At 40.1% G+C, this 72,089-nt stretch overlaps 8 non-coding genes across 8 annotated transcripts; 6 read left to right on the top strand and 2 right to left on the bottom strand.

The window, feature by feature from the left end:
* Positions 1-17,518: 17,518 nt before the first annotated feature.
* Positions 17,519-17,590, top strand: trnaa-cgc (transfer RNA alanine (anticodon CGC)). Its single transcript has one exon. It is a non-coding gene; the product is annotated as a tRNA-Ala (tRNA).
* A 4,167-nt stretch (positions 17,591-21,757) lies between these two features.
* Positions 21,758-21,831, top strand: trnan-guu (transfer RNA asparagine (anticodon GUU)). Its single transcript has one exon. It is a non-coding gene; the product is annotated as a tRNA-Asn (tRNA).
* Positions 21,832-34,292: 12,461 nt separating this feature from the next.
* On the bottom strand, positions 34,293-34,375 carry trnal-uaa (transfer RNA leucine (anticodon UAA)). The gene has a single exon. It is a non-coding gene; the product is annotated as a tRNA-Leu (tRNA).
* A 1,295-nt stretch (positions 34,376-35,670) lies between these two features.
* trnal-caa (transfer RNA leucine (anticodon CAA)) lies at positions 35,671-35,781 on the top strand. Its single transcript has 2 exons — positions 35,671-35,708; positions 35,736-35,781. It is a non-coding gene; the product is annotated as a tRNA-Leu (tRNA).
* A 3,767-nt stretch (positions 35,782-39,548) lies between these two features.
* trnat-agu (transfer RNA threonine (anticodon AGU)) lies at positions 39,549-39,622 on the bottom strand. The gene has a single exon. It is a non-coding gene; the product is annotated as a tRNA-Thr (tRNA).
* Positions 39,623-55,134: 15,512 nt separating this feature from the next.
* Positions 55,135-55,217, top strand: trnal-uaa (transfer RNA leucine (anticodon UAA)). Its single transcript has one exon. It is a non-coding gene; the product is annotated as a tRNA-Leu (tRNA).
* Positions 55,218-65,373: 10,156 nt separating this feature from the next.
* Positions 65,374-65,455, top strand: trnas-gcu (transfer RNA serine (anticodon GCU)). The gene has a single exon. It is a non-coding gene; the product is annotated as a tRNA-Ser (tRNA).
* A 1,692-nt stretch (positions 65,456-67,147) lies between these two features.
* Positions 67,148-67,220, top strand: trnar-ucg (transfer RNA arginine (anticodon UCG)). The gene has a single exon. It is a non-coding gene; the product is annotated as a tRNA-Arg (tRNA).
* The last annotated feature ends 4,869 nt before the right edge of the window (positions 67,221-72,089 follow it).

The raw sequence follows: 72,089 nt of genomic DNA, 5'->3' as shown, positions 1-72,089 counted from the left end.
CCCAGATGTGTGCTGATTGGTTGAGAGTTTGGCGGGCATTGGAGACCCACGTGGTATTACCAGTCCCTGATTGGTTGGTCAAGGTGAGATATAAGTCACTTACTCTTGACACTTAGCAATGCAGTCCAGATGTCCATTCGGCACTCCCTAGACAGATAGGCGCCAGTGGATGACCATTGATCATGATAGCCAGCCTTAGCTACTTGCATCCCTGTCTGGGAGCTTGCTTCTTACCTAAAGAAAAACATCTTAAATCAACTTGCATGCATTTTTTCTCTGTGGCTGCACCACAGAGATGGAGGGTGAGATGGGGCCTCCTTTAGGAGCATACCAACGCTTAATTCTGTCTTATTAACAAGCACTGCCGCTACACTCGCTTCCAGGTCTCTTCTAGCTATCTCAGCCGCAGTTTCTCTAGCAGACAGGTCATCTAATTTACCTAAAACTTCCCTGAGTCTGTCTTCACTTTCCTCATTTTTCACTCTCTTTTCTCTGATTATATCCAACAACTCAACTCGCTCCGCCTTATATCTTTCTAGCTTTCCCTGAAGCTTTTGAAACTTTGTCAGCTCGGACAAAGACAGTTCCAGCTGTTTAGCTAGATTTAAGGCGAAACTCGATAGGACCTGAACTGCGTTCACGGACCCTCCCGTGTTAAGCTGGTTCGCTACCTTAGCTACTAAATCTACTTGCAGCTTCTCAATATCATCAAAGTTCAACTTTTCGATACCGCTCCAGTAACCAGGATTGTCGTCGCTAGAAATAGTACTTATAAGCGACTCCACTTCAGACATTTTAGCAGCCATTGTCATTACGTCAGAGAAACTTTAAGAGTATTACTTTTTTCTTTTACCAAAATACAGTATGGAATCTAAACACCCGAGCAGATGGATTTCCAATCAGCACATGTTACACTAAACGCTAGAAAACAGGGGGATTTCTTTACGCAGTTATCAGCACACCCGGTATTCGCGTATAGAAGCCGCGGTGCTGTGCTGAACTTAAACTCACAGCAATATCAGTTATTCTGTGCGATTGATTCTCATTTCATTCTAAACCGCCCGCACAGGGACGCCAGTAAATGTAGTGGTTTGATGGGTTTACTGAGACAATTATCAATTGTAGCAGTAATCACAAGGTTGTTCGTTGGGGCTTTTAGAAAATCAATCGTCAGAACAACTAACAACACACACACACGGGTTCAATACACGAGATACATTTATTAATATAAACTGTGCACCAAACATATACTAGTCTGCCTGGATACGAGCGGCAGACCTTACTGTGAGGGTTATCAATATACAAGGTATATAATCTCGAAGAGATGCAAACACAAAGAGATACACAACAGAGAATATATCTCAATATATATCGTTCGGTTACCAAATCGCTAATCAGTGTTATTACCCACTGTTACTCTAAACTCGGAAGTAAATACATTACTCATGAATTAAATTGATAACAACTTGTGTTGAGGTACAATTGAATTCTCGAGACGCAATGTAGAACATGGGGTTTACTTATCCACTGTGTATGGATTTGGAATTTCCCGGCACGAACACCAAACCAGCTGACAGGCTCTGTTGCAGCGGTTGTCCAATGGGCGTTGTGTCGGCGTCCTCTGGCTACCGGCCAACCAGTCGAGGTGCAGCTCGGAGTAGGACGGGCGGAGGAATCTAACTGCGGCGCGCAGGGCAGTCGTTGCTCCGAGGGGATCTACCAGCAGTCCGGCTGGCTAGTAGAAAGTCTCTATGCACAGAGTGTGACCGCGAGTCCTCACAAGTCACTCTTTTGCCTGGGAAGAAGCTGGTTCGTTCCCCGGTCCAGCGCTGCTTCTGAATAAGCTATTCAGGTTGTCGATGAGGGTCCAACTGTAGGCTGCCGTTGATCCAGCGGAGCATTCACGTTGGTAGAATTCTGAGTACGTACGGGATCCTCGGCCTCGCGCTTAGAACAAAGTCCAAGTCCTTTTGCAGACAACAGCAGTTGTCACGTGATTGTCTCTGAGGATGCGTGAAAATGGCCAAGGAGAGCCCCGATCTGAGCTTGCTCTCCCTTTTTGACCAAGACCCAGATGTGTGCTGATTGGTTGAGAGTTTGGCGGGCATTGGAGACCCACGTGGTATTACCACGCCCTGCCAGTCCCTGATTGGTTGGTCAAGATGAGATATAAGTCACTTACTCTTGACACTTAGGAATGCAGTCCAGATGTCCATTCGGCACTCCCTAGACTGATAGGCGCCAATGGATGACCATTGATCATGATAGCCAGGCTTAGCTAAGTGTGTCCCCGTCTGGGAGCTTGTTCCTTATCAAAAGAAAACATCTTAAATCAGCCTGCATGAATACTTTCTCTGTGGCTGCACCACAGAGATGGAGGGTGAGATGGGGCCTCCTTTAGGACAGCATACCAACGCTTAATTCTGTCTTATTAACAAGTATTGCCGCTACATATCCCCCCTTTTTGAAGGTCATGAGGTCCTGAGGCGTTGTTGCCTTCAAAACAAAAGCAGAGTTAAGTGATGTCTGTCGTACCACGGTGGATTCTACCACCCAATATTCACATTACCTCTCAAGAATTTGTACAGGAAATAGTGTTGGAAAGAACATTGCGTATACCTGCTCTAAATTATTGCAGATCTGATGTTTTCAGATCAGAAAAGGAAGCCTGGGGTTTCTACAGTGTGTATTCCAAAATACAGCATGTTTTGCACAGAACCTGTGGTAACACCATCCCACTGATTACGCAGGCAAATTTTTTTGCCCTGCTAGATTGGATCGCCCAGTGTGGTTCGCATGGCTTTAGACACAGGGAGCGGAAGGGGGTTATGAATGCTTTTTCAGATGCCGCAAAGTTTCTCAGCAATGTTGGGGTGGTGGTTACGTGTACCGAACTAATTTTCCGCACCAACATTTAATTGTTGAATGCAAACAGGAGCCGGAAACGCATGTGTGCTGCGTTGTTTCAGTGTTTGAAAACCCCCTGTTGAAATAAAGCGGTTCACATTTCACATACTTGCAAACTGGAGTCTGTAACTTGTGTAAAAAGTGCTGCTGCGCTGTTTCTGTGTTTGAAAACCCCCTGTTGAAATAAAGCGGTTCACATTTCACATGGTGTTTGTCCGTGAGACTTTACGCAGTCAGTGTTTGTGTGTGTGCTTACACCCCTGCTGCTTTTGAGAGACGGCTTGTGCAGTGTATAAGCAGCCTGGCCGGACAACCACTCGACCACCCGGCCGCGGCTGGTGCCGCTCACATCCCGGGATCTCGCGGCCCGCACCAGAATCCCCGCGCCGCCGTAACTACCCGATTTCCTAGGGTTATAATAGAGCGCACTCAACCCCGCGGCAGACATGGTCCCCTTCCAAACCAATACACACTTTCACACACCTAAAGCGAGGGATGCGCCGCCTTGGGGCTTTGGGACCCTGAGGCTCCGGACCGACCGGCCGGGGGGAGGCGGGAGTTCCGACCCACACCATTGGCTCCTAAGGGGGCGGGACATGCACAAATAACAACACGCCATTGGCTGGCAAGGGGGCGGGACAGTAACCACCGCGGACGACCATTGGCTGGAAAAGGGGGCGTGGTACCTGTCAAAAGTTTGAAGAAAGGTGTCGCTTTATACTACTCATGCTGATCGTCTTAAAATTGCAAAAGAAACTTTTAAAGCTGATAAAGTCATTTGCATGTGGCTACAACATCCCTGGAAGAGAGATTTTATCAGTTGCACATAATCGGTATTTTTTACTTTTTTTTCAGCACTGGAAATATATTTTTTTAAGTTTTCTTAAGAAGATCTCATGAAGTATTGCCAGGACCTACCTTTAGCACTCAATAGCGATATTAATGGAGTAGAAATGTAAGATAAATTGATGATCTGAGCTAAAATAGTTCTTATGCGCCTCCTGTAACAGTGTTCGTATTCATAGCAAGTAATATTCTTTTTCAACCCCAAACGTTGCTATTGCATTAAGCTTTGTGCGACCATTAGAGGTTTTGGTAGCTTCTGGAGAGCGCACTTTTCCAAACTGAAACCTATAAGAACATTATTCAAGGTACACCATGTCCCAGAATCGTTCATCGGGACTAGGATTAATATCAATGGAAAGTACTTCAAGATTTAACTGAAATATTAAAAGAATAGGAAAGCATTTAAAATAGAAAAAATAAGTTCAGATGATATTTAATTTTTGAGAAATGGGCACATACTGTACATCAGCTCAGTGAGCAGTGTGAGGTGCTATCCTGGAGATGATGTTAAATTAGTTAAAATCATGTGATAGTTGAAAAAGCTTAATACTTAGTGAAACAGCCAGCAAAAATGGTTGCGTTTGTGATTATGTCACTTCTCTACTATAGCAGCGTCGATAAAAGACCCTCTGAAAGCAGGAAAGCACTGCACAACTGAATTCATTGCTATTTCGAGAAATCCACAAACTCATGTTTTTCATGTGCTTTAAAAGACAGCCATACTCACCGACAAAATAACGACACTGCAGCTGATTTTTTCCGAAGCACAGTTGACCTTTCTGAGCCAAATGATGAAGCTCACCCAGTGAATACTATAGCAGAAGGTGGAGGAAAGTGCAACTTTGTAACTACTGCAACCACAGGAACAACTGCAAGAAGCAGAATCAATTTCCCATCGAATGGTGGAGTTGTCTGAGGTACGAGATGTGAACGTGTGCAGAGAATCCCACAATCTCTTCAAAACTTGGACAAAGTATTTCTGATGGAGCGCTGTGCGCAAAGATTGAATAAGCTTTGCTCCTGCCGATGATTCTGCGTGAAAAAGCACAGCATTCAAGTTTCACAGACAAATGCACCATGCCTACAGAACCAATTTTAAAAACAATTGCGTCACACTACGATTCACACTGACTCAAAAGTGATCACGGCAGATGTTGTTTCCTGCATAATGCTGAAGGGACCAAAGACCATTGCTGTTGGGAACACAAAATGAGGCTTTTTTATGCCTTGATGTTAAGCTGACAAAGACTATCTTGAAACACCTAGTTCAGTCTCTCGACAGATTGTCAACCAAAGCTTTTACCCATTGAAGTCGCAATAGAAGGAAGGTCTTAACCCACCAACACTTAGCAGCGGCAAGATTCAAACCTAACCCAGCGAAGAAAATGGAGCACAAACCCAGCACTTAGACCACCCAGCCACACTCCCAACACCTTACTCTTTTGGAGAACGTCGGGTGGGTTCAGCTCTTGTTGTGCAACGCGTGGAAATGACTGCATCTTCGTTTTCCGAGATGTTTCCTATCACATCTTTGTCAGCTCTGAATATAGTGCTTCTTTGGAGCAGGCTTCAGACCCTTTATTTTATTTATAAAGGAGGGCGCATTCAGGAACATGTATTTCCTGTTTTAGAAATGCTTTGGGCGGTGTGTTTTATATAATGCACAAACAGTATTCTGATTGTATACTGTAGACCTGTGTAGCAATCATACTGGACGTGACTGGGATTCTGAAATGTTTCTTGAAAAGGTATTCAGGGCTGCTTGAATCTATAATAAAAAAGTGACCCGAAACTTCCAACCTTCCAATCACTGATGTCGCTCTCCCTAAACCTGTACGTGATGTTTTGCTGATGTGCAATGTGCCTTTACTCCTGTATTAAAAACGACCTCTGTTGTTGGGCGGAGTTGAAGGAAAATTAACTGCACAGAAAAAGTACGTAACAATAAAATATTTCTGTGCGTGAAACACATCAATCGTTCAGCATTTCTAAAATGTTTAATTGAATTGACAAAGAAATCCTCTCCTTAAAGTTCGAAAAGGATTATCTGTTGAGCCAGCAGGCGTAACACTGCAGTTGCCCGTTTCTCACAGGTGTTTGAAGTTGTGGATAACATTTAGCAGGTTTGGCACCGTGGCTTAGCTGGTTAAGACGTCTCACTAAAAACCAGGAGACCCTGGGTGCGAATCCCAGCGGTATCTATTCGTAGACAACAGGCCACTCATTGTCAATATTTATGGAGCTTAATTTAAAGACAATGGGAGAAACATGAGTTACAGCTTTCTGTAGCTGTTTTATAGAGTTACTTATTGGTTGGCTCTGTGGCGCAATGGAGAGCGCATTGGTCTTTTAGGTCTTGATAGAATGAAGTCATTCAAAGGTTGTGGGTTCGAGTCCCACCAGAGTCATGTAACATTTTGATTCAACCTTTCAAAATCCTCTAGGGATTAGTGTTGATCAAGTCAAATAAAGGAGTCCACAGTTGAAAATGAACCAGCAGCCACAAGAAATAAATTAGCACTGGACTGTGATCACATTACTCCTGTCCTGGACTCCTTGTACTGGCTTCCTGTCAACTTCAAAATCCTCATGCTCATCTATAAGGCTCCCCATGGCTTGGCACCTCAGTACCTGTCTGGGTTATCGCCCTACTCCCCACCTCACAACCTTCGTTCTTCTAATTCTGGTCTCCTATCTGTCCCCCAGTCCATCTACACTCTATGGGTGACAGGGCCTTCTCCTGTTTTGCCCCAAAGCTCTGGATCTTTATTCCCAAGGATATCAGAGAGTCACCTTCTCTAAACTCCTTCAAATCCAGACTCAAAACCCTCTTCTTTAGAAGAGCCTTTAATGAACTATTCTTTACCCCTCTGTTCCTACTGTATTTAATACCACCATCTATTGTCTCCTCTAACTGTGTATTCTCATCCTGCTTATCTTGTGTATTTTTTTTAACTTTATTGGTTTCATTCTGTAAAGCGCTTTGGAAAGCCACCTTTAAAGGCACTATATAATGTAAAGATTATTATTATTATGATTAATAATAATGAACAGTGCATTTAACACTGAGGACATGCGGTCCTTCTTTGCAAAGGATTGCAAAGGTTGGGAATTAGCCTTTCACTCGTGTTGTTGAAGACCGTATCCTGGCTTTATTGCAGGAAATGTCTGGATGCCATCACCGGATCAAGGAGAGGATCAGGGTTTTGGGAAGTCTTTTTGATGCCTGACACTGTGTGTTTCCTGGTTGTAACGGGTGTCATTCTGGACCTAAACAACAGAGAACACCGTTGAAATCACTGAACTGCCTAGCGGACACTTTGTCACCTTCTTCAGACCTGTATTTAATGCGATTCTCTGAAAACTTGGCACGTTATATCTGCTACCTTTATGGAGGGCACACTCATAAGAATCATAGATTCGATCACAAGCATCTAAAAATGAGCATGAGAAAATGACATCACGCTATAAGGCTGAATGGCACAAATTCTCCTGTTCCTTCTGCAGCAAATGTGTGTTTTTTGCTTCTTAACACTGAGATAGTTGGAGATATTTGGCAGCAGTAGGATTCCAACTCACAACCCCAAAGAGACTAGAGCTTTAATCCAGCTCTAGTCTAAATTAAAAACTGGGTGACTTGTAAGGGCTGGTAGGAGAGGAAAGGTATAAATGCTTCTTTTTTGGACAAAGTCTTTATCTTTACTAAAAGAAGGAAAGAAATATTTGATTATTATTTTTTCACCAGTTGTTTTGATCAAATTATTGTAACGCAGTGCCATATTAGGATATAATATGTACATGAACGTCATGTCTGAGTCGATGATGGCAGCTGAGTATCGCTGGAGGACAGTTCATCATGAGTGGGTAAGCCTGCATAATGAGGGAGAAGAGATCGGCCTCTCTGACGCAGTTAGTGACACTAACCTTCTGTCCTACTGTTCTCTGCTAATGTAGAGGGTGAATGTTTATTTAGGTGAATGTAAGGTTTCATTCTTGTAAAATATTTCCGAGCACTTTTTTTGTTGCTGAAAATTAATTTTGTGCATTTGAATGAATTCCGATATTGTCACCTAATTCCATACATTGTTTCATCAGACTAGAACATTTAGAGGAGCTCAATTGCATTTATGAATTGCATAGTGATAGTATTTCTTGCCGTTTAAATACTTCAGTCAAAAATGTAGAGAAGGTGCTCCTGTTTTCACCATTATAAGAACTGTGATGCACCAGTAATATTTACTCTTATAAAAGTATTGTAATTGTATTGTTCTGTTCTGTAACAATCTTGAGTGACACAAACCTTCTGTTTTACTGCACTACACTTCTCCAGAGGCCAGTTCAGCACACAAGGATCCTCAGTCAAACAAACACTGCAATCGCATGATAAACGCCATTTCTCATCCTTTCTCTTAGTGTCGGAGCTACTATTATATGCAAAGGAGGCGACGTGACAATGAAATCTTAAAGAAAGTCTTCATGAAGGTTTGCGTCGGCAAGCTCTCCACTGGCAATTGACTGGGCTTGTGAAGAAATCAATCTCATTCAACAACCATACAAATTGCACAGCTTAAGGCACATGAAGTGAAATCTGTGAGCAGATTGACACAAAACAATGTCACTTCACATTATCTGCAAAGTTGTTTTGCTTGTCTGACCACCTCTTCCTACTTTACAGTGAGCACATATATTTCAGTTTCTTTCTCCCATGTGGAGATGTATCCACTGCCAAAACTGCTGTCTGATTATTAAAATTATCTGTAAAACTGTTACATGTCTTCATCTAATTGTAAATTTATAAGACGGTCTATGAGACATTTGTGAGAGTAGCTGAATCCCAGGACTGGTATGGAATCACACACAGACAGGTAATCTGTGTGATCTGAGTCCCACTGCTCAGAGCTACAGACTGGTCAAATGGTCACTATTGTAGACACGACCATCGGACCATCGGCTACAAATAATCAATATACTGATCATAGTGTCACTATTGGTGTTTATTACATAAATACTATATATAAATAATAAGATAATTCCACAGTCATATGTGTTATAAAACATTTATAAACATTTTGGGAGGCTGACATACAGTAAAGAAAGTAATACTGAAGGGCTGGAAGTCCTGGAAAGCGTTAATAGAACCATCTTGCTTTCGACCTGGATCAGAACCCCCAACTGCCAGATCAGTGACCCCTGAGCCCAGTTCACAGAGTGGAGAACCAGGAGCTCTTTTATGTCTCTAAGAGGGCTGGGAGGAAGGATAAAAGGGGGAAATGTGACATGAGTCCAGGCTGTTCTGTCTGATATTGTTCATATAGCAGCACTGATTGTCTGAATATCTTCTGGTTCTGGATTGTGAGGATAGAGAGCAGTACGGAGTTGAGATCCTGTCTGAGCTGTGATTCTGAATGAGAAGAGAATAATGATTTTTTATTCTGCCTGAGAATTTTCCTGAGAATTTTTCTTCTTTTCCAAGTGGTTTTACATCTCCTTCAGATACTCTGCACAGACTGCCAGAGTGAGAGAAGAGGAGAGAGAGATGGACAGATAAGAGCACATACAGCAAGAGACACATACGTCTTGATTTACTTTGAAGCAAGTGTTCATTTCTTTACTGGAACAAGTTGTTTCTGAACTTCAAGAAATTCATACAATTTCTGAAAGATAAAATACAAATCTTGCTTCTCAGGACAGAAAAAATGCTGCAAAAAAATGCCAGTGATTTGTGAAAAGCAACGGGAATGTGTCCTTGTGCAGCTGTTAAACAAAGCGCTGGTGGGTCAAACGCACTCAGGGATGCGCTTCAGATTGTGATGATTTAAACATAATCTCCGCTAAAAATTGAACGGATTTCTTCGCAAACCCTCTTGAATGTTGCAGGAAATCTTCGTATTTTACTCGTGTGCAACTACAACAAGTAAACAATTAAGTACCTAAGTCAATGTCCAAGAAAACCATATTCACGTGTGGAATTTTTCTTTAACTGGCTGTTGGGAGAATTCATTTATACACCCGTTGTATCTTTAGCAAAAATATTTTAAAATTAGTACACAGATTTGTTGGAGAACCTGACAATCCTTGACAATCATTATTAAATGAGCATTATACAAATGTGCGTTGATATTTTTAATATGTACCTTAATTGTAATATATATACATAATTGCTTTGATATGGATGTTCATTTGAAGGAATTGAGGAAGCTATGAAAGATCGCAGAACAACCAAAGATACACTTGGGCATCTGCTATTGGTAAAGATGAAAGAGTACCTTAAGTGTAAAGCTTGCATACACACAAGAGAAAAAAACTGTTTTAATGCACTTCATTAAATTGATGGTGTCCTTATCAATCGTGCATAAAGTGTACATAGCAGAGAATGGTTTCAATCCATCGACCTCTTGGTTATGGGCCCAGCACGCTTCCGCTGCGCCACTCTGCTATGGGGTGATTCAACACAACTGCTCTATCTTTGCTTTCTAAAAGTGCGCCCAAGATGAAAAGTCTAAACGGTAAACGCAGACGTCACTTTGAGCACTTGGTCTTTTATAGTACAAAACATCACCCGCTGCTCTACATGGGCGTGTCTTCAATATCGTTGAGAACCAAACCTTCTGCTTTCCGAGGCAACTGATTCTTTCGTCGTTAATTCCCAAATCTTCAATGAGAATCAGTAAAACGAAAATCAAACACATGTACACACTCGCGTCCTAACCTGAAAGAAAAATCTACACCCACTTTATAATACTGAAAATGATTCAGGAAGTACAGCAAAGTACTAAAACCAGCGAATGCATCTGCATACATAAAATGTCAATTTTTCAAAAGTAAAATCTTCAGCTTTGAAAGATTGTCATCCATATATTTTCGTTTTTCTCTTTTTTTGCATAACACTCTTTCGAGAAACAAACTGTCTTTTAATTAAGGCTTCATTAGAAAATGTGTATCTTGGTTTGCTAAGTTAAAATCGGCACATCCCAGTGGGCAAAAGATGTAGAATATACGACTATTAAACGCATACCTTAGACGTGTAAATGTGCTCCGTAACTGGTCTAGAATGAAATTCTAATATACGTATATCGTTATACGTCAATTAGACATCTATGATTATATGTTTATTATACATAAATGGTTGGAGTTCTATTATACGGATAAATTTAGAAGACTATAATACATATATAGTTAAAGGTCTATTATACATCAAAGAAAGATTTTTATAGGTGTAGAAACTAGTAAATAAAGCCAATGATTTATTTTAGAAATGTATTCTTAAAATATACAATTATTCACACCTGAAAAATATGTAGTTCAAATTATAGATTATATACAATCTTGTAATCAACAAATGTCTAATCATCATAAAAAAACACAACTAGTAAACTTCAGTTACAAATTCTAGTAACATGGCAATATATATATAGTAATGACAAACACAAACTAATTACATGAACACGCTAATATTTAACTCAAAACCACATTTCGATTCATATATAAATTTTAAAATTTACAACTTCTTTATTTCCACGAAAATATTATTAATGTAGCACAAACGCTACTTTATAATAAAGACAGAAAGAAACTGTTTGTTTTGTGGCTCATGGTGATCCTCCTCTCGATACTAATGAAATGTTTAATATGATCTCTCGAGAAAAAAAGGAGTCAATTTCCGCCTGGAATGATTGATGCCCCATCAAACATTTTGTAATATCCCTGGAAGTTTATACAGTAGAATCCTGGTTCGTGGCTTAAATTCAAGGTAAACAAGACTAAGGAAACGAGTTGGAAACTTGATGTCGGAGTGGGATTTAAATCACCCGGAACATTTCACTACATTGGGCAGCATGTGCCAGAGAGCAATATCTGACATTCCTTCGATAGCTCAGTTGGTATAGCACAAGAGTGTAGTAGAATCAGTGGCAACCCTTAGGTTGCTGGTTCGATTCTGGTGCGAAGGAAGGTGCTTTTCTGTACTTTAACCAAAGAGATAAAAAAGCGAATCTATTTCATTCAGACATTGATCAAAAGCTCAATAAACGACGAAGCAGAGGCTCCTGTTCCGAATTCAGCCCACGTTTGATTGTCTTGTTTTGGCCAAGATCTGATCTTTGAATTAAGGGACTACACTGCAGGCGTTGTAATTCAAAAATACATACAAATGTCAAGTTTTTTTGTAGATATAAAGGTGTTCTCTGTTTTCAAAGGATAGTTACTTAATTGGCATAATGATTTGGTATTGATATTGTATCGTTGTATTATAAAGTTTGTGCTTTCTGTGTTTTTATCATATTGTGAACTTATTTTTTAAACAAATGCTTACAAAAGCAAACACGGCACACATCTGTTTATACCAGCGGTGAATTGTACATTTTTATTAAGTACAAGCTACTGTGCCCTTCTGGGAGTATAACAGGTTCGATATAAAGTGGCAAAAATATAAAAGGGGAAAATACCCCAGACTGCGTGTAAAGCCCTCGTTGTGACTGTTTTAGATAAAAATGGCATACTGTGCACGAAATGTTGCAGAACCACAATCTGATATTTTGATAATTATTATTTTAATAATTTGATCAAATTGAGGCCCAGGATCCAAATCTTCAGTTCTGATTTTTTTAAGTGATATCTTTCCTTCCTGTCGTGGAAGTCACAAGATGTGAGCAATTGTTTTTTTACGTTACGATCCAAAGAGCCTCAGACGCACTGTAACCAAACCAGGATGGATTCTGCTGGGAGCCGGACTGAGCTCATTCTCACTCCCTGTGCTAAAAACAGAATTAGCTTTTCCCCGAACACCGTCTTCAGCTGCTGGATGGTGCTTTGCGTCTTACTGCTCCGGCAATTACTTTGACGAAAGACAGCTCAATTGTGCGCTTTTAACCTTCTCGCAGCTACGGGCGAGACTGACGCTCGCGATATGAAGGCACCCGCTGGTACACCTTCTCTAACTTTCACAATCGCGACAGACTTCGCTTTTTTTAAAAAAAAGTAGATATAGCCCTGAAAAAAAGCATTAGCTTTATCAGTTTTTACATTAATCTATTTTGAATCAAAGTTTGATATTTTTTATTTTTTATTGCATTTTACATAATATTAATAATAATAATAATAATAATAATTAATGCTTACACTTATATAGCGCTGTTCTGGATACTCCACTCAATGCGCTTTACAGGTAATGGGGACTCCCCTCCACCACCACCATTCTCCTGAATGATCGCAGAGAGTCAGGACCTCGGTTTTACGTCTCAGCCGATGGACGGCACCTGTTTACAGTTTAGTGTTCCCGTCATTGTACTGGCGTATCAGGACCCGCATGGACCGCAGGGTGTGTGCCCAGCGACAGAAACCAGACGTGTGTCGGGCTCGGCTGCGAGCAGGACAATGACGTCACGGGGACAAAGTAGAGGAAATCAAAACGGTTCTATAAAAGACCTGGGTCAGCTGTTGGTTTGCAGTCTGGACTCTAAATCCTCCGATCCGATTTTAAATCTCTCTAATACCTGAGCTGCGGCTTCTTCCGAGTATTTATTCGTATACTTATTATGTGTAAGTGTATAGATGAAACCTTTCATATATTGTTCAGTTTAAATCAAAATGCTTTACTAATACAAGAGAGAAGTATAGTATGAAGGATGTGACAAATTTATGATTTCTTGAAACAAAACGGTTTTTATTTGCATTCGAAATGAAGCGGAATTTTAGCGCGACACACAAACCCTTTGTCTTTTTTAGAGTGATTTTTAAACAGACATAAATGTAGAAAACGTGTTTTTTTAGCACTACAATTGCAGGGTCAGTGGCGTAATGAATAACGCGTCAGGCCTCGCGTCAGAAAATTATAGGTTGGACTGCCGTCTGGCTTGTTGAGTTTATACCACTTACATTCTTTTATATAAATGAACTGCACCTGAAAGCTATAGAAAACACTTTGGGTAAGTTGTCTGCAGCCTCATGCGAATTTCAACAAATTACCCAAAACACTGTACTGTCTGGAGATCAGCTCCAGCTCTGAACTCAATTGCAATGAAAAAAACATGCCTAACAAAACTGGAGAACAGCTGAACTTGTGCTCAGTTCGGTGATGAGGGTTCAGAACTGTCATTGCTGTAATTAGCACGAGCTGCACAGGCTCTGAATCAGACCATGTCAATTAGTCTGATCAGTGTAGGACACGTTAATGTAGAATTATTAATAGGTTTATTAGTTAGTTCAGGTTTACCCACCTGAACTAATGTAGAATTATTACTTGGTCTGTCTCTTGTTTGTATATAAATGAATGTCTCTGACAACTTAATGTTAGTTTTACGATGTAGGTCAGGCGTTGACATATGCACGAGTATACGAAATGTCTCACTCCTGATTCAACTCATGTTCTATAGGAGATTGGCGATTCCTCCTGTTTCTCGTATAACCATATCAGAACAGAAGCCCGTGTCACCCAGCTGTGATTCAAGATCGACTCGCATCTTTATCCCTATTTTGTTCGTGATCATTATTTTCTTTAGTTATGATCAATATTGAACTTTTTCGAAATGAAATGACAATAATCAAACATGCAGGCAGATTTTTGAAAAGTATTCGGAATTGACAGGGTGCCCCTTTGGAATAGTTGTCAGAAAATGTGAGAAAAGGAAAGTTATGTAAGCTCTCACACAAAGCATTGAAGATTGGAATCTTGAGTGTAAAAAAGCTACCCGTCTCCCAATGATAGGCAGGGATACACACCATGACACTAACTAGGAGCGCTTGTCAGCTGTTAGGAGGCATTTCCTCTTAACACTACTATTGTTTCGGGTTTCGGCTTTTACAACAGAATAACAAAACGGCTTCAATTACGTCGATTAGACTCAGCGAAACTTTAACACCTATGATATTACGAGTGCTTTGCACATGTCGAACTTCAAGAAGGAACTACTACAACAGTTGTGGACATAATTCAATACCACCGGCAAAGTCCAATGCCGGCAACGTCTGAGAAAATAATGTTCACTCATGGAATTTGGTCTTTGAATGGCTGGCGGGAAAATTCATTTATACTCCTGTTGCACCCTCAGCAGATTTGTTGGAGAACCTGACAAGAATTATTGGGATAGCACTGTATGTATTCTGGTTTATTAACTTTAATTTTAATATAAATGTAAACATGCATGCTGTATAATCTATTGTAATTTTAAAATATGTTAGCTGAGGATGCGAGGGGGGCTATTACACCTTGTGAAATACAGAAGGAACTGTAAAAAAGGCTGGTATTTGAATAAAATTGGCGATCACAAGAAAACCACAATTTATGTGGTATTATCATCAATATCCTTCAAAATCGACGTTCAAATGAAGGATTTGATGAAACTATGAAAAAAGCAACAGTAGTAGCAAAGGATTTTGATTTTTGTTCTTGCATCACCGTAGAGTTGCACCCCTACAAACAGCACAAAGGATGAATCCCACCTCCTTTGTTATTGCTACGTTTGTGAAAGTAGCGTTTGTGCTATTGAAAGCATTTCGGAAGATGAAGGTGCAGTCACTTCCACATGTCATGATATCATTAGATCGGACGACAAGAGCTGAAGCCCCCCAGTCCAAGCCAGCAATGTGAGAAAGATGGGGATGGAGGACAGAAGTGTGGCCGAGTGGTCTAAGGTGCTGGATTTTAGGCTCCAGTATCTCTTGGGGTGTGGGTTTGAATCCCACTGCTGCCAAATGTTAGTATTTTAAGACCTGCAAAACGATCAGTAAAAGCGCTTTTTGTTAGGCTGCGGGAGGTGCTTAGAGATAGACTTTCTAAAAGACAGGCTGTCAGCTTAACATCAAGGCAGAAGAAATATTTTGTTTTCTCAACAGAAATTCTCTTTGGCATGTTCAGCTTTATGTAGGGAACAACATCTGCCGAGATCACTTTTGAGGCAGTGCACATGATAGTGTTCCGGCAAGCACATTTAATATTGGCTGTGGTGGTGAGCTGCTTTTGTCTGTGAAACTTTTAATTCTTAGCGCCGAATCGTTGGCAGGGGAAAAGCTTATTAAACCTTTTAACAAAGCGCTCCATCAGAAATACTTTGTTCATGATCAAAAGAGATCAGAGGATTAACTTCATGAATTCACATAGCATAACTTACAGGAAAGATTTAAAAGGGGAATTGATTGTGCTTCCTGATGTTGTTCCTGTGGTTTCTTTGGATACAAAGGTGAATGTTCTTTGACGTTCTGCTAGTGTATCCACTGGGTGGGCTTTATCAATTAGCTCGGATAGGTCATCAGTGCTCCATCTCCGGAAAATAATAAGCACTGTCGTTTTTTCCTGTGCTGACTTTTAAAACATAAAAGATCACGAGTTTATAGATTTCTCCAAATAACAACTATACATTTTAACCCAGCGGTTAGCATTCCTTCAATCCAATAGTTTTACTCTGGGTAAAAAGCAGCGCAATATACAGAGAGATGATATTCAAATATTTCAACGTTCTTATTGGATTACCTGTATGGAGATATCGCTCAGAATTCCTAATATGATTTTGAGTTCAGTTTTGCTTTACTACTTTCAGAGTCTTTTATTGACCTTGCTGAAGCAGAGAAGTGACATAATCACAAATGCGACCTACCTGTGCTGCTGTTTCTGGTTAATAATGATTATTGCGAGGAAAAAAAAAAAAACAGCTCCTTGCATTAAGAGCAAGAGCAACCAACGCGCTCGCTTGTTGAGTTGGGTTTTTTTCCGTGGTGCTCTTCCTCAGATGCAAAGTTATTTGGCGAGCAAGGACCTCTGAGAAGGAGCCTGAATCCATCAAGAACTCAGAAATTCTAATATCGCACTGCCGTCTTGTGTACAGAGATCTGCTTCTTCCTTTTTGAGTGTTTTGGTGTTTAAGAGCATGCTTCCTACCTCGAATGTTTGTTTCAGGAGATGTGTTACCAGATCACAGATCATCTTGAAAAGATTTGGGATGCACTGGCTCAGTTATTTGAAGGAACCTATACCACCAATGCACTTCTGAGAAGCACCTGCACATTTTCGCAATCCTCTCTCTCACCTACAAAGTTATGAAGACACAGACGACCAACAAAAACTGATTTGATTCACTCAAGGCTTCACTCTTCTGTTGTGATGTCGTTTTAATTAGTGTTAGCTGTGATGAGGTGTTGTTTCTGCCTCTTAAAGTTTAAGAGTCTGCTCCTTTCTTCCTGGTATAGAAATAACATGTTCCATCTTTGTTTACAAACACCACTGTAAATTATTTGTCCATCTCTAAAGCCTGTGTGTATTGACAAGGCAATTCAAAAGCACATATTAAATAAGAACACGATCCTTCTTGTTACCATTCACGTGGTTGGAGCGTTGTTTCGCCCTTTAACGTTCTTCTACAATATTTACAGACAGGGCTTTATCACTGGAGTTGTGTGCATCGGTCCATGAACATCAACTGTACTGGTGTTTTTCTATGCGTAATTTAATCGCAAGCACTTAAAAGATGCAAAAAGGTTTCAAGGAAAACATAATTGAAAGACAATCGAGTAAGGAGGTAGAAAAACGCACCCCCCCCGTTGAAGAATCAACCACCGTCGCCCATGTGATTGGATATAAAAATAAATTATTCATTTTGCCCAGTCTCTGGAAGCTTCGATGCGATTATTTTCCCTTCCTTATTTCTTCATTCCCATTAATTTACTTTGTAGTAGAAGAAACGCGAAAGTGGGAAACTGCAGGCATTCTTCGTGAAGGGTGGATTGTGTTCAGTAAACATATGAACATCTTTATGTCAGTTCCACCATCGGCAGCCTAGGGGATGTAGTTCAGTGGCAGAGCGCATGCTTCGCATGTATGAGGTCCCGGGTTCAATCCCCGGCATCTCCAGGTGTCTTATATTACTGTGCTCACATCGCAATCTTCTGTTGAGTGAGAACTCTTTGCTCGTGTTCATAGAGAGCCAGGTTTACACAATTAATTTCAGTCACACACGAAGTGCTACAGTGTTGCTCTGCTGTTTTAAATGTACCTCCAAAGCATTTCGTTCTGTTAACTACCAAATGATTTGAACTAATTTAACGTCATATTCAGAAAATCCAGAGAAGGTCATCAGACTTTTAGTGGCTGTTGAAGAAAACACCTGTTGAATCTCACCAGGGATTTCTTGAGAGATCATTCAGCGAGCGAGTCCTTCCTCTGGACTCCAAACATTTTTAGTTAAACTGTTATTCACATACTCTAACGAAGAGAAACGTTAGTGTCTTCCGGTGTGTGAGCCCATTTCTCAAAAAAAAGTTATATAAATTTAATTGTTCTACTTTTTAGGCTTGCATAGTCTTATTAATATTTCAGTTAAATTTTAACTGTAGTTTTTTTTCTGTAGTGACATCAGTTGATATTAATATTAGTCCTGATTTATATGTTTTTGTCATGGTTGATCTTAAGTAATTTTGTAATTAGTTTCAGTTTTGAAAAATCGCGCAGAGAAGCTACCAAAACTGGTAATGTTCATATAATGTGTAATGCAATAGCAGCATTTTGGGTTGAAAACAAAAAGTATATCTTGGTATGAATCCTAACACATCATAGGCAGCGTTCTAGGACTTCTCGCTTCAGATAAAGTTGTCAATACATCATAGATTTCTACTCAGTCAATATCAGCAGTTTTATCGGTACCGAACGCTAGATATAGATCCTGGCAATACTTCGTGAGATCATTGTAAGAAAATCCAAAATACTACGGAAGGAATCAAATTTATACGTTTCTTTGGATCGAGAATATGATCATTATGAGACTCAAAACATGCCTGTCTTTTCTTATTTCGAGGACAAATGGATTATTGAGGTGTAAAGATGGGTTCAAAACCAAAATCACCTGCTATCGCTGCTGTTTCTTCAAATCCTTCAACTGATCATCGATATCGAGGAATAATATATAGTTTCTTCAAATCCTTCAACTAATCATCGACATAGAGAAATAATATTATACAACTTGTGGTTTTCTGTTAATTGCCAATTTGACTGTAATTACATCTTCGTTTACAGATGTCTTGCATGTATCACATGGTATAATAGTCGTCGTGCGTCCTCAGTTAAAATGTTTTAAAAAGTACGACAAAAGTACAACATTTATGGTTACATCCATATTAAAATGAAGGTAAATATACCAAGATATTAAAATACAATTGTACAGTTCTAACTTAATAATGCCTGTGAAGTTTTCCAACAAATCCGAACTGTAATTTTGAAATATTATAGCTGAGAATGAAAAGAGAGTACAAAGATCAAATTCAATGAGTGAAAATGCACCAGTAGTTCTCTAAACTGAGTTTCTTCCCTGAAATGACTCGCTAGCGAAGCACCAAGCAGCCTTGAACGGATCGCGGAAATCAAGTATACAGTACAGATGGATTCAGAGTGTGCTTTCCAACTTTTGTGCAACATTTTCCTTTGATAGGGCAGAGTTGTCTTCACAATCTGGTTTAAATAAAAAGGAGTGACGACAGTGTTAAACAGCTTTCCTTCTTGGGGAACAACGGTTGTGTTCCATATTTCTAATTATTTTGGTTTCAAGATCGCAATTTAGTGTGAAACATAAACGCAAGCTTTATTAATTTCCCTCACGGGATCAATAAAGTATCTATCTATAAATCTCTTACACGTCATTTACAATGGCCTTTCAACTAATAGCCCGTGCAGGGATCAAACTCTAGCTGTTCGTACAGTACGAGTTGCGTAAGGCTCTGTAACGCGCAGATGAGAAACTAACCTCTGCTTCTTCATTATACACACAGTGAGCTATATACGCGGGCTTACTGCCTCCTACGGGCTCTGTATTTGATTGCGGTACAAGACCGGCCGTGGAGTTAAAGTGAGACGGGTGTGTACATTAAAAGGCTCATAGCGTCCCTGGGAGGGCTCAACCCACCACCCTTTTGGTTAACAACCGAACCACAAAGACTCATGTACAGCTTAACACTTCTCGGTCTCGGTGAAAGTGATACACTCCGTAAAATTTCCAGAGATTCATTTATTTTTAAATGAAAATCACCAACAGCGGCCGAGAGCTACTGGAGTTTTTTCATTCTATATTGCGATTTCTGGAGGGTACCCTGTGGAAATACGAGTTTTGACGAGAAGGGATGGACATATAAGGTCAAAAGGCTTGGGGAATTGAACTTTAAGGTGAAGACTGCGGGTTCAGTAGCAGCAGAACCTGATCAGTATCAGTTGACTCCGATATACTTTGAAAATGAACTTGGGGATTTAGAGTCAGACGTGCTACCGTTGCACCATGGGGTACTTAATTTAAAAAAATAGGAAAAAAAATCAGTGTTCCTGGATCTGTAATTGAGAACAACACCTGCACAAGAGCTGCACAGGAAGAATAAAATGTTGTCTGGGAAGAAGAGACTCTCTTCGGAAGAGCGGCGCTCTTAACAGATTTTTTTTTGTCTCCTTTGGGGAATTCAAAGGCGCTGATAGATGTGGCGCAACGGTAGCGCGTCTGATTCCAGATCAGAAAGCTGCGTGTCAGCTATTGGTTTTTCAGGTTCTGCTGGTCCTGAACACGGAATTCACACCATGCAGTTGAGTTCTATCTGTACACCACATAGATAATCTAAACAAAATAGAGCAGTACAGGACACGCAGTGTGGAGCTCACACAGCGAATAGCCTTGAACACAAGAGAAAAGGCACCGTTCACATCTGCTAAACATCACGTCCAACTTTAGAGACAGCTGCATCAGAGAATGGAATCCCGGAAGTTTCAGATAACTTCTTTTAATACAGGTTCAATCAAACCTGAAAGTTAATGAGTTTCCGGACACTTTTGTTTTATTAAAAAAGTGTCTAAAGCCTGAAAATGTAATTTGAAAAAAAAACGCTATTGTACATTAGCAGGTGCTTTTTGTAACGATTTGCTATTTCATGCTGGAAAACAAAGGAAACAGACCCAACGTTTGCTTTCAGGTGCGGTTCATTACATAATAGACATCTATTACTGAGGAGCTTGAATATAATTTACACGAGCCAGGTAGAAGTCGAACCTTCAATCTTATGATCCGAAATCAGACGCGTTATTTATTAAACCGCTGACATTTCACATAACCTGAATTCCCCCATAGTGTGCTCAGCGCCGCTACTAGTAATGCACCGCTCCGTCTAAAATTTCAAAGTGAAAAACATGTGTTTTCTGATTTTTATGAGTTTTAAAATATAATCTCTTTAAATATGACAAGGGTTTTATGTTTCGCACTGAAATTCCGATTGATTGAGAATTCAGAGAAAGACTGTTTTCTTCCACAACACCGTATAATTATCACATCCACCAGACTCTCCAAACTCTCCAGACCTTGCTGGGTGAGCAATTGCTCCGATAAATTAGGTCACGTATCATGTTAAATCATTTCTTCTCAACACATTTCCTGGTGCACGTTTTCTCTATGAAAAAAAGTACATTTTTCCCTTGAACGATTTTTCGTTTTTATCAAAGCGTACAGAAAGAAAAAAAGAAGAAGAAATAGTGTCGCAAAAGAACTTTGTCGCCCTTGGGAGATGTCAAACGCATTGGACATGAAAAATGCCAGATTAAAGCCAGTTCTCTTCGTTTCTCAGTGTCGGGGCTGCTATGTAAAAGAGGCAATTTGCTCTGAGAGCAGGTTCAGCGCTTACTAAACGCAGATGTCTCAGAGCGGTGTGTCCAAGTGGCTGTAAAAGGTGATGGTTGTCCTGTCACCGTAGCTTAGTTGGTTAAAGCGCCTCTTTATGAAACAAAAAAAACGAAATTCAAATCCCAGCCGTGTCTTTCTTCCTTTCTTGTAGTACAGAACGTACCATTTTGGGCACTCACAAAGGGCTTGTTTTCGTTAAATGCATGTGTTCATTTCCTTTCTGGAAAACTTATTTTTGATTAAATTCACACAGCTTGCGGAAAATGAAATCCAATTCTTGGTTATCAGTGCAGAAGAAATATTACCGGCTGGCAAAATAAACGGTTAGAGATTTTTTTTTAACCGGGAATTTGTGATTCGAGAGAAAAACCTACATGTCAGTCTCTGTGGCACAATCGGTTAGCGCGTTCGGCTGTTAACCGAAAGGTTGGTGGTTCGAGTCCACCCAGGGACGAGTTTCTTTGGCGATGTAAATATTGTCTTCGGTCGATTGGATTTCTCAGCGACACCATAGCCATTTTAATATTTGCAACAAATGCGAGTGTTTAACACGTGTCAGGATCACCAGGAAATGTCCAATAATGCCCAACATCGTAACTCCCCAGAAAACCATATTCACCCAAGAAAAATGATCGTCGAATCGTCATTTGTAGTCCAGTTGAATCCTCTGCTGAAATATCTTAAAAATACAATGCAGGTTTGTTTGAGAACTTGACAAGCATTGTTACGATAGCACTGTGCAGTTGGATTTTGATATTTTGACATATTTACCTTAAATTTAAACATAAATACTATACAGTCTATTGTAATTTTAAAATATGTCAGCTGAGGATGCAAAGGGTTGAAAGGGAAAGGTCAGAGGGTATAGTAACAACAAGGTTAGGATTTGTGGAGGTGGTAGGGGTGTTGATGTTTTTTCTCTGTAGAGGATGATTGAATGTTTTATCCTTCTCTGAAGTGAGAAACTGGAAGAGTTGGGAGTTGAGAGATCTGATGATGTTAGATATAAAAGGAAGTTGATGTGGAGCTGTTAGCAGTAAAAATTACTTAATGTCTTTGATGTTGTCATCAAAGATAAACTGTAGTCAGCAAAGATAAAAAGAAAATTATCTTTGCTTACTGCCCTGTCTTTCTCACACCTGAAGAAGGCTCCACAGCTGAAACGTTGTGATTCTTTTCTTCTCTTTTCAGCATGGAATAACCCTTTACTTGTTCCTTTGCAGCCTACGCTTGCTGACGCAGCTACTCACCTGATATTTAACATTCCTATAATCACAAATATGAATACCACTGTGGGTTTTTTTTCCATGATTATTTATTCTGTCATTGAAGCATATTTTATATCATACCGAAGTGTCATACTCACTGAAAAAATCTTTTTTTCATTTAGAAAATAAGAAAATGATAAATCACTATGAATTGCATTTAGCCTGTTCTGATCTAGATATTCTATATACTTTAACATGCCATGTTCACAATGTCACAACTCAGAAATGCAACAGTGAAGTGTTGTTATAACAAATGTACATACTGTTGGTGACATTGAGATGTTTTGGTAATGAGGAAGGAGGGACATGCAATGTTCACAGGATCAAATTTAAAAAACAATACAGTAAAATTTATTGTACTTCGGGATTATGAGAGCCTGTTACATTGTGTCTCACACCTCAGTGTCAGAATTTTGAGACGTTTTTATAACCAGGGGGAAAACACTTTAACCAAATCAGCCAAGGTGCTGTCAGAGTATTAACATCATGTCTGCGTCGGTGATTACAGCTGACTATCGCTGGAGGACAGTTCACTGTGAACAAGTCAACCTCAACTGTTCTATGCTGCATTCTACCCTAGTGGTAAATATTGGTTTCCGTGCGTGTAATATTCCTTTTTTTGTCAAATATTTTCAAGCACAAAGTTTGCTGTTGAAAATAAGCCTTGTGGTTCTCAATGTTGTGATCCTTTTCCCCCAGTGTCACCCAAATTGATACATTGTGCTTTGGCAATTCTTCAGGCTATATTGTTTAGAGGAGCTCAGTTGAATTAGTTTGCGTAGATAAAGTATTTCTTTTCCCTTTAATCCTTTAAAACATATTACATTTTCAATACATTGTATCTTTCTTCCTACTAATTGTAGCGGCAACGCTTGTTAATAAGACAGAATTAAGTGTTGCTGTGCTTTCCCAAATAAGGCCCCATCTCTCTCTTCATCTTTGTGGTGCAGCCACAGAGAAACTATTCATGCAGGCTGATTTAAAGATGTTTTCTTTTGATAAGGGACAGCTCCCAAATGGGGATGCATTTAGCTAAGCCTGGCTATCATGATCAATGGTCATCCATTGGCGCCTATCTGTCTAGGGAGTGCCAGATGGACATCTGGACTGCATTCCTAAGTGTCAGGAGTAAGTGACTCATATCTCACCTTGATCAACCAATCAGGGACTGGTAGGGCCGAGTAACCTACGTGGAATTCTGATGCCCATGGAACTTTCAGCCAATGAATGAGCTGAAGTTCCTCCAGGTAAAAACAGGCAACACAGAGCTCCCAGAAGGAGAATTTCTAAGGAGAATTCCAGGGGTGCGAGACTATTCTAAAGAATTCCAGGGAAGGACGGCCCAGGAGCAGAAAGGCTCCCAAGGGCAGGACATTCTCGCAGCGCGCCTCCTGACCATCCTGATACATTTTCAATACATTGTACTGAATCTTTCTTCCTACTAATTGTCATCATTTTTTTCTGGCTTGATCTTGTAATCAGAGATTTCAGAATATTCCTTAAAAACTAGTAAAAGAAGAGGGACAGATTCGTGCACACTAAAAAATATGAAAGGGTAGCAGGACACAGTAACCACCAAACATCTTATAGATTATGAATGTGCCTTTATATTTTCAGTGATTTAGAGGGTTCTTCCATTTTAGATGTTATGCTGTTCCTGTGTGATGTATCAAATGTGTTATTTAAATCTCCAGTCATTACTATATCAGTCTTAAGGCCTTGCAGTATAGATTGCAATTCATCCAAAAATGCCAAGTTTCCCACTGGTGATACACACAAGGAAATTCATGTACAGTGCCTTGCGAAAGTATTCGGCCCCCTTGAACTTTTCAATCTTTTGCCACATTTCAGGCTTCAAACATAAAGATATAAATTTTTTATTTTATGTGAAGAATCACCAACAAGTGGGACACAATTGTGAAGTGGAACGAAATCTATTGGATTTTTGAAACTTTTTTAACTAATAAAAAAATGAAAAGTGGGGCGTGCAAAATTATTCGGCCCCCTTGCGTTAATACTTTGTAGAGCCACCTTTTGCTGCGATTACAGCTGCAAGTCGCTTGGGGTATGTCTCTATCAGTTTTGCACATCGAGAGACTGAAATTCTTGCCCATTCTTCCTTGCAAAACAGCTCGAGCTCAGTGAGGTTGGATGGAGAGCGTTTGTGAACAGCAGTTTTCAGCTCTTTCCACAGATTCTCGATTGGATTCAGGTCTGGACTTTGACTTGGCCATTCAAACACCTGGATACGTTTATTTGTGAACCATTCCTTTGTAGATTTTGCTGTATGTTTGGGATCATTGTCTTGTTGGAAGATAAATCTCCGTCCCAGTCTCAGGTCTTTTGCAGACTCCAACAGGTTTTCATCCAGAATGGTCCTGTATTTGGCTGCATCCATCTTCCCCTCAATTTTAACCATCTTCCCTGTCCCTGCTGAAGAAAAGCAGGCCCAAACCATGATGCTGCCACCACCATGTTTGACAGTGGGGATGGTGTGTTGAGGGTGATGAGCTGTGTTGCTTTTACGCCAAACATATCGTTTTGCATTGTGGCCAAAATGTTCGATTTTGGTTTCATCTGACCAGAGCACCTTCTTCCACGTTTGGGGTGTCTCCCAGGTGGCTTGTGGCAAACTTTAGACGAGACTTTTTATGGATATCTTTGAGAAATGGCTTTCTTCTTGCCACTCTTCCATAAAGGCCAGATTTGTGCAGTGTAAGACTGATTGTTGTCCTATGGACAGACTCTCCCACCTCAGCTGTAGTTCTCTGCAGTTCATCCAGAGTGATCATGGGCCTCTTGGCTGCATCTCTGATCAGTCTTCTCCTTGTCTGAGCTGAAAGTTTAGAGGGACGGCCAGGTCTTGGTAGATTTGCAGTGGTCTGATACTCCTTCCATTTTAAGATGATCGCTTGCACAGTGCTCCTTGGGATGTTTGAAGCTTGGGAAATCTTTTTGTATCCAAATCCGGCTTTAAACTTCTCCACAACAGTATTACGGACCTGCCTGGTGTGTTCCTTGGTCTTCATGATGCTCTCTGCGCTTTCAACAGAACCTTGAGACTATCACAGAGCAGGTGCATTTATACAGAGACTTGATTACACACAGGTGGATTCTATTTATCACCATCAGTCATTTAGGACAACATTGGATCATTCAGAGATCCTCGCTGAACTTCTGGAGTGAGTTTGCTGCACTGAAAGTAAAGGGGCCGAATAATTTTGCACGCCCCACTTTTCATTTTTTTATTAGTTAAAAAAGTTTCAAAAATCCAATAGATTTCGTTCCACTTCACAATTGTGTCCCACTTGTTGGTGATTCTTCACATAAAATAAAAAAATTATATCTTTATGTTTGAAGCCTGAAATGTGGCAAAAGGTTGAAAAGTTCAAGGGGGCCGAATACTTTCGCAAGGCACTGTACATTCCCCCCCCCCAAATCAACCAATTTAAAATCAAATACCTCCCTCCTCATCTGCAGGTGGAGAGATTAATGTCAGAAGAAATACAGGTTTAAAAGTCAGGAGCATTGATAGTCCTATTTTAAAATTATGCTAAAATGCTCACAATATATTTAAAATGTTCTGTAAAATGCAAAAATAATTAAAAAATATTAAAATAAGGTTAAAAGAAATGATACACAGTTATAAAGCTCAGGAATGATCAATTTGAAGTTACAATCCACTTACAATATGCCAAAAATGGCAAGAATATGTAAAACAGGTGTATAAAATTAAAAAAAGTTAAAAATAAATACTTAATACTTTTAAAATTCAGGAATGTGATTGGTCAGATGCTTACGATGAGTGTTGCTGGTGTTTCGTGTGATTTAGCGAATTGAAACAAAATATTCAATTTAAAAACGGCAAGAGCTCGTATGAAAAAAAAGTTCGTAATGTAAGTATCTTTGTTGTAAGAACTGCGCCAGAACTAGTGACTGGTTTATATTCAGTTATGTGCATTGGGAACAAAAGGGAAACTTACATGGATTTTATTAGGTTTTAGGAATCAGAAAATGTATTTTTACACGTTTATGCCTAAGAGCAGAAATAACTTCCTGCTTTCAGCGCTTTTATTGTTTCTGCTTGTAACCTCGAACAGAAAAACCCAGTACTGACTCACAGAAACGCCCCGGAGTTTCGTTGTTTCTGGGATTTAAGAGGGATGTATGAAGACAGTAAAGGGGAGGTTTTTTTTTCCCCGCTGTAGAGTATGAAGGCGGTGTGACGAGTCTGGAGGGAGGAGACGCACATTCCGCACGGAGAGCGCAGAGCAATGAGTTTCACCTGCAGCTCGCTGAGTCCTGTCCTATATAACCGCTGAGCCCGGGTACACAAAGTCTCCAGCCAGTGTTGGAGATTTACAGGGTTAAAGCCCAGAAGTTGAGAGTAGAGTTTTTGTACGAGTATAAGATTAAGGGAATAGGGTTTGGTGCACAGAAGAGGTTTGGGTTTGGTTTGTTTTTGTCACATTTGTAACGGCCATGGCGGCCTGTAGGGTCGGCATGCGCCGTTACTTTTGCGCGCGTTTGGTGTTCAAGTGTGGTGAGGGCTCGGTTCACTCGGGTGATATTTCACGGTTGGATTTTTCAAGGAAGGTGTTACAGAAAGAGTTAAAGGTTAAGGCATTAGATGTCAATTGCTTAATTACTTTGCCGAAGGGAATTGGTTTTGACGTTAGTTTCAAATCGGCAAAGTTATTGGAAGAATTTTGGAGAAAAATAGAAGAGAAAAAAGATGTGGGCCTGATTAGAATGTTTGAATGGCAGAAGCTGACGGATCTTTCTAATAGGACTGTGATTGTTCGCATGTTTAATGAGATGGTGATGAAGGAAGATATTGTGACATGGTTGTCTAAGTATTGTTTAGTGAAAGGTGAGCCTCAGAAAGTCTTGGATGATGATGGGATCTGGAACTGTGCATGGAGAGTACCTATTTCGTTGCATGAAGACAAAAATGGTTATGGTGGATTTAAACACATTCCTTCTTTGATTGGATTAGGTGAAAATAGAGGCCTTGTGTTCTACCAAGGGCAGCCAAAACTGTGCAGGAGGTGTGGGGAGCTGGGTCACTTTGTGGATGCCTTTACAAAGGTGGTGTGTGGTAAGTGCAAGGAAATTGGACATGCATATACTGAATGTACAAGCGTGAGGAAATGCAATCTCTGTGAGTGTGAAGGTCATGTGTTTAAAGACTGTCCAAATTCCTTTGCAAACAGAACAAAACTGGGAAGACCGATGCAAAAGCAGGAAGAGTTTGAAGAGGCATTTAGGGCTGGAGCAGTGGTTCTGGATCAGGAACTGGATGTGGTTGACGTTGAAGAAAGTAGTGGAAAAGAGAGTGAGGGTTCAGAATGGAGTGAAGGAGATGAGGCTGAGGTAGAAAAGAATGATAATAATGTGGAAAGTGAGGTGGACTCTGAATTGAGTGGTAGCATCTCTCCTGATCGTCTGCCACCCGTGGAGACTGAAAGCGCTCAAATGGAATGTATAGAACAAAGGGTGCAGTCTAAAAGGTCTGCTGAGACATCTGATTTAGAAAGTGATCTAACTCCGAGTGGAAAAGTGAGGGAAGATCATTTTCAGAGTCCTCAGATGGCAGGTTCTCCCATGGGATTAGTTCTCTCCAATCCTACTGATCCAGCTTTAGAACTAGAGACTCAAGGAGGGCAGGTGGAGAACCATCCTATTGATGGCGGGGGTGGTGGAGGAGGAGGCAAGGAGAGCAAATGGAAAAAGAAAAAGGCCTGTATAGTAGGTGTCACAGACTGAATGATTCTAGCCAGAGTTTTTAGTCTCCCCTGGTCTAACTTTAAGTATGGCTCTGAACATTGTGTCCATAAACGTGAGAAGCATTCGATCCAAGTTAAGGGCAAGGACTATATTATCATTTGTGAGTAAGGTAAATGCTGATATTATGTTGTTACAGGAGTGTGGATTACCTTTTAAAAACAGCTATAAGGATATGGAAGAACTGTGGACATTGGGCCCATCAATTTGGAGTGGGTCCAATGAGAATAAATCTGATGGTATAGCTGTTTTAATTAAAAATAAGATGGTAGAGGTACATCAGTACCTTGAAGTGAAACCAGGGAGAGCACTGGTGGTGTATCTGGGTTTCATGAATGTCAAATTTAAACTTTTAAATGTGTATTGTCCGAGTTGCCCACACGACAGATATGTCCTAATGCAGGAATTGAGAGAATATTTATTGGGATGGGAACCACTGGTTTTAGCTGGGGATTTTAATTGCCTTTTAGAAAGAGAAGGCAGAATGAGGGGTGAGAGACGGGTCCAATTTGATAAATCATCAATATTATTGCAAACTGTATGTAAAGATTTTAAACTGAAAGATGCCCTCAAACTTCATAGTCAGGGGAGGGCAGGTTTCACATGGCACAAGTCTAATGGGACCCAAGCCTCACGTATAGATTTTATTTTGATACGTGATTTTACTTGCACAACTGCAGGCTTAACCCCTGTTTTTTTCTCTGACCATTGTTTACTGTCATGTACACTTGCTATTCCAACAGTTGTTACTGTGGGGAAGGGTGTGTGGAAGCTGAATATTTCACTTCTGGAGGATGAGGAAGTGAGGAGCAGGTTCAGGGAAAGATATAAGGAATGGCAGACTTTGTACGACCTGTTTGGCACAAGAGCACAGTGGTGGGAGGAGGTAAAGGAGCGTACAAAAGCATTTTTCATAGAGATGGGGAGGAGAAAACAGGCTAGGATACGAAGGGTTGAAAACGGATTACAAAAGAGATTGCAGAGGTATGTTAAGTTATTAGAAGAGGGGTGGGACTTCAGTGAGGAAATCAAAGAATTAAAGAATGAGCTTTTAAATCTCTCTAGAGAAAAGATTAAAAAAATCATGTTTCAAAGCAAAGTGAAAGAGCTTGAAGAAGGTGAAAAATGTACAAGATTCTTTTTCAAGAAAAGGGTTGTAGGGAGGGGACTAATGTCTGCATTGAAGGGACGAGAGGGGGTTTTGCAAACTAGTATGGAAGACATGTTGACTGTAGCTGAGAATTTCTATGGGGAGTTGTTTGGAAAGAAACAAGTGTCTAAGGATTTGTTAGAAAAATTTGTGCAAGTCATTCCAAAAAGTGTAAAAGATGATACTGTGTTATCAAAAGGCCTTTCTGTAGAAGAGTTAATGGAAAGTTTGAAGACCTTCAAAACGGGTAAGACTCCATTGAGTTTACCCATTGAGTTTTACAGGGCCTTTTGGGATATTTTAGCATTGGATCTTTTAACCATTTTTAAAGAATTTGAGTTTTTAGAAGAACTGCCGGACAGCTTTAAGACGGGAGTTGTGATCTTACTATTCAAAAAGAATGATCGCACAGACCTGGCAAATTGGCGACCGATAACTTTATTGAATTGTGATCTTAAACTGCTTTCCAAGTGTTTAACGCTTCGATTAAAATCTGTCCTGAGTGAAGTCATTCATCCAGATCAAGCTTGTGGAGTGGCAGGGAGGAGGATCACGGACAGCCTGATACTGATTAGAGATACCATAGGTTATGCGAGAGAGAGGAATATTGGATTGGCGGTTTTAAACTTGGATTTTGAGAAAGCTTACGATCGTATCTCTTATGAGTATATGTTTAGAGTACTACAAAAGATGGGGCTTTCAACCAGGTTCCTCACTTGGGTAAGGTTATTATATAAGGGTATAGGAAGTAGAATAATGATTAATGGCAGCATGTCAAATGTGGTTAATGTGAATTGCGGTGTTCGCCAAGGCTGTCCGTTATCCCCACTCCTTTTTGTTTGCTGTATAGAACCACTGGCACAAGCCTTGAGAATGGAGAATGGGATTGAAGGCATTAAAATCCCTGGGAGTGGGGCCCAAGAGGTGAGAACTGTACTATACATGGACGATGTAAATGTTTTTTGTACAGATTATAAGGGTGTCAGAAATAGCTTGGAGGTGACAACCCAGTTTTGCGGAGCATCAGGGGCCAAGCTGAATAAAAACAAATGTGTGCTGATGCAATATGGAAACTGGAGTGAAGAGGAAAATGTGGGAATCACAATTCGTAGAGATGAAATAAAAATTTTGGGAATAAACTTTGACAGAAATGGGATGGGGTGTAGGAATTGGAAGAGGGTGGTAGGGAAAGTCAAAAGCAAGATCGGTCTGTGGAGTTTACGGGAATTAACAATGGAAGGCAAGGTTTTAGTTGTCAAGACTGTAATTTTACCATTACTGTTGTTTGTCAGCGCTGTTTTTATGCCATCAAGGTCTGTTTTACTGGTTTTAAAGAGGGCTATTTTTTATTTTTTCTGGAGGTCAAAATGGGAGAGAGTAAAGAGGGTGGTTGTAGAAAAAAAGGTGGAAATGGGTGGAAAAGGCATGCCTGAACTGTTCACTTTCCTAATGTACAAATATGTATCATTACATTTGTCTTTAGCGGTAGGGAACAGGGGGAAAGTATCCTTTATGTCTCGCTTTTTGTGTGGTTTTTATTTAAGGACATTGAAAGTTTTAGAGATCCCTTTAACAGCACCTGTTGCTTTTAACCTCCCGTATTCTTATTTTATCATAAAGAAATTTTTAAGGGAACAGAATTTGGAGAATGAGGCACTGGATGTGTTGACAAGCGCAAGAAGGTTGGAACTTGTTGTGCAGGGTAGAGGTGCAGTATGTCACATTCGTGGCCTCGTGGCTGGGGATCCCAGCCATGTTTGGAAAAGGGTTGGCCACACAGTTTTGTTGAATAGACACAGAGATATGTGCTGGTTGATTGCACATGAAGTTTTACCAACAAGGGCTGTGATGCATTCGAGAGGCATGGGGAAGACATCAAGGTGTCCAGTGGAAGGATGCGGACAAGAAGAATCCATCCGGCACGTCCTGTGGGACTGTGGCATCGCAAAAGAGGTGTGGACATTGGCTAACAGCTGGATAAGGTGTTTTCTGGCTTGCGGTATAAGTGACCCCCAGGTAGTGCTCTATGGACATGGACTTGAGAAGCTATCAAAATCGGAAGAAAGCAAAGCCTGGCAGGTCATCTGTTGCCTAAGGGAAGCTTTATGGAAGACTAGAACTACATTGGTATATAGAATGGAAAAAACCCTGCCTCTGTCAGTGATACAGAAGGCTGTGTCTTATTTGAGAGACTACATTTTGATCCACCGGAGAAGATTTGGGGAGAAAGAGACTGAGAGGGTCTGGAAGTTGACATTATGGCCCAAGCATGTTGCAATCAAGTGGTGATGGATCACAGGTCATGTTTCAGCAGGTCATGTTGGAAACTTTTTTTTGTGATGCCTCTTGCCTTGCACAAAATCTGTCTAGTGTTCTTATTCTTCGCTTTTGTATTTTATTTAATTTTATGTAAGAACTTAATAGTGTAACTTGTTATTGCTTGTGTATCAATAAAAACTTTTAAAAGTTAAAAAGTTTTTTTAAGCAGAAGCCGGGATTTTTTCGCTGCTATTATTATTTTTATTATTATTATTATTATTATTTTATTATTGGAGTTAGTGGTTACTGTGCTAGACTGGCGCGAATAGCGCTTCTATTCATTTTCTCTGCTCAAATACTCTGCTGGGCAAAGCTTAAATTAAAACCTTTTTCTGAAACATTGAGTGTGAGGGGTAACAGGTGGAGTTTAAAGCCAAATAAAGGGCTGTTTTGGATGAAAGCAGTAGATTGGGTCTGATCGAGCTCGCTACTTACCTCACTCACGCAAACTCCATACGAGGTGTTCGGGGCTACGATAAAGAGAACAGTACCTCCTTGTGATGTATCAAGAATACACATAATAATGAAGCCCATTTCCGCCAGGGAGTGAGAAAAAACCGCGCTATGGTATCTCATATTTGCGATTTCGAAATTATCCCCATATATTTCTGTCCTTTGGTTATTGTAACGGGTTCTAGGGTTTCTGTCCTTATCGCTCCCGCCCTAGTTCATGCCTCACTGTATAGGCTCGAACCCAGGTCTTGCCAACTAAGCTAAAGACCTTCAAGTAAAAAAGGAATTGTACCAGAACTCGTTTTGGATAGGTTTGTGAAATTTGAGTTAGATACCTAACTCACCAGAGCTGTTTTTATAACAAAATATGGGAACTGGAAGAAAAGCAATAGGGCACTGCTGGAGTTTATAGACTGTGATGCAAATACAGGAATAACTAAGAGAAGAGGGACTAGTTCAGGAGCACAACCAGCTCTCCCCTGCCCAATCTCACAGCAGGGTCTGTTGTACCCCAACTTGAAATTCAGAATCTTGGAGCTCAGCTTTTGATCACTCAGCTGAGAGATGAGCCCTGGGCGTATGGGGCAAATACGGGAGACGCGTTACTCGAGGGAGAGTTTTTATCCCTAAGGGATGACTTGTTTTACAACAGCAGACAATATAATGAAACAAAACCTCTGTTCTGCTGCTTCAGGCTGGTTCCACTGGGAACAAGTGGGGCTAGGAGCTCGTGAACAGCAATTGGCCCAGTGGGCAAAAGATGTAGAATATACTTCTATTAAACACATACCTTAGACATATAAATGTGGTCAGCACAAAGCAGACAGAGCAGTCCCTGAATTCAAAGAACAGATTTGTTAAAATCCCTTGTACGACTTTAGATTGATCTCGGTTAGAACAAGACCATCAGACGTGAGGGGAATTCGGAACAGGAGCCTCTGCTTCGTCGTTTATTGAGCTTCTGATCAACGTCTGAGTGAAAATTATTTATTGTCTTTGATTAAAGTACACAAAAGGGACCTTCCTACGAGCCGGAGTCAAACCAGCGACCTAAGGATTCAACGCTGTTTCCACAACAGTCCTCCGCTTTATCAACTGAGCTATCGAAGGGATGACAGGAGTTGTTTCTTCACATATACTGCCCAATGTAGTGTCATGTTCCGGGTGATTTAAATCCCAGTTTAACATCAAGTTTCCAACTCGTTTCCTTAGTCTTGTTTACCTTGAATTTAAGACACGAACCAGGATTCTACTGTATAAACGTCCAGGAATATTACACAATGTTTGATGGGGCATCAATCACTCCAGGCGGAAATTGACTTATTTTTTTTCTAGAGGGATCATATTAAACCTTTCATTTGGATCGAGAAGAGGATCACCATGAGACACAAAACATACCTGTCTTTTTTCTTAAAATCGAAGAATTCTTGAATTTAAGACTACAACGAACTCAGCCTGCAGCTCCTTAATTAACCTGTTCTTAACTTCAAGGAACCCAATCCTGAGCCCTCTAGAGGTTACTGAAATAGAGGACTGATTGAAATGAAGAAATTCAGAAGCAGACTAAGCGGAACACTGGATCACATTAGAATATTACCCTTTATAGTGGGAATAAAACTGTCACGACATAATGAATTTACGCATCAGTTGCTTGGAATATCATTGTAATATTTAATTTGCTTTCCTGTCACACCACTTTTATTAATTATGAAGTTTATCAATACACGTTTATTTAAAACAATGTCATTTATTATGAATACAGTTTCATTCCGTCTTTATTAGAAGCTGTATCACAGATAATGCATATAAAGCCTTCAGTATGCGATTGTGAGTTCAGTTATCCCAGGGAGTGAAGAGAACTGAAATTAAGTAAAATGACATTTAAATAGAGTGTAAGTCTTAAAAGTTACCTCTCACTTCAAAATATTTACAAGACTCTACCAGGAGTGGGGTTTGAACCCACATGGACATTTGTCCATTAAGTCTTAAATCCAACGCCTTAACCACTTGGCCATCCTGGTCAACAGCGACTTTATCTCCGTTGTTTAACATTTTAATATGATTCAACTATTTAAAAAAAATAAACCAGGGCCCTGTCACAGAAACGTACCCCGTTCTGCCGCGCAACAAACGGGTACTTAGCACAGTACTAAAGAGGAGCTGTGTTTACTGTCAGCAGACATTTCCTCATTTCGAAAGACGTTTTCGCCTTCTCTCAGCTTTTTAAAGACGGTCATAAACGATCAAGAAGTAATTAATTTCAGTTTGAAGTCTGTTTCTTTTGTCTCCGCTTTTGATGAAGAAAAGCCGTGCGTGGGAGATCCCCTCTCTGAAGAAGTTTGCCGTCACCCTGCAAGAGAGAAGATCCATCATTCACCGAGGCAACCGCTGAGACAATTAACATTAAACACGTGAAATGCGAGATGCTTTCTACTTAGGGATTTTATCGTTTCTACTTTGTCAGAAGTGGGATTTAAACAAAGGTCTCCAGGAAAAGCTGCAACCTAAACGCAACACCTTAGACCACCAACCATCCAACCTGTGTCTCTTATATGGAATTCTATTTTATTTCTTTCTACTTGTTGAAAATAAAAAAGTGAAATCATGTAATGAGGGAAATGTCATTTTTCATGGGAAAAACTAGTACGAGCAAATGTAAAGTTAGAGCAGCGCTCAATAAAAACGATCAGAAACCGAAAGCGCTTCTTATGCGGATCAGTATATTCCGATGCCGGTGGTTCTGCAGAATAAGAAAAGCCGATCTCAAAGTAGTGTGTTGCCATTACGGCTACTCTGGCTGCAGCTGTTTTAAGATCTACTCAGCGGCACAGAAAGTTGTAGGAGGTCAGACTGGTTTGCGCTGTCTGAAAAACAGTATGCGAATTTAAGATTATTTAAATAAGATTATTTACAATATAATACATGCTCCAAAAGCGTTAATCCTGCAGTGGCTGCTATTTGAAACGCCTTCATAAATGACGTGTAATAGAGATTTATGCAGCTGGCTTCTATGCTTCACAGTATGTTGCAATCAGGAAAATAAACCTATAAGAAATGTACAATACAAGGTCTGTTCCCAAATGTGAAAGCTGTATTACACTGATGTCGGTCTTTTTGAAATAATCCAGATTGTAAAAACGACTGCGCCCTAGCAGATCAAAATATTACAAGAAGGCTGTAAAGCACACTCTGAATCGATCCGAATATTTAATTTCCCGGTCCGTTTAGGCTACAACAGGCAATTTTACGTTTATCCAGCAAAGCATTTCTCAGTTTAGTGAACTACTGGTGCTTTTAAGAGATCTGAACGTAGTTCGTCAGGATGGCCGAGCGGTCTAAGGCGCCAGACTCAAGGGCTCCTGTCTCTCCATTGCTTGGGTGTTCTGGTCTCTGAATAGAGGCGTGGGTTCAAATCCCACTCCTGACAAATAATACCTTTTCTCTGTCCTGCATTTTCCCTTCTTGTTGCGCTCGCTGACAATGACAGGAAGAGGAAAACGGATAAACCGGTTTGCGGGCACATGATGGGCAGGGAAATGCTTCGTGAACACTTCAATGTGATTAGCAGAAAGTCAAATAGGCTTCGATTCTCCCTTACGTTCGGGCTGCCTGTAATCGAGTAAAGACTTACTGCAAAGCATGTATTCCAATGTGAAAGACCGAAATATAAAGCCAGAAGAAGATGTATTAAAACATATCTGTTTTCCTTGCGGTTTATCCTTTATTTAATTAAATGTGGCATTGTGAAATCAACCTGTAGCCCTACCGAATGTAGTCACTCTCCCAGTGACAGCGGCAGGAGCAGAGAGATTATATCAGAGCTCGAACAGAGAGTTCGGAAATCGAGGGAAATTGATTTACAGAACATTTTATTAAACTTTCCTATCTGCTCGGCCTTACTGAAGTATTTTAGCTTTTTTTTTGTCTATTTCTATACTTTACAGTTGTAAACTTAAACTTGTCCGTTTAGCCAGAGAAGAGAGATATAAGCGCTATACCCCACGGTAACCTCCGATTCCAATAACCTTGACTAAAGCAGGAAGATCAGTTTCTGCTCGAGACAGCAGTTTTCTGAACTGTAAATCTCCAACAGTAGCTGGAGACGGTGTGTGTGGGGTTCAGCAGCTATACAATTCACGTGTCCTCCCTCCTTTATTACCTTCATACACTCCTCTTAAACCACAGCAAACTCCCGGAATATTTCGGTGAACAGGTAGTGGGTCTTTCTTTCCGAGATCACAGGCAGAAAAAATAAACACGCTGAAATAAATTTCCTAAAATCCAGAGAAATACATCAGAATCGTACCTGTATCTCAATAGTTTTGGCACGGATTTGCAATGCTAATCTCTGGGCTCTGCACGCGTGGGCTCGAATCCCACTCCCGTCGGTTTGAGCCTTTGTGTTCTGTTTCTAAGTTGGGTTGGCGGTCTTTTGCTACTTTAGGAGAGCAGCAATATTTCTAGCGTTGGCTGAACATGGCTTAGTAGCTGACAGACAATAGTCTCTTAATATTTCGGCTTAATTTATGTTTTGTACTGCTTTCACCTGATATTAATAGTAGTCCTGATAAACGGTTTTGGGACATGGCGCATCTTGAAAAATGTTCTTGTGAATTTCAGTTTGAAAAAAATGCACGCACCAGAAACCGGAACTGGTCGTGTTTACATAATACGCAATGCAATAGCAAAGTTTCGATTTGAAAATAAATCTTGCTACGAGTCCTTAGTTGTTACAAGAGGCGTTTTAGGACTTTTAGCTCATAAATCCATATTCCATTTGTACTCCATCAATATTAGCAATGTTATCTTTACCTAGCACTAAATGTAGCTCTAAATAAATGCAAATTTTAAAATACATTTAAAAATAAATGCTATTCCATATATTGTAACTTTGTGGTATTTAGAATTTTTATCTGAGGATGCAGGGGAAAGTATTATACAACTGTGAAAGAGGCTCGGATTTTAATACAATTTCGATCAAAAGAAAACCAAAATCCGTAAGATTGAATTTGACGTTCAGTTGAAATATTTGAAGAAACTCTCAAAGAAGCAACTGCAGTAGTGGAGAGATTTGATCCGATGTTCCGATGTTTGCAGTTCAATAATCCATTCGTCCTCGAAAGAAGCAAAGGCAAGTATGTTTTGAGTGTCACCATGATCCTCTTCTCAATTCAAAAGAAAGGTTTTATGTGATCCTGATCCCACTAGAAAAAGAGTCGATTTCTGCCTGCACCGATGTCCCTTCAAATGTTTTATAAGAACTATGGACGTTTATAGAGTAGAAGCCTGGTCCATTTCTTCTACTAAACGAGACTATGGGAGTGAGTATTTTGATATCGAACTGGGATTTAAATAAAGAGGAACACTACACTGCATTGGGCTACGCGTGTGACAAAACATTTACTTTCTGACCTCTCGATAGCTCAGTTGCTAGCTCTTAAGACTGTAGACAACAACAGCAGGCGTTTCTTATGTCCCTGGTTTGAATCCAGTTCAAATGATGGTGTTTTCTTGTTCCTTAATCAAAAAGTGAAAATTGCGAATTTGTCTTTCACTTTGATGTTCACCCGAAACCTCAGTATACAAAGAAGTAGAGGCTCCTGTTCTGAATAATCCTCAAGTCTGATTGTTTTGCTTAGACCTTTAAAATGTACACTGTTGACTGTTTGCGCTTCCTAACACAATTAAAAAGCCGTCGACAAGTTACCGATCGGGAGTTTAGTTCAGTGATAGCGCGCACTTAAGACTCTCCGTTTTCTATCGCCGGCATCTTTGTATTCTTTTTAAACGCGATATCTTTTATTCTTCGTGTGTGAATTTCAGGGAGACTCATAAACCCTTTGTCTGTTTTAAAGATACATTATTTTAAACCAGACATAATGAAAGACGGAGTAATTAGACACACGTACAAAACACATGAATCTAATTGAGAAAATGTTGACCGTGGCGATGTACAGTATTACTAGCTGCTCTGAACTCAATGTGGTGCTGTATGGGAATGCGATGCAAACGCCAGTGGCACAATGGATAACGAGTCTGATTACGGATCAGAAGACTTTAGGTTTCTACTCCTTCCCGGTTCGTGAAGAAGCTTTTAAACCACGCTACTCAACACTGACATCGTAGTGTGTGCGGTCCTACACAACCTTACTATCAACTAGATGAGTCTTCTGTTCCATCCCGATTCTTTCCGCACATTCCTGCTATTTCACCACCGTTATTGTAGGATAACAGCCACAGACACGAGAAGATACACTATTCCGAACAAATATCTTAAAAAATCACGTTGAAAAGGGTGACAATACGTTTTTTTTGTTTCTTTAAGGTAACCTTACTTTTGCCTGTAAAGTTCACATTTTTTTCTGTAGCCGCAAATCCCCAATATTTCTGCTGTCTCCCGAGAAACACAAGCGTGGAGTCAAATCATATTAAATAACACAACACATCTATTAATTTAACACCCAGATGTGACAGAACACATGTAAGACTTACACACAGCCTTTAATGTGCGATAGTGAATTTGCAGGTATCCTGGGGAGGGAAGAGAACTGATATTAAGGAAATACATATTTAAAGGGGATGTAAGTCTTAAATGTGTTTTGTCACATCTGGGTGTTAACTGAACAGTTTTTTTAGCATTATTTATTGTGTTTTGACTCTATACTTGTGTTTCTCAGGAGACAGCAGAAATATTGATGTTTACATTTATATTCACATTCCCGGTGATATTGACTTAGGTACTCAACTATTTACTTGTAGTTTGACTCGTGTCAAAAGTTGAAAATCTCTGCAAACATCAAGATGGCTAAGGACGTGGAAGAAACTCAATCACATTTAGAGAAGGTAATGTTTAGATCGGATTAATTCGAAGTGTGTCTCTGGGTGCGTTTGATCTACCAACGTTGTGTTTAACTGAAGGACACCCTGACTGAGTGTGCCATAGAAACTGACACACGTCGTATTTTTTCTACATTCACAGATTTTTGTCTAAAGTAAAAAAAAAAATAGTTGTCATTTTCTTGCCAGCTGGCAGTAATTCTTTTGCACTGATAAGAAAGATGAGCAATTTATCTTTTGCAATGTGTGGATTTCTTGAAAAACAAGTCGTGCCAAAAACGAAATGAACATTTCATTTAAACATAATGCAGAAGAATATTGTCTGTAACAATAAACGGTGCGCGAAGACAGGATGACAGGCACCGCTGGGACTTGAACCCAGGATCTCCTGTTTACTAGACAGGCGCTTTAACCAACTAAGCCACGACGCCGGCAGAATTCTCCTCTTTTACTTCCACTTGGACACACCGCTCTGAGACACCTGCGTTCAGTAAGCGCTGAGTCGGCTGGCTGAGCACGTTGCCTCCTTTACATTCAATAGGAGCCCCGACACTAAGAGAAAGGTACAGACATGGCTTTTATCGGGCACTTTTCATGTCCAATGCGCTTGACATCTCCCACGGGCGGCAGAGTTCATTTACGACACTTTTCCTTTCTTTATTCTTTCTGTACTCTTTGATGAAAAAAAACGAGCAATCATGTAAGGGACAATGTATTTTTTCATAGAGAAAACGTGCACCAGGAAATGTTGTGTTTAGAAGAAGTGAGTTAACATGAAAAGTGACCTAATTTACCGGAGCAAATGCTCACCTAGCAAGAGCTGCTTTGCTACAAGAGAGAAGTAGAGTAAAGACGTGATCATTTCACACCGTTGTGGAACAAAACGCTTTTTTTGTCAAGACAGAAAACCAGGCTGCTCCAGGTGAGGCTTAAACTTTCAACCTCGGCATAACTCCACTGATTATGACATTTTACTGTACATGGCCTGAACCAGGAAGAAGATTGGAAGTCAAGACGTTATGGTGTTGTTTTAATACTTTCCTGCTCTTTTAATATTCAGGTTTAATCTTTTATTTGGGAGTACTTTCAATTGATATTAATCCTAGTCCCAATGAACGATTCTGGGCCATGATGCATCTTAAATAATGTTCTTATAGATTTCAGTTCCGAAAACAACTCAGTAGCAGGCTATGCAGAACAAGTGAACACATTTCGAACTGTTGTGAATGCAGTGGAAATAATTTAGTCACTAAATAACAAGCTTATGCACCACTCGCTTGAAAATTGTTATAAAAATATATAACATATATAGAAAAATTGCTTTCCAGACACCACAACTATTCACAATAATTTTATCAATACATGTCTTAATGAAAAGTGTAATTTTTTAATAATTAACTTTAATGTCCATCTTTATTAGTAGATGTATTACATGTACAGCCTTTAATATGTGATAGTGAATTTTCAGGTATCCTGGGGAGGGAAGAAAACTGAAATGAAGGAAATACATATTTAAAGGGGTGTGTTCTGTCATATCTGGGCGTTTGAATAGATTTGTTGTATAAGTTATTGTGATTTCACTCTATACTTGTGTTTCTCAGGAGAAAGTCGTTACATTGGGGGTTTGAGGGTATAGAAAATATGTTGTGCTGTACAGGTTAATGTAAGGATATGTTGAAAAAAATGTATTGTCACCTTTGTGAACGTCATTATTAGATATCTGTTGATCGTTTAGCTACCTAGGCCTCCCTCTGGACTCTGCACTGAGTTGAAAGCTACAGTAGCTCCTCACTGCTTGTCCTGTATTGTTACCTGTGCTCTCGTCTGCATTATCGATGTGCAGCACAGCACCAAGAACACCATAAACTTTGTGACGGAAAGTGCTTAAGAGCATAAAAAATATTGAACATTTTAAACATTCATAGAACAACTTGAAAACTGAGGGACAAAAGACCATCTATTTTGCAGGTTCACAGTAGTTGCAAGAAAACCAGTCGCCTGAGTAGTGACCTAGAGATAAAAAGTTCGATATTCTACTGACTGGGCTATTCCTGTCTACTCAGTTTCTCTCTGAAACAACGTTTTTCAAGAAATTTGCAAAATTTGAAATACAATACTTGCTTAAAAGTGCAGATTGGATTGCAAATGAAGAAAACAGACTCTTTGGAGTCTCTGTGGTACAATTGCTTAGTGCGGCCAGGTTGGGACTAAAATTATAGTAAGGTGATGGTTCAAGTGCATCCAGGCACACCTTTCTCACTGTTCCAATGTGAACATCTATGGAAAAAATGGCATAAAATATTTAACAGATTATTGACCTAATTGATACCGATGTCTTACCACTTGGCCACCACGCCTGCAGTTCCACTTACTTTCCCATCAAGGCTAGCACGTTTTTTAAAATACAAAAAAGTTCAATCTTTGAGCACAAATTGCCATGGTAGGAGGAATAAAACAAATATGACTGTTCAAATGAATTCTATTGAAACTGATTTAATCGCGCAGAATCTACAACAACAAAACCATGATTCTTAACAAGGAGATACTGGGCAGCAGTGGGATTCCAGCTCACGCCCTCGAAGAGATGGAGCTTTAATCCAGCTCCTTAGAGCGCTCGACCAGGGTTACGCTTGATAGCAGCTTTTCAGCACTTGTAGTCTGACTTTGTGGTGTTATGCTCCATGGAAGAGACTGCACCTCCTTTTTTCGAGATGCTTTCTCTCACTTGGTGAAATATTCACTTCTTTGGCCCTCTGAATATAGTTCTTCTGTTAAGCAAGCTTCAGACTCTGCTTATAGCGCCCGTGTAGAGATTTTATTTTTACAGGAAGACGCATTCCGAAACGTATCTCTGTAGTTTTAGAAAAGCTTTGAACAGCGCACAAACAGTATTCTAATTTCAACACGGCAGATCTGTGCAGCAATCGTACTTGATTTGACTGTGATTCTGAAATACTTCTAGCAAACATATTCAGGTTTCCTTGAACCTTTAATAAAAAAAAAATACTTTGCGATGTTCCGCAAATGTGCAGTGTGCCTTTCCTCTTGTCGTATTCAAGAGTACTCACTGCGGGAGCTCCTCACTTCATGTCCTTTACTCTACTGTGATTTCTTTTAATTTATCTACGTGGAGTGTGGTGAGAAGATCACCTTGAACATTTTCGGTTTGTGAAAGGAAACACTAAAGAAAATACAAGTGATGAACATTTAAAATAACCACAGTACAGCTAGTAGAGGGAAAGATAAAAGATGATTTAGAATGACATTCACAATAGATTGAAGAAAAGCACATCCGCCCAAACAGGGACTTGAAACCTGGACCCTAAGATTAAAAGTCTGATGCTCTACCAACTGAGCTATCCAGGCCCCACAAGAAAAGCGATACTGTCGGGATTCTTGCAAGTCACGTCTCTTCTTGTTCCGAAGCGCAGTCGTACCTGACCCGTCTGGAATGACCACTGACGGACTTTATCCAGAAGTGACGGCACCACTCCCAGTAGAATGAGAGAGAAATACAGTACGACACGAGGAGTCAAGGGACTCCCACAATTCATCTTTCCTCACATTACTGATTTTTTCACAAAGAATTTGACCTTTTCACAATCGGATTTTTTCACATTTAATAAGATCTTTTAATCAACAACATTTAAGAAAGAAAACAAATGGAACATTTTTTGGAACAATAATAAAAAAAAACCTTCAATGTCTTGGTTGTATAAGTGTGCACACCCTTTATAAAGGGGGTAGCAACTGTGCTGAAATTTAACCAGTCACATTCCAGATCATGTACAAAGGTTATTTGCCTTTGCCAGACATCAATTGTATTGATTCGTATTAGTCCTATTTAATATCAGCTGATCACATACAGATGCAGCCATTCAAAGTGCGTGTTATAGACACGTACTGCAGGTGGCGTCGCGCATTGTGACGCAAGATGACGCGAGGCACCGCAGTACGTGATTGGTTGACCGACAGGGGCACTCGTGGTCCGTTGGTCTGTCGTAGAAAGACTTACAGTAAACGTCTTTGCTGTGCCCGTTGTAGATATTGAATTTTACCACTGAAAGGAAATCTTAGTAGCTGAGCATAAAAAGAATAGGAGCATACTGTAATGCGTGTGAAGGCCATAAACGATATTAATTTTGGAACATAAACATACAGTATATGGCTGGTCTTGGTACTTTAAAGAAAAAATACACACCAGTATTTCATTTCTCCCTAAACATTTTAAGCATCGAAGTCTTTAACTAAAGAGATACTGGAGTCAACAGGCATACTTTTAGAATTTGATTAAAAGGGAATATAATTTTGAATCGCGTATATATTTTATGAAAGCAAGATTGCTCAGCTGGACAAAAGTACACAACCTACCTTTATCAGAAATATTTATGCATCAAAGCCTTTACTGAAGATATTACTAATAGTATTAATAATGAATGACTTTGGACAAGCTGTATACTCAAAGTATAATTTCTTTAGCACATTTGTACAAGCACTTGAAATCTGTCCAAGCCATATTTTGTCAGGCATTTTGTTTTACTTTAACGGGCATAAAAACTCCCTTGCTTTTAACAGGGCATTTCATAATTTCTAACTACGAAAATGATTTAAAATGTGACACTTATCATTCAACTAGAGCTCAAAATATCACAAGGATCCTCAAGAGCACAGCAAAGACTGTATTAAAAGATACTTGTATGAGATACATGAGAATCCAGGCTTTTTTTATCAACGCTTTCTTTTCCGTATACCAGATTTTATGGAACCACTTCAGAAGGGTGTCAACCAGTCAGATTCCAGGAATCGGTACTTTAAAGGAAAAATACACACCGGTATTCCATTTCTCCCTAAACATTTCAAGCATCAAAGTATTTAACTAGCATGTGAAATAGCGTGTGAAAAAGTGGTAGTTTTAAGCTTTTCTGCTAATATAATATGGAATCGCGTATCTAAAGAATTTAATAACGATATGATTATATTCGTGTACTGCGACAGGGCTATGTAGGGCTGTTTCGCCTCCCTATCATGCGAGTTGTGTGGTAGCCTACTGGTCTATGCGCCTGATTAGCAATTTTCAGGTTGTGTGTTCAATTCCAGCTGGTGCTGGACTTTTCTTTTAACAAACATTTCTTCGAAAAAATAGAATAGCGATATTATGGACAATCAATTGACTTTTATATTTCAAAATATCGCAACATGATCAATTCTAAGTCATTTTTGATAACAATGAATAGTCACCTTCTTCCCTTCTGACAACGGTCCCTGCTTCTGCTTCCTGCTTCTATTGTGTGTGTGTGTAATAGAGTAAATTTGTATAGAGAAATGGAGGCTGGACAGTATGCGATACAATATAAACATTTATATTGTTTTAAATCGTGTTTTGATTTAAATCGCAAACGCGTGTTTAATTATATGTGTTTTTTTAATCATAATCAGGCTAATGCAACATAAATTGATACAGTATCTCTGTCTTATTTTTAGTAAATAAAGTGCATTTTTGCACACTATATGTGCAAACGTTTTATGATATGTCGCTGTTGTGAATGTCTGTGGACATGTGCTAGCTGGACAGGAGGTTCCACTGTACACAGAGATCTTAGAAGACAAAGATCAGACCTGGGCGCCGACAGTCAATCTGGACAAGACCAGTTATGGTTTTCCAGAAAAAAAGCCAGACCTCAGGGAAACAGCTACAAATTCACACTTAACAACACATTAACACCTAACAACGGGAGCAGGGACGAATTAGGCCAGTACCCACTATTGTTAAACATACAGAAAATGATATTAAAGTATTGAATATTAGTATTGGCTTTAGTATTAGCCATACAGAACATTAAAGTGCCCCTTTTCCATTCAGCGGGTGCCTGAGCGGCTGTGTCCTATCTTCTGACAGTCGCCGTTGTGAACAAACATTTCTTTGGAAAAATGAGACGTTTCCCTTGGTCAGAGATATAAATATATAATATATAAATAAATTAAATTTAACTAACATGTGAAATAGCATGTGAAAAAGTGGTAGTTTAAGCTTTTCTGCTAATATAATATGGAATCGCGTATCTAAAGAATTTAATAACGATATGATTATATTCGTGTACTGCGACAGGGCTGTGTAGGGCTGTTTTGCCTCTCTCTTCATGCGACTGTACCAGGAAGAGGATTTCTTTCTATTCGAAACGTGTATTTTAAAAGTTTAAGAAGTAAAAACCTTACAGCGTACACAGATTTCTAAACTGATCAGGATCGTTATCTTTGTCTTGCATAATAATGTTCACCGCTCTGTCCAGCAAATTAATAATAAACTTTATTTTATATAGCTTTTTAAACAAATAAGTAGTTAGATTGCTCATAAACCTAATCACTTGCTTTCTCTTTTTATTTAGGCTCAGATTTCAACTATAGATCGTATTATTAATAACCATAATAACAACCAACCAACAAAAACAACCATATAAACATAATACCAACCAAAAACATAGATAACGACCACAATACAAAATCAAATATATCAAACCATTATACTCTCGCAAATTCCTCCAATTATCATAGTCCCGCCCCTTATGCAAAACCAAACCCTCCTCCCATCCCAGTTTCTCCTCTTTATCATAAACAAAATCCACCTCAATTTTCAACATAAAGCATTACTGCTTACTGGGTTTTTGAGTGGGGGGGGGGAGGTGTCTTTCGCTGGAAATCTCGCCTGCTTCTACTTTACGACTACAACCCCCTCTCTGCAGGAGTGCAGGCTGTGACGAATTAAACCGGTTTCACAGGTATTTTCAAAGTAGGAAGTACAGTGTTAACTGGTAGCTGGGCTCCTCAATGAAATCGCTTTAACATGCTAATGCGTTGGTGTAACAGTCCGGGAGTGGCAAGCTTCTAATGTCAACTCGACTCGATTGGAAGACAATGAACGTATTTTAGCCCTAAATGAATTAATAGCAAACATGGTTTACATAAAATACATTTTTCCAAGAAAGTTTATAATAATGCGATCTATAGTTGAAATCTGACCCTAAATATAAAGGAAAAGCATTTTCAGAGAGCAATCACGCTGTGTTTATGTAGAAAAAGCGATTAGGTTTATGAGCAATCTAATTACCTATTCGCCTAAAACGCTATATAAAATAAAGTTTATTTAGAGATGAATGTTCAGTGTCGCAGTTTAAATAATTTTCGTAGGAGGGCTTGGACAGATTCCAAGTGCATTTTTGCAATTTACGTTGTAATACAGTTTAGAATACAGTTAGTCTAAGCTTTATCAGCTTTATTTATGGGTTGCAATTTAGAAAAAGTCAAAAACCGCACTCAAAATGCAATTTAGAGCTTTCTGGCAAGAGGAGACACCCAAATTATAATGTGACATGCCACTGTTTGTGCATGAACAAAGTTATACTGCAATTTTCCTTAGATACGCGATTAAAAAAAATAAATTTTTTGAATCCCCGGCGGAACACACTCCATAAGAATCAGCGCTTTTATACAGTATATCACCTTTAAACACATATATTTAAACACGCGTTTACGATTTAAATCAAAACGCGATTCAAATCAATATAAATGTTTATTTTGTAACGCATAGGTGACTATTCGTTGTTATTAAAAAGACTTAAATTCGATCATGTTGTGATATTTAGAAATATAAATTTGTTTGGTGCGAGTGAGGTTTTATTTAATCTCTGACCAAGAGAAACGTTTCATTTTTTCAAAGAAATGTTTGTTAAAAAATAAAGTCATAGTTCCATGGGATTCAATCACAGACCATGTGACATGGGAGTCAAGAAACTAATACACAGCCCCACCAGATTTGATAACGCTATAAAAACGCTATAAAATAATGTGACTAGGCACAGAACAAGTTTACAGCACAGTACAATAATAAATGCTGACCATGACTTTAGAAGCATAAATTACCTTACACTCAATTTAAACACAAGCTGTCTTTAGCCCTCTAAGCTGGTTCATACAGAAACGTAGAGATCCAGGCTCAGAACACACAGCTTCATTAGCGAATACATATGCAGGACAACTAGAGAAGATGTTTTACAGAGGATGGATTTTTAGAAACATCCCATCAGTGACATCACTGAAGTCAACTCCTAGGTACTGTAACTGTCGTGTGGATAGTTTCACAAGAATCAGACAAAGGTTTAAGCATCGCTTGTTCTAGATAAAACTGCAAAAAAAAAAACAACAACCCATAATGTACTTCTTTGCTTCTCTGTTTGCCCAAATCATATATTCTCATCGTGAAATTTAGAAAATAATATTATGTAACCAAAATCCGCAATATGGAAACAGAACCCGTGTAATTGTTGATAGATGATGTACTCGTAACATTTTTACAAGACGAACTACAACATTTAAAAAATGACTTGTATGTACTTTATCTCTAATCAATCCACGGCGACATTGTTAAAGCAGAGTCCCAGCACAAAACGAAACTAAAACGCCCTGGGCATACCGTTTCGCGCTTCTTATTAGTTGCTCAAAAGTAATTTGACCGTATGAAATGCATAATATAAACCTAGAAACATACACGTGAGCAGTATTTACGTACTGTAGTATCGGTGTTAAGACATACCTCTCAAATACTGTAAATCAAGTTAAAAATATCTCAAGACCGATTCTGGTCATAATGAAACCATGTTTCGTGTATGTTTTCTTTAAAGTACCGAGACCAGCCATATACTGTATGTTTATGTTCCAAAATTAATATCGTTTATGGCCTTCACACGCGTTGCAGTATGCTCCTATTCTTTTTATGCTCAGCTACTAAGATTTCCCTTCAGTGGTAAAATTAGATATGAATATTCAATACTTAAACGGGCACAGTTAAGACATTAAATATACATATACATACTGTACAGTATACAGTACAGTTTTTATACGGTAATATGTTAATGTTCCTAAATCAATCTCTTTTATGAGCATGTGAAAGGCATGGTGAATCGATTCTCAAAAATTACTGTACTTTGCATGATTGGAAACAAATGCGTGATTGTGAAATGCTGTGGTGTTATTTTTACAAAGACGGTCAATGAAAGAAAGAATGTTGACCAGGGCAATACTTTGAGTTTACACTTACAGCTTGTCCAAGGTCATTCATTATTAATACTATTAGTAATATCTCCGTTAAAGACTTTGATGGCCACAACTCAAACATGAGAGGTTGAGCTTTATTAGCTCCACCTTGCGGAAATTCCGGATACTATTATTTTGCTTGTCGTATTATAGGAGAATTTACGGTAACTAGCGGTATTTACCGGTAACTCGCGGTATTTACCGGTAACTTGAGGTAGACTGCGTACAGCGTACCGGAAAATAATGCGGTATCGCCCGCGCATTTTGAATGGCTGTCAAGCGCTGGCTGACTCTAAAAGAGACAGAACCCACCGGCAGCGCACATATGGAGCCTGAGCAGCTCCTGGGTGCGACAGGTGGCCACAGCCCTTACCTGGTCTACTCAGTAGTGGTTCTGCCGGTAGAATTGGGGCAACTGGCTGCTACTCCTGGCCAGCGGATACCCCAGAGAGAAGATACCCTCCCTGCCGGAGCCGACTAGCGATTCCCACACTCATCAGCGCGGGTGCGACCCGGTCTCTACGACTGGGAAGCACCTTGGGAAACCTAAGGCAGTTCCAGCTCGCGGCCCGAACGAATGGCTGGAACCAGGCAGAGATGGCCAGCCACCTGGCTGTGGCGCTGGAAGGAGCAGCCTGCCAGCTGCTCCTGGATGTCCCGGAGGAGGACAGAGAATATGCAGCACTGGCAGCTCTCCGGCTGGAGGTGGAAGAGGCGCCTGACCTGATGCGGGAGAGGCCGGCCCTACGGCGGCGCCGACCAGGAGAGCGACTGGGCTCGGTCGCCGCTGATGTCATGTTCCTCGCCCGCCAAGGATACCCAGCTTTCCCCCAGGAGGCGCAGCGGGAGATGGCTCTCCAGGCCTTTCTCAAGGCCCTCTCACCTGAGGAGCTGCGGCGCCACGTACAGCTGGCCGCGCCAGCCTCGCTGGGGCAGGCCTTGGCCCTTGCTACATGGGCTGAGGCCGTATTTGGGGTGGCTGGAAGCACCAGCAGATGCAGTGCGCCCTGCCGGTTTTGGTTTTGGTTTTGGTTTTGGTTTTACCAAGGCTGTGGGAAGAGGGGACACCGAGCCCGGGACTGCCGGGCCCCAAAGCCTCGCACAATTACATCGGCATCGGGAAACGGGAACGGGGCGACTCAGCGCGGGGACGGCCGCCATTGGAACACCTCAACCCCAGCTCCGGAGAGCGCTGTGAAGACCGGCGCCCTGCACGCCACTGTGGGGCGAGTCAGCTGTAGCCAGGGCCTGTACCTCCACTGCCGAATCGAGGACCAACCCTGCCTGGCCCTGCTCGACACCGGTTCATCGGTAACCCTACTCCGGCCTGGCGTCCTCCCCGACACCGAGGGCACCAACCCCCCAGGATGGGAGGCCTCCGGCCTGCAGCTGAAGACCGTGATGGGACAGCTTGCTGCAGTCCAGGGGAAACAGGTGCTTGCCTTCCGTCTGGGTACAGTGACGGTGCGCCACCCCTGCTACCTCGCACCCATCCAGGAGGACTGCATCCTGGGGCTGGACCTGCTGCAGCAGGCAGGGGCCAATTTGTACTTGGGCTGGCAGGAGTTGGTGTGGCAGGGAGAGCGACTTCTCCTGGTGGAGGGCAGGCCCGGCGAAGGCCGAGGGACGCGGGCTTGCCGGAGCCGGGGGAAAAAGAGGCAGTGGCGGTGGCAGTCACTGGAGCGGACCGGGCCTGCAAGCCGGGGAGCGAGTGTGCCGGATCGTGCCCCTGAATCACCCGGGGGGCCTGACAAGAGACTGGAGCTTTAATCCAGCTCCTTAGAGAGCTCGGCTGCGTTACTCTCGACAGCGGCTCTTCAGCTCTTGTTGTCTGACCTAGTGGTGTTATGAGGCATGGAAGCGACTGCAACTTCGTTTTCTGCGATGCTTTCTCTCACGAGGTGAAACCTCGACTTATTTGGCACCTCTGGATATAGTTCTTCTGTAGAGCAGGCTTTCACACCTCTGCTTATAGTGCCCTTCAAATCATTTTATTTTTATAGAAAGATGCATTCCAAAACGATATCTCCTGTTTTAAAAATGCTTTATGCGGCGTGATTGATTAAACAGACAGTTTTCTTATTGTAGAATGCAGATCTGTGCAGCAATTGTACTTAATTTGACTGGGATTCTGAAATATTTATTGCAAAGGTATGACTTTCATGAACCTATAATAAAAAAACAGACCTGAAACTCCCTAGCTTCCAATCTCTGATGTTACTGTCCTGAAACTCGGAGGTGATGTTCTGCAGATATGCAGTGTCCCTTTACTCTCGTTGTTTTCAAAACGACCTCTGTTGTCGGGCGCAGTTGAAGTGGAATTGGCCTGACTGCACAGGAAAATACAGAATGATAAAATGTTTCTACGGCTCAAAATGTCCCTTTAGACCCTCGTCACGTCTCTGTTAAGAGCGGGCAGGTAGAGAGCTTTTACAGATGCTCATGATTACCTGTTGTAGTGTCTCCCCAGTGGGCAAAAGATGTACTGTAGAATATACGTTGATTAAACACATACCTTAGACATATAAATGTGGTCCGTAATGGGTCTAGAATGAAATTCTAATATACCTATATCATTATACGTCAATTAGACATCTCTGATTATACAGTATGTCCATTATACACAAATGGTTGGAGTTCTATTATACGGATACATTTAGAGGACTGTTATACCTATGTAGTTAAAGGTCTATTATACATCAAAGATAGGTCTTATAGGTGTAGAAACTAGTAAATCAAGCAAATGATTTGGTTTAGAAATTTATTCTGAAAATATACAATTATTCACACCTGAAAAATATGTAGTTCAAATTATGCATTTTATACAATATTGTAATAAACATGATAATCATCATAAAAAACACAACTAGTAAACTTCAGCTACAAATTATAGTAACATGGGAATATATATAGTAATGACAAACACAAACTAATTACATTAACATGCTAATATTTAACTTAAAACCACATTTCGATTCAAATATAAGTTTTAAAAATTACAACTTCTATATTTCCACGAAAATATTATTAATGTAGCACAAACACTACTTTCTAATAAAGGCAGAATGAAACTGTTCTGTGTCTCATGGTGATCCTCCTCTCGATACGAATGAAATGTTTAATATGATCCCTCGAGAAAAAAAGGTGTCAATATCCGCCTGGAACGATTGATGCCCCATCAAACATTTTGTAATATCCCCGGAAGTTCATACTTTAGAAACCTGATTCGTGGCTTAAATTCAAGGTAAACAGTATTCCCCACTTCCCTTCGATAGCTCAGTTGGTAGAGCAGAGGACTGTAGTGGAAATATTGAGGCATCCTTAGGTTGCTGGTTTGACTCCAGCTCGAAGAAAGGTGCTTTTTGTGAACTTTAATCAAACAGTTAAAATAGCAAATCTTTTTCACTCAGACGTTGATCAAAAGCTCAATAAACCACGAAGCAGAGGCTCTTGTTCCGAATTAAACTCCCGTCTGAATGTCTTGTTTTGGCCAAAATCTGATCTTTGAATTAAGGGACTACTCTGTCTGCTTTGTAATTCAAAAGTATATACAAATGTCACGTTTTTTTTTTGTAGATATAAAGGTGTTCTCTGTTTTCAAAGGAAAGGATATGTACTTAATTGGCTTTATGATTTGGTATTGATTTTGTATCGTTATATTATTAAGTTTGTGTTTTTTGTGTTTTTAACGTACAAAGGCAAACAAGGCACACATCTGTTTATACCAGCGGTGAATTGTACGTTTTTATTTACAAGCTACTGTGCACTTTTGAGAGTATAACAGGTTCGATATAAAGTGGCAAAAATATAAAAAGGGAAAATGCCCCAGACTGCGTGTAAAGCCCTCACTGTGACTGTTGTTTTATTGTTAAATACGGCGTACTGTGCACGAAATGTTGCAGAAACACAATCTGATATTTTAATAATCATTATTTTAATAATTTGATAAGTATGAGGCCCCGGATCCAAATATTCAGTTCTGTTTTTTTTTAAGTGATATCTTCCCTTCCTCTCGTGGAAATCACACGATGTGAGCAATTGTTTTTTGTTCTTTTTTTTTCACGTTGTGATCCGAAGAGCCTCAGACGCCCAGTCTGACAGTAACCAAACCAGAATGGATTCTGCTGGGAGCCGGACTGAGAGTACCATCTACAGCTGCTGGATGGTACTCTGCGTCCTGCTGCTCCAGCAATTATTTTGACGAAAGACAGATTACTTGTGCGCTTTTAACCTTCTCGCAGCTACAGGCGAGATATGAAGGCACGCGCTGGTACACCTTCTCTATCTTTCACAATCGCGATAAACTTTTTTTTAAAAGACCTTTGAAAAACTAGATATAGATATAGATAAAGATAAAACTAGATAAAAAACATGAACTTTATTGGTTTTTACATTAATCGATTTTGAATCAAATTTGATCTTTTTACATTGTATTTTACATTGAAAAAAGCGTGCATACCTAATCCACCAACAGACAGAACAATATTTTATGTTGCCTTCCGGAGCTTTCAGCGTGTGATGGATTTGTATGGGCGTCTGTATGATACCACTACAGCACTGGCGCAGGTGCAAAATCCACTTTCACACGACTTTTTCAGTGTCTTCTCTCTCAAATGGGCCGAAGCACAGGAGCCAATATAAGAGAAAACGACAGGTGTTTAAACAGAGTATGTCCCAATGTCTGCGACAACGCATTGTGATTTTGTATAAACGCAAATGGTTTATCATTTAAAAGCCAACATCATTCTTTTTATCCCTGGCGCTAATACCCTACCACACATGCGAGCTGTTGTGTGAAAGAAAATTCATATGTGCGTAGGAAGGCAGAATAAAATCCAGAACTGTATTGGTGATATCGATAAACAGGGCTCATGTTCACAATAAAACTTTATTGTATAAAACGTTAAAATTCGTAAATATTTGTTTTAATCATGCAAAGTGTCTGTTAAACCATTCATGAAGGATTCTTAGACAGAAAAACACACCATTATATGAGAAAATATATTTACTATATGTGCATTTAACTTACTTTTTAACAATTTTAGTTTCAAGGTCAATGAAAATTGTTGCCCTGGTTTTTTGTCATAAATACACAAGCTTGTTATGTCTTGTGTCAGAAATAAACTGCATGAAATTTGCTAAAGCAACAAAACGTAAGTGCGACAAAGAAGACAAACATTTGCGTTCATAGTGCAATGTTTTCTCGAGCCTTTAAAATTACTTTAAACGCAATTTGTTTTTTCTCTGTAGCTCTAAGGCTTTGTCATTTAGGTGTGCTGTTTTTTTTTACATGTTGAAAAAAAGTCGCTAAATCATACGAAACATAAAAACTCCAATTGTAAACAACTGACCATTCATATTCCTGAATTTTAAACCTATGGAGTATTTATACCTTGTCTTTGTATTTGTGCATATTACAGAGCTCCTTTTCAAAAGCTGTCAGTATAGAATAGTGCTTAGGTTTCCTGTTTTTTTTTACCCAGGTGGTCCAGATAAGACTCTTGGTATAGGAGCGCGTCTGTGTTGCCTTCTGGATTTCAAATGAGCAGCTCAGTGCAGAAAAGAACCCTGTAGAACAGCATGTACATTTGCATGGACAGTAGATTTTTCAGAAAGTGTAATTGGATTATAGCACGTGCCCCTGACGATGTTGTTGATACGTCATATGTGATCTTTTTTGTATTATATGTATTTTTGTTGTTCAAATAAAAAAATATAAAAAAAACTTTCAGGATGCTTGCTGCTGTAAAAATAAAATGACATCAAGGGCGCTGTACGCAGAGGTCTGAAACCTGCTCCACTTTATCCAAGAACTTTATCCAGAGGTGTTAAAGAAAATTGATTTATTTTCCTGACTGCAATGTATGGTGAAGCATAAAATCTAGCTGCATAAATCTCTATTACGTGTCATTTATGAAGGCGTTTCAAATAGCAGCCAGTGAAGGATTAACGTTTTTGGAGCATGTATTATATTCTAAATACTCTTACTTAAATACGCTTAAATTCGCATGCTGTTATTTAGACATCGCAAACCAGTCTGACCTCATACAACATTCTGTGCCCGCTGAGTAGATCTTAAAGCAGCTACAGCCAGAGTAGCAGTAATGGCAACACAGTGCTTGGAGTTCAGCTTTTCTTATTTCTTCTGCGGAATCACTGGTATCGGAATATACTGACCCGCATAAGAAGCGCTACCGGTTTCAGATAGTTTTTATTGAGTGCTGCTCTAAACTTTACATTTGCTTAGACTTGTTTTCCCCATGAAAAAAGACATTTCCCTAATTACATTTAACTTTTTTTTTCATTTATCATCAAGTAGAAATAAAACATATCATTCCATTTAAGAGCCACAGGCAGGATGGCTGGTGGTCCAAGGCGTTGCGTTCAGGTTGTAGCTTCCCCTAGAGATGTTTGTTCATATCCCACTTCTGACAAAGAAGTTAGAGTGGAAACGGTAACATCCTTAAGTAAAAAACATCTCACATTTCATGTGTTTAATGTTAAGTGTCTTGGTGTTTGATGGCTCTTCTCTCTTGCAGGGTGATGGCAAAATTCTTGAGAGAGGGAGTCTCCTACGTAAGGCTGCTCTTCGTCAAGAGTGGAGACAACAGGAACAGACTTCAAACCGACATTAATTACTGAGAGCAGGCGAAAACGTCTTTTGAAATGAGGAAATGTCTGCTGACAGTAAACAGAGCTCACGGTGAACTGCGGACAAGCGCTCCTCGTTAGTACAGTGCTGAGTACCCCTGCTTGTTGCGCGGGAGACCGGGGTACGTTTCTGTGACAGGGCGCTGTTTTTTTTTTAATAGATGAATCATATTCAAATGTTAAACAACTGAGCAGCATATTGCTGTAGACCAGGATGGCCGAGTGGTTAAGGCGTTGGACTTAAGATCCAATAGACGAAAGTCCACGTGGGTTCGATCCCCACTCCTGGTAGTGTCGTACTAAGTTTGAAGTGACAAAACACTTTGATGATTTACACTCTATTTAAATATAAATTTCAGTTCAGTTCTCTTCACTCCCACTCCCTGGCATAACTGAACTCTCACTATCGCATACTGAAGGCTTTACATCCATTAGCTGTGATACAGCTCCCAGTAAAGACAGAATCAAACAGTTTGTTCCGTCTCGCATGGTGATTCTCGATCCAAATGAAATGTTTAATATGATGCCTCGAGAAAAAAAAAAGGAGTGAATTTCCGCCTGTAATGATTGATGCCCCCTCAAACATTTTGTAACATCCCCGGAAGTTTATACAGTAGAATCCTGGTTTGTGGCTTAAATTCAAGGTAAACAAGACTAAGGAAACGAGTTGGAAACGATGTCGAACTGGAATTTAATCACCCGGAATATTTCACTACGTTGGACAATATGTGCCAGAGAGCAACGCTTTAGATCCCTTCGATAGCTCAGTTGGTAGCGTGGCGGACTGTATTAAAAACAGTTAGGAATCCTCAAGTCGCTGTTTTCACTCCAGCTCGAAGGAAGGTGCTTTTGTGAACTTTAATCAAAGAGTTAAAATAGCGAATCTTTTTCACTCAGACGTTGATCAAAAGCTCAATAAACGATGAAGCAGAGGCTCTTGTTCCGAATTCAGCTAACATCTAATTGTCTTGTTTTGGCCAAGATCTGATCTTTGAATTAAGAGACTACTCTGTCTGATTTGTAATTCAAAAGTAGATACAAATGTCACTGTTTTCAAAGGATAGGTACTTAATTGGCTTTATGATTTGGTATTGATTTTGTATCGTTATATTATTAAGTTTGTGCTTTCTGTGTTTTTTATCATATTGTGAACTTCTTTTTTAAACAAATGCTTACAAAGGCAAACACAGCACACATCTGTTTATACCAGCGACGAATTGTACATTTTTATTAAGTACAATCTACTGTATTTTTAGAAAAAAATGGCGTACTGTGCACGATATGTTGCAGAAACACAACCTGATATTTTCATAATTATTATTTTAATCATTTGACAAGTATGAGGTCCCGGATCCAAATCTTCAGTTCTGTTTTTTTTTTTGTGTATCTTCTCTTCCTCTCGTGGAAATCACAAGATGTGAGCAAATGTTTTTTGTTCACGTTGCGATCCAAAGAGCCTCAGACGCACAGTCAACAGTAACCAAACCAGAATGGATTCTGCTGGGAGCCGGACTGAGCTCATTCTCACTCCCTGTGCTGAAAACAGAATTATCTATTCCCCGAACATCGTCTACAGCTGCTAGATATTGCTCTGCGTCCTACTGCTCCAGCAATTCCTTTGACCAAAGAGAGATCACTTGTGCGCTTTTAACCTTCTTGCAGCTACAGGCTCTTTGATGGTTCATGCTGATCATCCTGTGGATCCAAAAGAAAACTTTAAAGCTGATACATTTTCGATTGTAATTTGCATCTAGCTACAACGTCCCTGGAAAAGAGATTTTATTAGTTGCGTGCAATCGGTATCTTTTACTTGACGTATGGTAGTAGAAATAGTTTGAAAAATGTTTTCTTAAGAAGATTGTATTGCCAGGACCTGCATTTAGCGCTCAGTAGCGATTTCGCTGTTGATATAGATGGAGAAGAAATGTAAGATGAATGGATGATCTAAGCTAAAATAGCCCTAACACCCCTCCTGTAACAGTGTTTGTATTCATAGCAAGTAATATTCTTTTTCAAACCCGACCGTTGCTTTTGCATTAAGTGTTATGTAACCATTAGTGGTTTCGGTAGCTTCTGAAGAGCGCACTTTTCCAAACTGAAGCCTATAAGAACATTATTCAAGATGCACCATGGCCCAGAATCGTGCATCGGGACAAGGATTAACATCAATTGAAAGTACTCCCAAATAAAAGATTTGACCGAAAAATTAAAAGAGTAGGCAAGTATTAAAACAAAACCATAACTTCTTGACATAACTTCCAAACTCTTTCCTGGTTCAGGCCATGTAAAATGACATCATTAGTGGTCATGCCGAGGTTGTGAGTTTAAGCCTCACCTGGAGCAGCCTGGTTTTCTGTCTTGACATGTAAACAGTGTTTTATGTTATTTGCTAAATGGAGAGAGGATTCTGTGTTAATTGTGCTCCTCCTTGAAGAGGTCAAGATGAGATGTTCACGAGGCTGGTGGTAAATATCCTATCCAGGAATATTTTTTGTTCTTTATTGGGGAATATCGAATATCCGGGCTGTATATCAGGGCTGTAGGGGGTCAGATATATAGATGTAGTAAACACATTAGTGGAGACGGTGTGTCTGCTCTCTGTGAGAGAGACTGGCGGGAAGAATAATCTGTGGTCTGGGAAGAAGAGACCCTCGTTGGAAGAGCGGCGCTCCTCACAGGAGAGAATGAAAAAAATCTTTTTCAGGGACGCTGATTTTTCTCTTTGGGGGAGTTAAAAGCACTTGTGGCGAGTGACCTAGTGGTGCAACGGTAGCGTGTCTGACTCCAGATCAGAAAGTTGTGTGTTCAACTTACGTCGAGATCAGCTGATGTGTTTGCAGGTGCTGTGTTGCATGTGTTTGCCGAACCCGGAAATTACACCACGCAGTTGGGTTTTATCTGTACACCACTTAAGTAATCTGAATGAAATAACAGAGCAGTACAAAACACCCAGTCAGGAGCTTATGCAGCGAATCATCTTGAACACGACAAGAGAAAAGGCACACTGCACAAAAAGCCTGATTTAAATCACAAAACCCCGGGAGAAGTCGAATCGACAATCTTATAAAACGAAATCAGACGCATTATCCATTAAACCACTAGCCCGTCACGTAAATGAATTGCACCATCGTGAGTTCTGCGCCGCTACTAGTAATACCCCACCCCCATCTTAAATTCTAAGTGAGAAACGTGTTTTCTACATTTTTGTCAGTTTTAAAACTAGGAGTATACGGCACTCTGCACAGTGTACGAAGTAAATTATTTTCGCAGTAATTAATTTATTTATTATATTTATTAATAAAATAATAAAATAAATTTACTTCGTACACTATGCAGAGTGCCGTATACTCCTAGTTGCGGCACACACGATATATACAGTAAAAAGCCTCAGGCACTGTGTTAGATGTGTTTTCGACGTTATATATGCGTTTATTAATGTCGTCAATTTTACGGTTGCAATTCGACGTTGATTATACGTCGCAACGACGCATATATACGTATAGCCGTATTTTCGCTGTGAATATACGTATATTCGACGAATCACCGCCCACTGAGAATAGGTTTATTCCATGCTGAAAAGAGAAGAGAGAAAACATAACGTTTCAGCTGTGAAACCTTCTTCAGGTTTGTTTTCTCTCTTCTATTTTCAGCATGGGATAAACCTACAGTATTACTTGTTCCTTTGCAGATTCGAATGCTGACGTAGCTACCCACCTGAATATATTAAACGTTTCATCTATATGATTAACATAATGTTCTCCTGAATAACTACTCGAAAGAAGCCGCAGCTCAGGTGTTAGAGATATTTGAAATTGGATCAGTGGATTTAGAGTCCAGACTGTGAACTGACAGCTGACACAGGTCTTTTATAGAACCGTTTTGATTTTCTCTACTTTGTCCCCGTAACGTCATTGTCCTGCTCGCAGCCGAGCCCGACACACGGTACCATCTGGTTTCTGTCGCTGGGCGGGTCTGTGTGGGTTCTAATGCCCCAGTATTATGACGGGGACACTGGACTGTAAACAGGTGCCGTCCTTTGGCTGAGACGTAAAACCGAGGTCCTGACTCTGTGGTCATTAAAAATCCCAGGTCGTCTCTAAAGAGTAGGGGTGTAACCCCGGCATCCTGGCCAAATTTCCCATTGACCCTTACCAGTCATGGCCTCCTAATAATCCCCATCTCTGAACTGGCTTCATCACTCTGCTCTCCTCCCCACTAATAGCTGATGTGTGGTGAGTGTTCTGGCGCACTAGGGGAGTCCCCATTACCTCTAAAGCGCTTTGAGTGGAGTGTCCAGAAAAGCGCTATATATATTTAAACATATGTAATAAAAATATCATGTTTGATTAATGTAAAAACTGATAAAGCTAATGCTTTTTTCAGGGCTATATCTACTTTTTTTAAAAAAGAGAAGTCTGTCGCGATTGTGAAATTTGGAGAACATGCACCAGCGGGTGCCTTCACATCTCCAGCTTCAGTCTCGCCTGTAGCTGCAAGAAGGTTAAAAGCGCACAAGTGATCTGTTTTTGGTCAAAGGAATTGCTGGAGCAGTAGGACGCAGAGCAATATCTAGCAGCTGTAGACGATGTTCGGGGAAGAGATAATTCTGTTTTCAGCACAGGGAGTGAGAATGAGCTCAGTCCGGCTCCCAGCAGAATCCATCCTGGTTTGGTTACTGTTGACTGTGCGTCTGAGGCTCTTATGATCGCAACGTGAAAAAAAAAACAATTGTTCACATCGTGTGACTTCCACGAGAGGAAGGGAAGATATCATTTTTAAAAATATCAGGACTGAAGATTTGGATCCGGGGCCTCATACTTGTCAAATTATTAAAATAATAGTTATTAAAATATCAGATTGTGTTTCTGCAACATTTTGTGCACAGTACGCCATCTTTATCTAAAAATAAAACAGTCACAACGAGGCCTTTACACGCAGTCTGGGGTATTTTTCACTTTTATATTTTTGCCACTTTATATCGAACCTGTTATACTCCCAGAAGTGCACAGTAGATTGTACTTAATAAAAATGTACAATTCACCGCTGGTATAAACAGATGTGTGCCTTGTCTGCCTTTGTAAGCATTTGTTTAAAAAATAAGTTCACAATACGATAAAAACACAGAAAGCACAAACTTAATAATACAACGATACAAAATCAATACCAAATCATAAAGCCAATTAAGTAGCTATCCTTTTAAAACAGAGAAAACCTTTATATCTACAAAAAACTTGACATTTGTATGTATTTTTGAATTACAAAGCAGACAGAGTAGTCCCTTAATTGAAAGATCAGATCTTGGCCAAAACAAGACAATCAGACGTGAGCTGAATTCAGAACAGGAGCCTCTGCTTCTTCATTTATTGAGCTTTTGATCAACGTCTGAATGAAACAGATTCGCTATTTTAACTATTTGATTAAAGTACCTTCCTTCGAGCCGGAGTCAAACTAGCAATTTAAGGATTCCCAGCTGTTCCCACTACAGTCCTTCACTCTACCAGCTGAGCTATCGAAGGAATGTCAGGTGCTGCTCTCTGTCACATACTGCCCAATGTTGTGCAATGTTCCGGATGATTTAAACCACAGATCGACATCGTTTCCAACTCGTTTATTAGTCTTTTTTACCTTGAATTTAACCCACGAACCAAGATTCTACTGTATAAACGTCCGGGGATATTACAAAATGTTTGATGAGGCATCAATCATTCCAGGCGGAAATGGACTCATTTTTTGTCTCGGGGGATCATATTAAACATTTCATTTGGATCGAGAAGAGGATCACCATGAGGAACAAAACTAAGTTTCATTATGTGTTTATTAGAAGCTTTATCACAGCTAATGCATGTAAAGCCTTTAGTATGCGACAGTGAGAGTTCAGTTATGCCGGGGAGTGAAGAGAACTGAAATTTAGTAAATTCATATTTAAATAGATTGCACATCTTCTAAGTGTTCACTGCAAAATTACAGGAGTCTACCAGCTGCCAGACGTGCTTGTTTTGGGACTATTTCCAATAAGTATCACATTAGTAGTTGTGTGTCCTTACTGGTATCTTTTAAACTGTGAGGGACATTCGGTTATATACAAACGAGACAGAGACACAGTAATAATCCTATTTTACAGTGTCCTGCATTTTAATTTACTGATCAGATAAATTGAAATGTTCTGATTCAGAACCCCTGCAGTTCGTACTAATTAGAACTCAACAATGCTCCTGAGTCCTGAGCACTACACTGAGCACACGTTCAGCTGGGCTCTGACTTTTTTCAGTATGACTTTTTGTTGCATTTGATTTCGGAGCTGGAGATGATCTCCATATTCTACTGCACTAACAAGTCTGAAACTTAGAACACAGTACACACTTTCTAAATGAAGTCAGGCTGTTAAAAAATTAAACCAGCGCCCTGTCACAGAAACGTACACCGGTCTCCCGCGCAACAAGCGGGTGTACTCAGCACTGTACTAATGAGGAGCGCTTGTCCGCAGCTCAGCGTGAGCTCTGTTTACTGTCAGCAGACATTTCCTCATTTCAAAAGACGTTTTCACCTGCTCTCAGCTTTTTATAGACGGTCATAAACGCTCAAGAAGTAATTCATTTCAGTTTGAAGCCTGTTTCTGTTGTTTCCGCTCTTGATGAAGAAAAGCCGTGCGTGTGAGACTCCCTCTCTGAAGAAGATTGCCGTCACCCTGCAAGAGAGAAGATCCATCAATCACCGAGGCAACCACTGAGACAATTAACATTAAACACGTGAAATGAGAGATGTTTTCTACCTAGGGATTTTATCGTTTCTACTCTAACTTCTTTGTCAGAAGTGGAATTTCAACAAACGCCTCAAGGAGAAACTGCAACCTGAATGCAACGCCTTAGACCACCAACCATCCTGCCTGGGGCTTTTATATGGAATTATATTTTATTTATTTCTACTTGTTGAAAAGAAAAAAGTGAAATCATGTAATTAGGGAAATGTGTTTTGTTCATAGGGAAAACTAGTACGAGCAAATGTAAAGTTTAGAGCAGCGCTCAATAAAAACGATCAGAAACCGAACGCGCTTCTTATGCGGATCAATATATTCCGATACCGCTGGTTCTGCAGAAGAATAGCCGAACTCCAAGCACTGTGTTGCCATTACGGCTACTCTGGCTGCAGCTGCTGTAAGACCTAATCAGCCGGCACAGAAAGTTGTAGGAGGTCAGACTGGTTGGCACTGTCTAAATAACAGCGTGCGAATTTAAGCTTATGTATTACTATTTACAATGTAATACATGCTCTAAAAGCGTTAATCCTGCACTGGCTGCTATTTGAAACGCCTTCATCAAAGATGCGAATTAGAGATTTATGCAGCTGGCTTTTATGCTTCACAATACATTGCAATCAGGAAAATAAACCAATTAGAATAATGCAAAACAACGTCTGTTCTTAAAAATGATAGCTGTTTTACACTGACGTCGCTCTTTATGAGATAATCCAGATTGTGAAGACGACTGCACCCTAGCAGATCAAAATATTACACAAAGGCTGTAAAGCACACTCTGAATCGATCCGAAAATTTGATTTCCGCGAACCGTTTAGGCTCCAACAGGGAACTTGGCGCGTCTCCTGCAAAGCATTTACTTTACTGGTGCTTTTAACAGACTGTTTTATCTAGCTCGTCAGGATGGCCGAGTGGTCTAAGGCGCCAAACTCAAGAACTCTTGTCTTTCCTTGCTTGGGTGTCCCGGTCCTCTGAATAGACAGGTGGGTTCATATCCCACTCCTTACAGCTACTATCTTACATGTTTCCCGACTGTTGTGCTCGCTAACACGGAAAAATGGAGAAACCAGTTTGCGGGCACATGATAGGCAGGGAAATGCTTCGTGAACTCTTCAATGTGATCAGCAGAAAGTCAAATAGGCTTCGAATTCTGCCTTAAGAACTGTTTGGGCTGCCTGTAATCTGGAAAGATTTACTGCAAGGTATGCATTCAAATGTGAAAGACCGCAATAAAAAAAACAGAAGAAGATTTATTAAAACATTGTTTTCCTTGCGGTTTCTCCTGTATTTCACTAAATGTGGCATTGTGAAATCAACCTGTAGCCCTACGGAATGCAGTCACTCTCCCAGTGACAGCGGCAGGAGCCGAGACGATTACAGTATATCAGAGCTCGAACAGAGTTCGAAAATCGAGGCAAAGTGAAACATTTGTATTAAACTTTCCTATGTGCCTGGCCTTACTGAAGTATTTGTAGCTGTATTTCAGCTTCTGTCTATTTCTATACATTACAGTAGATAGTGTTTAGCCACAGAAGAGAGATACAAGCGCTATACCCCCACAGTAACCGTCGATTCCAATAACCTTAACTAAAGCAGGAAGATCAGTTTCTGCTGGACACAGCTGTTTTCTGAACTGCAAATCTCCAACACAGGCTGGGGGCGCTGTGTGTCCAGGCTGAGCGGTTATATGAGAAAAGACTCAGCGAGCTGCAGGCGCGGCTCATTACTCTGCGCTCCCCGTGAGGAATGCGCGCGTCCTCCCTCCTTTATTACCTTCATACACTCCTCTCAAACCACAGCAAACTCGGTGAACATTTACTGGGTCTTTCTTTCCGAGATCACAGGCAGAAACAATAAACACGCTGAAAACAGGAAGGCATTCCTGATCGTAGGCGAAGATGCGCAAAAATAAATCTCCTAAAATCCAATAAAGTCCTGTCACGTCCAGGTACTATTCTGGTGTATCTGAATAGTTATGGACATGTTGTTACAAAAAAGAGACAAATTAACTTTTTTATTTCATTCGAGCTGTAAATTTGAAAATGCTTTATTTTCAATTATCTAAATAATACAAAACACAATCACTCATCGTAAGCGTCTGACCATTGATATTCCGGAATTATGAGCCCGTACACAGGCATTGCGAAATCACACGCTCACAAGCAATTCAACGAATATGATGCTTTTCAGGGGCTGAATATTAGACACGAGTCATCGTGCGGAGTTTTTTCCTCCTGTACCGCAGTCTTTGCTTCGTAACACCCCTCTTGCCGCATGTGCGCTTTATTTTCGATTTTCTGTATAGAACACCGAATATCTTGAAGAAGTCTGGCAAGCGAGGACTGCTGGATTATTGACGTGTAAACATTGGTTCAAAATCAACATCCTCTGCTATTGCCGTTGCTTCTTTGATAGTTTCTTCAAATTCCTCATCTGACTTTCAATATCAAGGGATATTGTGCATAATACCATACTATCTGTAGCTTTCTTTTGATCGCCTGTTTTATTAAAATGCCAGCCTATTTTACAGTTATTTTAGATGTTTGGCAAGGTGTAATATCCTCCCTCGCATCCTCAGCTAAAATATTTTAAAAGTACAACAAAATTACATTATATTGAACAGCACTAGGTTAACATTTAGAATTCAAATTAAGGTAAATATACGAAAATATTAAAATATAACTCCGACGATCTGTCGTTTTTGCTTGTCAAGTTCTCAGATAATTTTGCATTGTATTTTTAATTATTTTAGCTGAGGATGCAACAGGAGTATAAGTGAATTTTCCCGCCACACATTGGAACATAAATTTCCATGGGTGAATACTATCTGCTTGAAAGTTTCCCTTGTCGGTAATTATTGGAAATTCCCGGTAATGTTAACTCTACTGCAGTCTTTACCTCTGACCAACCCTCAATTGTTTACTACTGCAAATATCAAAATAGTTAAGGTTTTGCGGACAAATTAAATATCTGTGGTGATGATGTTTACTATGGGAGGAAGTGCGTCCCTGGGTGGGCTTAAAACACCCAACGTTGGGTTAAGAGCCGAACACGCCAACCAAATGCACCACAGAAACGCTTACCCGCCGCTTTTTGGCATTTACATACTTTTGGTGAACACAAAATTCGCTCACATTTCATCTTTCATAAGATATATGATTTAAAAAAGTTCCACAAAGGAAATGAATACATGCATTAAACCAAATCAAGACCTCTGTGAGTGTCCCAAATGATCTGTTCTGTAAAACAAGACAGGAAGAAAGGTTACGCTAGAATTTGAACGCAGGACTTCCTCTTTATTAAACAGGTGCTTTAACCAGCTAAACCACGGCGCCGGCAGAGCACTATGCTTACAGCCACGTGGACATACCGCTCTGAGACATCTGCGTTCGGTGTGCGCTGAGCCTGCTCGCCGAGCAAGTTGCCTCCTTTTCATGCACTAGCAACCTTGATACTAAGAGACAGGATGAGAAATGGCTTTTATCTGGCACTTTTCATATCCAAGGAGATCAATGTGCTTTCCGTGTACAACAGGGTGTCCTCTATACTCGCCACTGAAGCACAGGACACGCCTGGTGGATTGACATCACTCAAGCAAAATAGTGAAATGGCAGGTGGAAGAGGAAAATGACCATCAAGAATGAAGAAAGATGATCTTGAGCGCGCCAACTCATGTCCGAAGGGACTGACTTTCTTGACGAGGTGGCCGAGTGGTTAAGGCGATGGACTGCTAATCCAGTGTGCTCTGCACGCGTGGGTTTGAATCCCATCCTCGTCGTTTTGAGCTTCTGACTTGTGATCCATTTCTAAGTCGGGTTTGTGCACTTTTGCTACTGTAGTAGAGCAGTAATATTTCTAGCGTTGGCTGAACATGGCTTACAGCAGTAGCTGACAGACAATAGTCTCTTAATATTTAGGTTACACTTATGTTTTGTACTGCTTTCACCTGATATTAATAGTAGTCCTGATGAACGGTTTTGGGACATGGTGCATCTTGAAAAATGTTCTTGTTAATTTCAATTAGGAAAAACTGCTCTCCCCAGAAGCTGAAACAGGTCGTGTTTAAATAATATGCAATGCAATAGCAACGTTTGGAGTTGAATCTAGATATGAGTCCTTACCTGTTACAGGAGGGGTTTTAGGACTTTTTTTTACCTCAGATAAAGCTATCAATTCATCTTACATTTCTACTACATCAGTATTAGCAACGTTATCTTTACCTAGCACTAAATGTAGCTTAAATAAGAGTAAATTTTAAAATATATGTAAAAGTAAATGCTATTCCATATATTGTAACTTTGTGGTATTTAGAATGTTTATCTGAGGATGCAAGGGAAAGTATTATACCTTGCGAAACATCCAAGACAAAGGTAAAAGAGGCTCATATTTTAATAAAATTTTCGATCAAAAGAAAACCACTCTGTATATCATCGTTAATATCCCAAGATATCGACGTTCAGTTGAAAGATTTGAAGAAACTCTCCAAGAAGCAACTGCAGTAGCGGAGTTTTGATTTGAACCGATGTTTGCACCTCAATAATCCATTAGTCCTCGAAAGAAACAAAGGCAGGGATGTTTTGAGTGTCACCATGATCCTCTTCTCATTTCAAAAGAAAGGTTTTGTATGATCCTGATTCCACTAGAAAAAGAGTCAATTTCTGCCTGCACTGATATCCCTTCAAACGATTTGTAAGATCTCTGGTAGAATATACAGTAGAATCCTGGTCTATTTCTTCTACTAAAAGAGACTATGGGACTGAGTATTTTGATGTCGAACTGGGATTTAAATAAACAGAAACAGTACACTACATTGGGCTACGCGTATGACAAAACGTGGGCGTTTTAAGTTGACCTTTCCATAGCTCAGTTGCTAGAGCGTAAAACTGTTTAAAAAAAGCAGCGGGCGATTATGTCACTGTTTTGAATCCGGCTCGAAGGATGGTGTTATCTTGCACCTTAATTAAAAAGTGAAAACAGCGAATTTGTCTTTCACTTTTACGTTCACCAAACGCTCAGTAAACAGAGAAGCAGAGGCTCCTGTTCTGATCTATCCTCACGTCTGATTGTCTTGCTTTGACCTTTAAAATGTGCACTGTTGACGGTTCACTCTTCCTAACACAATTAAAGACCTGCGGAAAAAACTAGGTATCGGGAGTTTAGTTCAGTGGTAGCGCCTACGTACTCTATGAAGCTTCGTTTTCAATCGCTGGTGTCTCCACTCCCGATTCTTTTTAAACGCGATATCTTTCCTTCCTCGTGTGACTTCCCTCGTGTGTGAATTTCAGGGAGACAAATAAATCCTTTGTCTGTTTTAAAGAGACATTTTTTTAAAACCAGACAAAACGAAAGACGTAGTAATTAGACACACGTGAAAAACACGTGAATCTAATTGAGAAAATGTGGACAGGGGCAATGCATTACTAGTAGCGGCTCTGAGCTCACTGTAGTGCAGTTGACTAAAGCGACAGTAGGGCCAGTGGCGCAATGGATAACGCGTCTGACTTCGGATCAGAAGATTGTAAGTTCGATTCCTGCCTGGCTCGTCAAGCTTTTAAACCACGCTACTCAACACTGTCCCCTAGTGTGTGCGGTCCTACACAACCTTACTATTGACTGGATGAGTCTCCTGTTCCATCTCCAGTCCTTTCCACACATTCTGCCTGTTTCACCACCGTTGTTGTAGGACAACAGCCACAGATATGAGAAGAGATACTGTTCCGAACAACTGTCTTAAATAATCACGTTGATAAAGGTGACAATAAGTGTTTTTCTTTAATATAACCTTACATTTGCCTATAAAGTTCACACTATTTTCTGTAGCCACAGATCGCCAATATTTCTGCTGTTTGGAATGTGTTCCACTGGGGATTAAAAAAAATGTATTTTTCTTAATCGCGTATCTAAGGAAAATAGCAGTATAACTTTGTTCATGCACATCATTATACAGTATCTCATTTTGTATTTCTATATAAAAAAATCGTTTTCCCAGCCACTGTTGTTGTTATTGTTTTTATCCTGTAAAGCGCTTTGAGGAGCACAGCTTTCTCACCACTTAGATTACTTTTTGACACCATCCTTACACAAAGCAGAAACTGATTGTATTTTCCGATGACATACTGTACAAGTGCAAAGATTACAGATTTTAATCGTCTTTTTTCTGAACCAGGGAAAATCTGATCATGTTTCTCTATAACAATAATAAAAAACTTTATTTTACATTTTATTTATATATAAAAATATATAATATAAAAATATTTATTTTTATTTTATTTTATTTGTTTTGAGATGCCACTTTTAAAGGTGATATGTAAAATAAAGTTTTTTATTATTGTTATAGAGAAACATGATCAGATTTTCCCTGGTTCAGAAAAAAGATGATTAAAATCTGTAATTTTTCCACTTGTATGTCATCGGACATTAATGAGTACAACCCCCCCTCTCTGCAGGAGTGCTGGCTGTGACGAATTAAACTGGTTTCACAGGTAAAGTAGTAAGTACAGTGTTAACTAGTAGCTAGGCTCCTCAATGAAATCGCTTTAACATGCTAATGCGTTGGTGTAACAGTCCGGGCGTGGCAAGCTTCCAATGTCAACTTGACTCGATTGGAAGACAATGAACGTATTTTAGCCCTAAATGAATTAATAGCAAACATGGTTTAAATAAAAGACATTTTTCCAAGAAAGTTTATAATAATACGATCTATAGTTGAAATCTGAGCCTAAATATAAAGGAAAAGCATTTTCAGAGAGCAATCACGCTGTGTTTATGTAGAAAAAGCGATTAGGTTTATGAGCAATCTAATTACCTATTCGCTTAAAACGCTATATAAAATAAAGTTTATTAAAGGTGAATGATAAGTGTCGCAGTTTAAATAATTTTCGTAGTAGGGCTTGGACAGATTCCAAGTGCATTTTTGCAATTTACATTGCATTGTCCAATGTGCTGTTGTAATACAGTTTAGAATACAGTAAGTCTAAACTGTATCAGCTTTATTTATGGGTTGCAATTTAGAAAAAGTCAAAAACCGCACTCAAAATGCAATTTAGAGCTTTCTGGCAAGAGGAGACACCCAAATTATAATGTAACATGTCACTGTTTGTAACTTTTAACAAAGTTATACTGCAATTTTCATTAGATACGCGATTAAAAAAAATACATTTTTTGAATCCCCGGTGGAACACATTCCATAAGAATCAGCACTTTTATACAGTATATCACCTTTAAACACATATATTTAAACACGTGTTTACGATTTAAATCAAAACGCGATTCAAATCAATATAAATGTTTATTTTGTAACGCATAGGTGACTATTCATTGTTATTAAAAAGACTTCAATCCGATCATGTTGTGATATGTAGAAATATAAATTTGTTTGGTGCGAGTGAGGTTTTATTTAATCTCTGACCAAGGGAAACGTTTCATTTTTTCAAAGAAATGTTTGTTAAAAAATAAAGTCATAGTTCCATTGGATTCAATCACAGACCATGTGACATGGGAGTCAGGAAACTAACCCACAGCACCACCAGCATGGTCGCATGCTGAGGTCTGAAAAAGCACTATAGAAACATTATCGACAGACAATGTACAGATTTGATAAAGCTATAAAATAATGTAATTAGGCACAGAACAAGTTTACAGCACAGTACAATAATAAATGCTGACCATGACTTTAGAAGTGTAGCGGCGAGGCTTAATAATAAGGCAGAATTAAGTGTTTCTGAGCTTCCCAAATGAGGCCCCATTTCTCTGTTCGTCTCTGTGGTGCAGCCACAGAGAAACTATTCATGCAAGATGATTTAAGGTTTCCTAGGACAGCTCCCAAAGGGGGATGCACTTAGCTAAGTCTGGCTATCATGATCAATGGTCATCCACTGGCGCCTATCAGTCTAGGGAGTGCCGGATGGACATCTGGACTGCATTACTAAGTGTCAGGACTAAGTGACTCATATCTCACCTTGATCAACCAATCAGGGACTGGTAGGGCTGAGTAACCCACGTGGGACTCTGATGCCCATGGAACTTTCAGCCAATGAATGAGCTGAAGTTCCTCCAGGTAAAAACAGGCAACACAGGCCTGGAGATTCAGATTCAACAAGATTCAGATTCAACAAGATTCAGATTGAGATTCAGATTCAGTAAGATTCTGGAGAGGATTCTGTGGACTGTTCTAAAGGGAATTCAAAGGAGAATTCCAGGGCAGGACGGCCCAGGAGCAGAAGGCTCCCAAGGGCAGGACATTCTCGCAGCGCGCCTCCTGACCATCCCGAGACTCAGCCCGGACAACCACGGAACGGCCAGTGTGTCCGAGTGCCAGAACTTTCCTTTGTTCTAAGAGTCTAGAGTGGAGGTTGCCAGAGAGTAACCAGCAGCAGGCCTCGTGGACAGGTCAGAACTGTGGACAGCTGAATCACTATTCAGAACTAGCTCTTCATCAGGAACGAACCGGTCCTCTTCCTGACTTGCTGGGATCCACAGTCATCTTTTCTCCTGTGCACAAACTTTGCTAGTTAAAGCCAACACTAACTAGCCGGTCAGTGAGCATCAGCAGCGCACCGTCGCAAGCCGCACAGCACAGCCTGGCACGGAGCCAGAGAGCGCGGATTGGACAGCAACAAGCCTGCAGCTGATTGTTTGTGCCTGCAGGAGATCTGAATCCCCAGAAATTGGATGAGTATTCAACTTCAATGCATTACAGCTCGAGAATTCAATTGTTATCCCAACCAGTTGATATCAATTTAATTCCTAAGAGTTATGTACTTGTTTTGAGTATCTAATGTAGAAGTTGTAACCAAGTTCATTTACGAAACGGTCTAAATGAATGATATACTGAACGTATGTCCTCTTGATGTGTAACACTTCGTAACTGAATGAATATATATCTTTTGTATTCTGATAACCCTCTCGATAAGATCTGTTAGGTTTATATGCATATTCTATGTATTAATAAATGTATCCTCGTGTATTTGTACCTGTGTGTGCGCGTTGTTTGAGTTATATCGCATGGTTGGATTCTAAAGCCATCAAAAGAATCAATTTTGTGATTTACTGCTACAATTAATAATTGTCTCAGTAAATGCCCAAACCCTACAGAACTGGTGCCTTCAGAGAGCCACTATGATTACATATTTGGCGTCCCTGAACGGCTATGAAACACTACATTTATGGCGTCCCTGGGCCGGCGTGGCAAGACTGAAATGAATCAACCAAGCGGAATAATTCATATAAAACGCCGCGGGTTTCATACACGACAATACAGTGTGCTGAAAGCCGAAAGGAAAAAAGTTCCCCTTGCTCTTTAAGCAGTGCTTGATTGTTTTGTGATCTTTTGCAATCTACCGGGTTGATTGCATACTTGATCTTGTGGTTTTCTGTGGTAAAACTGTGATTTCGTACTTAAAAGTAATACTCTTTAAGTTTAACGATGGTTGCTAAAAGGTCTGAATTCGAGTCGCTATTAAGCACTCTCTCTAGCAGCGACAAGTCTGACCACGATCTCTTCCATATCTCCGTCAGCGGAGAAGCTAGAAGAATAAATCTCCATTCATTGAGAGAGCTAGCGAAGGACATAGAGAGATTTGACCCCGCAGTGTCAGAGAATAATATCGAGAGTTATATTCAAGACCTCAGGTATAACCTGCAGTTCCTGCCAAACGCCACAGAACAGGAGAAAGTGTTTCTGGTCAGGAAAACTACCAGCAGAGCTGTACATGAGTGGATGGCTAGGCAGATGAAAGAAGTCTGTAATGACTTTGAGCAGCTATGTCAAGCACTTATCGAAGAATACAGTGCGTTTATTGACCCGACTGCCGCGATAGCCGCCGCCCTTAACATTAAGCACGAGAGAGCAGAGTCCCCTCGCGAATATTACGAGAGACTTAGACGAACTTATTTTGCAGGGCGAAATGATGAGGGTTGCGAAGAGAACACACATTTCAAGGGTTTATTCATTGCGAATCTCCACCCATCAGTCAGAAAGATGATCTTAATGCATACAGATGCACAGACAATGAAAGTGACTGATATTAAGAGATTAGTGCAGAAAGCCTGGGAGTATGATGTCCAAAGTCGCTCTGAGCAAAAAGCTGCTAAAGCGACCGTGTTCGCCGTCAGAGCCAGCAGGGTTAATTCCCTCCTGCTCGAAGGAGCACAGGCTCCTGAGCTGGCTAAGCCCCGTTCCAAAGCAGGCACACAGGACCGCACCCAGCGTCCTAAGTGCCATGAGAACACCGGGGGAGGGAAAGGGCTAGAAAAGGCTGAACAAAAGGATTCAGTAGCCACCCGCCTGGCCAGGCTTGAACAAGCTTTATTAGGACAGGAACAACCGCTCCCCAAGGCTGCCGGAAGCGTGAATGAGCTGATACTCTCCACTGGAGGAGGCGGAGACCCGCCCCCTCCCACTCCCTCAGTCT

Source organism: Atractosteus spatula, chromosome 10 (assembly GCF_055471065.1).
Source record: "Atractosteus spatula isolate fAtrSpa1 chromosome 10, fAtrSpa1.hap1, whole genome shotgun sequence".
Lineage (NCBI taxonomy): Eukaryota > Metazoa > Chordata > Actinopteri > Semionotiformes > Lepisosteidae > Atractosteus > Atractosteus spatula.
The sequence above is the reverse complement of the archived record's forward strand: the minus strand, read 5'-3'. Positions and strand labels throughout refer to the sequence as shown.